Here is a 72,089-nt window from a genome sequence, read left to right as displayed (position 1 = left end):
TGGCTTCATTCTCCTGGGGTTCCCTTGCCCCAGAGAAGGGCAGATCCTCCTCTTTCTGCTCTTCACCCTTCTCTACCTCCTGACCCTCACGGGCAATGGGTCTATCATCTGTGCTGTGCGCTGGGATCAGAGACTCCATACTCCAATGTATATCTTGCTCGCCAACTTCTCCTTCCTAGAGATCTGCTATGTCACCTCCACTGTCCCCAATATGTTGGCCAACTTCCTCTCTGATACCAAGGTCATCTCCTTCTCTGGATGCTTTCTCCAGTTCTACTTTTTCTTCTCCTTGGGTTCTACAGAATGCTTTTTCTTGGCTATTATGGCATTTGATCGGTACCTTGCCATCTGCCGACCTCTACATTATCCAACCATTATGACAAGACGTCTCTGTACCAATCTGGTGGTCACCTGCTGGATACTTGGTTTCCTCTGGTTCCCAGTCCCTATCATTGTCATTTCCCAAATGTCCTTCTGTGGGTCCAGGATCATTGACCACTTCCTGTGTGACCCAGGTCCCCTATTAGCACTCACCTGTGCCAGGGCCCCAATAATGGAGTTCTTTTGGATGATTTTAAGTTCTTTGCTTTTATTTATTCCTTTCCTCTGCATCATAGTATCTTATACTCTGGTCCTGAGAGCTGTGTTGAGGGTCCCTTCAGCAGCTGGACGAAGAAAAGCTTTCTCTACCTGTGGGTCCCATCTGGCTGTGGTTTCACTGTTCTATGGCTCAGTGATGGTCATGTATCTGAGCCCAACCTCTGAACATGAATCTAGGATGCTGAAGCTTGTGACCCTGTTTTATTCTGTAGGAACCCCACTCATTAATCCTGTCATCTACAGTCTGAGGAACAAAGATATGAAATATGCCCTGCAGAAATTTCTAGGAATATAAAAATTTTTACTTTGGTAAAAAAAAATCTTTGAGTAACTAGGCTACCTTCATACTTCTTCAGGTCTAAAAAATATTAATAACCAATACCACTCTGAGAATTGTTCATCCTATTATTGAATTTATTCATTGTGACTGTTCATGCTTTTCCTAGAATCATTAGCGCAAGAAAGGACTCAGAGACATTATCCAATTCCCTCACTTTATAGATGAAGAAGCTGGAGAATGGAAATTTTGAGGGACCTGCTCTGGTCATAACTTTATAATGCACAGAATTTTTTTTATTTTTTAAAGAGCTCCTCTTTCTACTCATAAAGAAAGAAATACATAATAAACTATAAGAAAATATGTTTGCCATTCAGATATGCAGCCATCAAATAGTCTTTCATCTGAGCAGGGAGAAATATGTATATTACTGATAGAAATGTAAACTGGTACAACTCCTACTTAGAACAAATCACAAACAATTTAACAAACTTTAAAATGCATGCTATCCATTAACCCAGCAATTATACTCATTCCTAAATACCTAGTCTACACATACAAGCACGCATATGTGAAAATATGCATGTAGAAGAATATTCATTGTTGCAATGTTGTAATAGCAAACCACTTAAATGCCCAATTATTGAGACCTGTTTAGGTAACTTATGATGTGCCCATGCAATGGAAAACGAAACTTTTTTTAAATGAGGGAGTTTAGATGTACAGATATGGAACCACCTACAAGTTACTTTGTTAAGTGAATAAATGATAAAATCTGTCATTTCTGTTTAAAATTATAAATTTGTGCATTTTTAAAGGATAGACTATCCTTTCAAAGGATAGATATGAAACCTAACAATGGTTTCACTTGGGAAGAGGATGGAGGGTGTCTTAGATACAAAAGAAAGGAAAAGATTTATTTTCCCCCATACCCTTTGTTATCCCGGAGACAAAATTTTATTGATGATGATGATGATGATGACGACGACGACGACGTCATCTCTATGGCAAATTTTCCAAGAATTGGGTCCGGAGGAACAGTTCCCCCACAATTCCTGAGTCCCTTGCATAATCTATAAAGGAGGCTGCCTTCCATAACATATGAAGGAGCCAGAATCTAAGAGTCCACAGACATCATTTCATTCAGACTTAGTTCTGGAGAGAGCAAATGGGAATTACTTTGTCATCTGAGAATTTGTGGGAGGAAATAAACTGCATTGAAGTTATATTTATATTCTTTATTGCTTACTCATTCGTTAAAAACATTTAATGAGGGATGCCTGGGTGGCTCAGTCAGTTAAACTGTCTGACTCTTGATTTTGGCTCAGGTCAGGATCTTGGGTCATGGGATCAAATCTTGTGTGAGGCTCTGAACTCAGCTGGGACTCTGCTTCTCTCCATCTGCCCCTCCTCCCACTCACATACCCTCTCAAAATCAAATATATTAATCTTTTAAAAATTTAATGAACTACATCAATGTAGAAAAGAAAGTCCCTGCATTTGTGAAATTTACAGTCTAGTGAGGGAGACCAATAATAATCAGATAAACATATAATTCTATAGTCATAGTAGTATTACAAAGTAGTATAACAAAGAATGAGGGAGAAAAGAAATTCTGTAATCATGTGTGGTGATTTTAATTAGACTTATTGTGGTGATGATTTTCCAATATGTACATATATCAAATCTTTACATTGTACAACTGAAACATAACCTTGTATGTCAACTATCTCTCAATAAAATATGAATATATGAGTACAGAAAATGTTAGGGAGTGAAATGTCATTCCATACTACAACACTCAAAAGAGGCAGTAGAGTCTTGTTGCAACACCCACCTTGATGTAAATGGGATGACAGAAATGACAACCCTACGTCATTCCATTAAAATTCACTAATTGCTGGCCTTTCAACATTTCACAGATTCATGAACATTTTTTATATATGTATATTTATATTTTTTTACTTTTTTTTGTTTATTTTCAGCATAACAGTGTTCATTGTTTTTGCACCACACCCAGTGCTCCATGCAGTACGTGCCCTCCCTATTACCCACCACCTGGATCCTCAACCTCCCACCCCCCCCACCCCTTCAAAACCCTTTGGTTGTTTTTCAGAGTCCATATTCTCTCATGGTTCATCTCCCCTTCCAGTTTCCCTCAACTCCCTCTCCTCTGCATCTCCCCATGTCCTCCGTGTTCATTGTTATGCTCCACAAATAAGTGAGATCATATGATACTTGACTCTCTTGCTTGACTTATATTTCGCTCAGCATAATCTCTTCCAGTTCTGTCCATGTTGCTACAAAAGTTGGGTATTCATCCTTTCTGATGGAGGCATAATACTCCATTGTGTATATGTACCACATCTTCCTTATCCATTCGTCCGTTGAAGGGCATCTTGGTTCTTTCCACAGTTTGGCGACCGTGGCCATTGCTGCAATAAACATTGGGGTACAGATGGCCCTTCTTTTCACTACATCTGTATCTTTGGGGTAAATACCCAGCAGTGCCATTGCAGGGTCATAGGGAAGCTCTATTTTTAATTTCTTGAGGAATCTCCACACTGTTCTCCAAAGTGGCTGCACTAACTTGCATTCCCACCAACAGTGTAAGAGGGTTCCCCTTTCTCCACATCCTCTCCAACACATGTTGTTTCCTGTCTTGCTAATTTTGGGCCATTCTAATTGGTGTCAGGTGGTAACTCAATGTAGTTTTAATTTGAATCTCCCTGATGGCTAGTGATGATGAACATTTTTTCATGTGTCTGATAGCCATTTGTATGTCTTCATTGGAGAAGTGTCTGTTCATATCTTCTGCCCATTTCTTGATATGATTATCTGTTTTGTGTGTGTTGAGTTTGAGGAGTTCTTTCTAGATCCTGGATATCAACCTTTTGTCTGTACTGTCATTTGCAAATATCTTCTCCCATTCCGTGGGTTGCCTCTTTGTTTTGTTGACTCTTTCCTTTGCTGTGCAGAAGCTTTTGATCTTGATGAAGTCCCAAAAGTTCATTTTTGCTTTTGTTTCCTTGGCCTTTGGAGACATATCTTGAAAGAAGTTGCTGTGGCTGATATAGAAGAGGTGACTGCCTATGTTCTCCTCTAGGATTCTAATGGATTCCTGTCTCATGTTAAGGTCTTTTATCCATTTCGAGTTTATCTTTGTGTACGGTGTAAGAGAATGGTCGAGTTTCATTCTTCTACATATCGCTGTCCAGTTTTCCCAGCACCATTTATTGAAGAGACTGTCTTTTTTCCATTGTATATTTTTTCCTGTTTTGTCAAAGATTATTTGACCATAGAGTTGAGGGTCCATATCTGGGCTCTCCACTCTGTTCCACTGGTCTATGTGTCTGTTTTTATGCCAGTACCATGCTGTCTTGGTGATCACAGCTTTGTAGAAAAGCTTGAAATCGGGTAATGTGATGCCGCCAGTGTTGTTTTTGTTTTTCAACATTTCCTTAGCAATTCGGGGTCTCTTCTGATTCCATACAAATTTTAGGATTATTTGCTCCAGCTCTTTGAAAAATACTGGTGGAATTTTGATCAGGATGGCATTAAAAGTATAGATTGCTCTAGGCAGTATAGACATTTTAACAATGTTTATTCTTCCAATCCAAGAGCATGGAATGGTCTTCCATCTTTTTGTGTCTTCTTCAACTTCTTTCATGAGTGTTCTGTAGTTCCTCGAGTACAGGTCCTTTACCTCTTTGGTTAGGTTTATTCCCAGGTATATTATGGTTCTTGGTGCTATAGTCAATGGAATCGATTCTCTAATTTCCCTTTCTGTATTTTCATTGTTAGTGTATAAGCCACTGATTTCTGTACATTGACTTTGTATCCTTCCACGTTACTGAATTGCTGTATGAGTTCTAGTAGTTTGGGGGTGGAGTCTTTGGGGTTTTCCATATAAAGAATCATGTCATCAGTGAAGAGAGAGAGTTTGACTTCTTCCTTGCCAATTTGGATACCTTTTATTTCTCTTTGTTGTCTGATTGCTGTTGCTAGAACTTCTAATACTATGTTGAACAAGAGTGGTGTGAGTGGGCATCCTTGTCGTGTTCCTGATCTCAACGGGAAGGCTGCAAGCTTTTTCCCATTGAGGATGGTATTTGCTGTGGGTCTTTCATAGATAGATTTTATGAAGTTCAGGAATGTTCCCTCTATCCCTATACTTTGAAGCATTTTCATCAGGAACGGATGCTGGATTTTGTTAAATGCTTTTCTGCATCAACTGAGAGGACCATGTGGTTCTTCTCTCTTCTCTTATTGATTTGTTCTATCACATTGATTGATTTGCGAATGTTGAACCAACCTTGCAACCCAGGGATGAATCCCACCTGGTCATGGTGGATAATCTTTTTAATGTGCTGCTGGATCCTGTTTGCTAGGATCTTGTTGAGAATCTTTGCATCCATATTCATCAGTGATATTGGTCTGAAATTCTCCTTTTTGGTAGGGTCTTTGCCTGGTTTGGGGATCAGGGTAATGCTGGCTTCATAAAAAGAGTGTGGAAGTTTTCCTTCTGCTTCAATTTTTTGAAATAGCTTCAGGAGAATAGGTGTTATTTTTTCTTTGTAAGTTTGGTAGAATTCCCAGGTCCTGGGCTCTTGTTTTTTGGGAGGTTTTTGATCACTGCTTCAATCTCGTTGCTGGATATCAGTCTATTTAGGTTGTCAGTTTCTCCTGGTTCAGTTTTTGGAGTTTATAGTTTTCCAGGAATGCATCAGTTTCATCTAGGTTGCTTAGCTTTTTGGCATATAACTCTTGGTAATAATTTCTGATGATTGTTTCTATTTCCTTGGTGTTAGTTGTGATCTCTCCCTTTTCATTCATAATTTTATTAATTTGGGCTTTCTCTCTTTTCTTTTGGATTAGTGTGGCCAATGGTTTATCGATCTTATTGATTCTTTCAAAAAACCAGCTTCTAGTTTCATTGATACGTTCTACTGTATCTCTGGTTTCTACCTCATTGATCTCTGCTCTAATCTTGATTATTTCCCTTCTTGCATGTGGAGTTGGTTTGATTTGTTGTTGATTCTCCAGTTCTTTAAGGTGTAAAGACAGCTGGTGTATTCTGGATTTTTCAATGTTTTTGAGGGAGGCTTGGATGGCTATGTATTTCCCCCTTAGAACCGCCTTTGCTGTATCCCATAGGTTTTGGACCGAAGTGTCTTCATTCTCATTGGTTTCCATGAATTGTTTAAGTTCTTCTTTGATCTCCTCATTGATCCAAGCATTCTTAAGCAAGGTGGTCTTTAGCTTCCAGGTGTTTGAGTTCCTTCTGAACTTTTCCTTGTGATTGAGTTCCAGTTTCAAAGCATTGTGATCTGAGAATATGCAGGGAATAATGTCCATCTTTTGGTATCAGTTGAGTTCTGCTTTGTGACCCAGTATGTGGTCTATTCTGGAGAAGGTTCCATGTGCACTTTTAACACGTCCAAAATGCTAACACTCTGACTCCTCTCACCCCAGGGAGTTTTGGATCCTCCTCTTTGTGCTCTTCCCTCTTTGTCCACTAAAAGCACTACACCCCACAAGCTCCATTATGTATGGCTTCCTGCTAAATAAAGCTAATGGGGGACACCATCAGGAGATCAGAGGGAAGAAAGAGAGAGAAGTTAGCTTCAACACAGCCCATAGACCCAGGAAAATGGATCCCATTATTCCTATGTTTAGAGTGCCTCACTCTGCTCACTTTGTTTCCTAACGGTATGGTGACTGACCATGCAATCAACAAAATTTCCCACAGAGGGCCTCACCCTCTCCTTTTCTAGATCAAGCTCTGAGTACTCAGGTCTCTGGAATTCCCTTCTCTAATGGCCCCAAGCCCACTTCCCTGGCCTATGTGAACATTTTCCCTTAGTCTATCATCTGAATGGAAGTCTATGTGTACATCCCTGGATCACAGAGGTGACAACAGGGTTATGTGAAGGGGTATGGACAGAGCCTGGATATACAAGCTAGGTGTCCTCCTATGTGAGTATGTGAGGGCCTCTCACATTGTCAAACTGATTGAGGGGTAGGAAGAGAAAGGAGTGAGCCACAAGAGAAAGGGCCTGGAGTAAGAGGTCAGCTCTCTCTGCACCACAGTTCTGCATGAAACTCTCAGGAATCTCGGAATTCTATGTCTGAACCTAGTTTTCTAAGTCCATACAAAGTACACCTGACAATGTAGAAGGATAGGACATATTTTACAGAACACTGTTAGTTTGATTTTTATCTCTTAAATATTTAGATATATTGCATATGGGAGTCCACTTGTATTTTTGCCCTGGGCCCTATCAATGTTATGGCTCAGCCTGGATGGTATATATCTTCTGTGTTCACTACTTGGTTCTAGCAATGGCTACATCTCTCTAGGAATACAGGTTCTCTCAGATGATACCTGCTTTACTGCTCTCCCTCTTATGGGGCTCCTATAACACTATTTCCTCTTCCAACCCTGTGAGGTCTCAGGTAATAATAGTTCCTCTGTGTTCCTATGCTCTGAGTGGCTCAATATCCATTCTGGATTATCTTAACTCTGTCTGTGTCTCTATAAAAATTATCTTCATTAGGGTCTCTTCAGTTTTGTTCCCTGAATGAACTATTCTCACCAAAATACTAGCCAATAGGATCCAACAGTACATTAAAAGGATTATTCACCATGGCCAAGTGGGATATATTCCTGGGCTGCAAGGTTGGTTCAACATCTGCAAACCAGTCAATGTGATACAATACATTAAAAAAAGAAAGAACAAGAACTATATGATACTCTCAATAGATGCTGAAAAAGCATGTGACAAAGTACAACAGCCTTTCATGGTCAAAACTCTTCACAGTGTAGGCAGAGAGGGTACATACCTCAATATCATCAAAGCCATCTATGAAAAACACACAGTAAATATCATCTCAATGGAGGAAAACTGAGAGCTTTTCTGCTAAGGTCAGGAACATGGCAGGGATGTCCATTATCACCACTGCTATTCAACATAGTACTAGAAGTCCTAGCCTTGACAATCAGACAGCAAAAAGAAATTAAAGGCATCTGAATCAGCAAAGAAAAAGTCAAACTCTCACTCTTTGCAGATGATTATGATACTTTATGCGGAAAACCCAAAAGACTCCACTCCCAAACTACTAGAACTCATACAGGAATTCAGGAAAGTGTCAGGATAAAAAAAATCAATGCCCAGAAATCAGTTGCATTCCCATACACCAACAGCAAGACAGAAGAAAGAGAAATTAAGGAGTTGATCTCATGTACAATTACACCCAAAAGCATAAGACACTTGGGAATAAACCTAACCAAAGATGCAAAGAATCTGTAGTCAGAAAACTATAGAATACTCATGAAAGAAATTGAGGAAGGCATAAAGAAATGGAAAAACATTCCATGCTCATGGATTGGAAGAACAAATATTGTGAAAATGTCTATGCTACCTAAAGCAATCTACACATTTAATGCAATCCCTATCAAAATACCATCCATTTTTTTCAAAGAAATGGAACAAATAATCCTAAAATTTATATGGAACCAGAAAAGACCTCCAACAGCCAGAGGAATGTTGAAAAAAGAAAGCCTGGTGGTGGGTATTATGGAGGGCACATATTCCCTGGAGCACTAGGTGTGGTGTATAAACAATGAATTTTGGAACACTGAAAAAAAAAATAAAACAAAATCTAAAAAATAAATAGATAAATAAATAAATAGAAAGCAAGCAAGCCAACCAAAGTTGATGGAATCACAATTTCAGACTTCAAGCTCTCTTACAAAGCTGTAATCATCAAGTAATGTAATCATGTGGTACTGGCACAAAAACAGACACATAGATGAATGGAACATAATAGATAACCCAGAAATAGACCCTCAGCTCTATGGTCAACTAATCTTCAACAGAGCAGGAAAGAATGTCCAACAGGAAAAAACAGTCTCTTCAACAAATGGTGTTGGGAAAATTGGACAGCCACATGCAGAAGAATGAAACTGGACCATGTCCTTATACCACACACAATAATAGACTCAAAATGGATGAAAGACCTCAATGTGAAACGGGAATCCAGCAAAACCATGGAGGAGAACACAGGCAGCAACTTCTTCCTAGAACCATCGCTGAAGGTGAGGGAAGGAAGGGCAAAAATGAACTATTGGGACTTCATCAAGATCAAAAGCTTTTGCACAGCAAAAGAAACAGTCAACAAAACCAAAAGACAACTCACAGAATGGGAGAATATATTCATAAATGACATATCAGATAAAGGGCTAGTGTCCAAAATCTATAAATAACATATCAAACTCAACATCCAAAGAACAAATAATCCAAACAAGAAATGGGCAGAAGACATGAGCAGACATTTCTGCAAAGAACACATCCAAATGGCCAACAGACACCTGAAAAAGTATTCCATATCACTCACCATCAGGGAAATACAAATCAAAACCACAATGAGATAATACCTCACACCAGTAAGTATGACTAAAATTAACAAGTCAGGAAACGACAGATGCTGGTGTGGATGCAGAAAAAGGGGAACCCTTCTACACTGTTGGTGGGAATGTAAGTTGGTGCAGCCACTCTGGAAAACAGCATGGAGGCTCCTCAAAAAGTTGGTAATAGAGCTCCCCTATGGCCCAGCAATAGTACTACTGGGTATTTACCCTAAAGTCTTTGGTATTGTACCCTAAAGATACAAATGTAGTGATCCAAAGGGGCATGTGCACCTGAATGTTTATAGCAGCAATGTCCACAAACTATGGAAAGAACCTAGATGTCCATCAACAGATGGATGGATAAAGAAGATGTGGTATATATATACAACGGAATACTATGCAGACATCAAAAGAAATGAAATCTTGCCATTTGCAACGATGTGAATGGAACTAGAGGGTATTATGCTGAGCAAAATAAGTCAATCAGAGAAAGACAACTATCATATGTTTAGATGAGCAAAGTTGTTTCAAGTTTTAAACAACCAGTAAACATTTTTTTCCAAATAGACTTTTTGACAATTTAAATATTGTCAGATGGGTGCTATTCTTTATAATGATTTCTTTAAGAGTATTACTAATTTTGTATGGAAAGGTGAATTATGAAAATTTATGAAATAAAAACATCAATAATTTACCCTTAAAATTCAACTATAAATAGCTTATTCTCCATATTACTCACTCTACAAGTTTTTAGGAAAAAGAACAAAACATATCATATGACACATAACTTCCTTATAAGTGTAAGAGGAAAGAAGGAGAAAAGAGTCAATGAGGGAAATAAGACAATGGAAGTAGAGACTAGAGTTCGAGTGAGGTTTGAAGATGTCTTTGAAGATGGAAGAGAAAGCCATGAACCAAATAATGCAGAAGACATCTGAAAGCTATTTCAAAAAAAAAAAAAAAGGCAAAGAAATGATTCTCCCTTATAGCCTCCATAAGGAACTCTGTCCTGCTGACATCTTGATTTTAGTCCAGTGGATCTATTTTGGACTCTATCTTCCAGAACCCTAAGGTAATACAGTTGCATGTTTTCAGCCACTAAATTTTTGGCATTTGTTGAAGCATCAATAAGAAACTGATACAATCAACTGTATAAGAACCTGAAATATTTGGATTATAGCAATATCTTGAAGGAACCTACATGCTGAGGAGGATGTGAACACATCTTCTGTTTTGACTGTGTAAGTGACTGCTTTGGAAAAGAAAGTACAGCATGCTCTTCTCCCGTTCAGCCCACAGATGAGAAAATAAACAATGAGACAGCAGAGCACATCCCAATATGTAGCAAGCTTCAAAATTTAACAGTAAGTTTACAAAGTTGAAAGAAGACACTTCTAATAAGCCTATGCATATAAGATAAACTACTCTTTGGCAAAAGGACCAAGAACACAAAATGGGGAAAGGAGAGTCTCCTTAATAAATGGTGTTGAGAAAACTGAATACCCACATGCAAAAGAATGAAATTGGAACCATATCCTACATCATACACAAAAATAAACTCAAATAGATAAGCATAATATCTAAAAACTGTAAAACTCTTAGAAGAAACCATAAGGGAAAAGCTTCTTAAACACACAGAAAAATCTCTGGTCTGCACAATTATTTTTTGGATATGACACCAAAGTCCATGAAAGAAAAGCAAAAAGCAACAACTGGTACATCAAACTTAAAAGATTCTGCATAGCAAAAGAAATAATACACTAAATGAAAAGGGAACCTGCAGAATGGCAAAGTGTTTGCAAACCATATATTTGACAAGAGGTTAAAACCCAAAATACATAAAGAATTTCTACAACTCAAAAGCAAAAAAAAAAATTCAATTTTGACCAAAGTTTATTGGTATAAACTAAACTGAGTGGTTATGCTAGCTCAGTTTCATAATTATCATAAAAGCAGAAAACTTGTACAAAATCTTATCTTGTCCAGCGATTATGACAAATGAAATGGAGATGACAGAATTAGGTAAAGCAAAAATGTTTTGTTCTTTCTCCTAAAAACTTGTAGAGTGAGTAATATGGAGAATAAGCTATTTATAGATGAATTTTAAGGGTAAATTATTGATGTTTTTATTTCATAAACTTTCATAATTCACCTTTCCAAACAAAATTAGTAATACTCTTAGAGAAACCATTATAAAGAATAGTACCCATCTAACTATTTAAATTGTCAAAAAGTTTATTTGGGAAAAAAATGTTTACTGGTCGTTTGAAACTTGAAACAACTTTGCTCATCTATCTAAACAGTTACAAATGGTAGTAGGGCCATAATGTACCTGCCCCTATGTCTCTGCTGGTCTCTCCGGAAAAAAATCCTGAGAAGGATTCCAGTGCAAAGAGTTCATTTGAGTAATGAATGGAACATTGACAGAAGAGTGAAACAAGGAAATATTCCCGTAGAAAATGTACGTTGTCAAGCCAGCTACCACTGTGGGTAACTGGATCTAATCCCCCTGGAGAACCCCAGAGAAGTCCCGTAGACATCCCAGAGTTATTTCACTACAGGAGCAAGGGAGCTGGAATTTTGATATCCCAGTTCTCATCTGTCCATAGCTGAGGGCTTCTAGGGAGTACAGAGGTCATTAACTTCCCAGAACTTCTGGTGTGAAAGAATGAAGAACAGGCAGGCAAAGCAGTTTCCCAGTCAGAAAACAAAACAAAATCAACAACAAAAAAACCTTTGGGAAATAAACGTGGAGGTTGGCAGGTACACTAAAGTGAACAAAGGAGGAAATATGGAGGGAATATACACAGGGAACCAATGACCTCTGTTACACTGTACTAATACCACCTCCAAGAATTCTGTGGGAAAATATCTGAGCTGAGGGGATCAATAAGAGAAGATGCTAACAAAACACAAAACTAAACAAGAAACAGAATACAAAGAGGACACATCATAAATTAGCGCTCATTATCTGCATGAGTAAATTAATCTCCCCAGGTCCCTCACACCATAGAGCTTAACTCTCCACTGCCAGTCGTTAATGCAGTGTTCTTGTCTACTTTTCAGAGGGTGAAATTATCCATTCCATGAAAATATATGACCTTCCATTGCATGCTAAGTAGCTTGATGTGGCCGTGACATAAGAACCTCTGTAAGAAACAGTGGGGAAAAGGAAAATAACAACAACAGGAATAATAATGTTAGAGATGAGGGGCACCTGGGTGGCTCAATGGGTTAAGCCTCTGCCTTCAGCTCAGGTCATGATCTGGGAGTCCTGGGATCGAGCCCTGCATTGGCCTCTCTGCTCAGTGGGGAGCCTGCTTCCCCTCTGTCTCTCTGCCTACTTGTGACCTCTGTCTGTCAAATAAATAGATAAAATCTTTAAAAACAATAATAATAATGTTAGAGATGAATTGCAGGTGTTCTTGTTTGTCAGTTTTGAATCTTGTGTTGTGACTGAGGGAAACATTAAAGCTGTTCAAACAAGGAAGTAAAATGAACTAATTGTCTTTAAGATGAACCTTCTTCCACAGTTGGAAACAGCAGGACAGAAAATGAGTTGTGCTAAAAAAAAAAAAAAACCTGCACTCCATCAGAGATGAGGGAGGCATAGAACCCAGCTTCCAGATGCAACTGCTGGAGAGGGACTGTGAAATGCCCTGCTCTGACCTCTCTTGGACCTGGGCAGTGTGCCCTAAAATTCAGCTGCTTGAGGCTCACAGGGCCCAACCATAAACAAGAAAGAAAAGAACTATAAAGAAACCAGGTAGGAGCCAAGAAGATTAATTCCTGCTGCAAATGCCCAGCCCTCTATGCCTGAGATTTCATCACACCTTCCTCCATCTCTTCTTTCTGGAAAGTCAGAAGAGGTTCTGACCCTAAAACCCATGATTCATACCACTCACTAGAGGCCCAGTGAGTAGCTTCCTGCATGCAGTCACCACACCCTGTTACTTGGATAGACTTTCCTATAGGCAGCTGGCAGGTGCTCTGAGTTGGTTTGGAGGTTGACTAGATCTCAGGTCATCCCTGAGAACTTTAGCACTGGAAAAGGTAATATTTTCTCCTCTACTGGAAAACAAAGGTGGAAGGCGTCAGGGTCTCCAGAGAAGGCAGGCCCCCGGGGAAGAAAAGAACTGGCACAGAACAGTCTCCTGACACAGTTCTCTTTCTAGAAGAGGAAAGGTGATCCTCATGGAGCAGGGCCCACTCCCTGGAGGCTCTGCTTATAACCTCTCCAACCTCCAGCAAATACAAAGAGATCACCCTATTTCTACACCGTCTCTCGTTGAGGGTTATTGTAGAAGAGATCCGCTCTCTTCTCCAGGAAGAACAGATACTGTAAGAGAATCTTCAGGTTTGGATTCCCCGTTTGTCCCCTTGAAAGCAATGACATAATGCTTAGAGGAGAAAATAAACATAAAAGCGCTAGAAAAACTACCACCCCCTAAACAAGGCTCCCTTTCACTTTGCTTCAGGTACATATTATATAGTTAACAATTCCTAAGCATTTTTGTGTGAGGACCTAGATAAGGCTGTTCCACAGGCTATCTCAGAGTTCCCCACCCTTTGGTGAAAGTGTTACTCTGCCCATTTTGCAGATGAAAAGACTGGGAAATGGTATTACATAACTGACTTGACAAAGTTCATATAGTTGGTAAAATATGATTTGTAATTCAAACCCTGGGCTCCTTACTCCAAATACTTTGCTTTTCCACTAGGCTTAGCTACCAAACACTTCTTATAAATGAGAACACTGTTTCTATTTTCAAGTGCTTTGCAGAAATGGGACAAGTGTGATAATCTGTCCAAACCAAATGAAGTAAAAGGATGTGCTGTTAAGAAAGCAGGTCAATAATACTTCCATACCATCCTATCTTCTCGGACCTGCCTTAGGAAAAAAGGAAATATCAGAGAAACATCTTTCTCTCATCTGACAGCTCAGGACCTGGCTGTCCTAGATTGGGTCTACCCAACCTTTCCAAGATATAATGAAGGTGAGAGTGTAGTTTATTTTGTCTGACTTCTTAATTAACTCAGTCTATGAATCCTGAATACCTACCACAGCTTTGACAGCACTGTATCCATATATGCACTACATCTACACAGCACTTTCTAAAACTGAGTCTGGAGAATCTTCCTGCCATTGTCCGAAGCCCCACACCAGGTAAACACTGCCACTCTCTGTACAGAGAGGCCAACTAATAAAAGGGGAGTAAGAATGCGGTCTTGTTAGAAATATCTTTTTTTCACACACTGTCAGTTTAGTTAGGTCAAGCATGAAATGGTGATGGCACGCAGATTATCATTTTTCACACCCTTCTTGTTTTCTAGGGCAACTCTGTCAGACACTCAACATGGGAGAATTGCCCTGAAAGATAGTTGGCCTGGATCTTTTGGTTTTCATATATAAGCAACAATCTATCCAAGTGATGTTTTATCTGAGACATAAATGTGACTAAAATATCGCCTGTAGATCTATAAAGTCTCCAGAGCACGTGCACTTTTGCTGTACTTGGAATGAGAGTAAGCATCTTATAATTAAAAGTGATAAAACTCATGGACAGGCAAGTTTATTTTTTTGGTAGTAGCTTTTCAGAATGTTACTTCCTTCCATAAATACCTAAAGATTTAACTGCCCTCTACCAGCCTCTCCATCAGTAAGAGAGCCTACCTGAGTCCCTCTTAGTCATGGAACTTTTTCATTTGCTTAATTTACCAAAGTCTTCCCTCTTCAGTGTTCCTTATGTTCAGCAATCATTTTTACCTACCTGATTTTCTTTTTTTTTTTTTTAAGGTACGGTGGCATTTGTTTGGGGTGGGGGGCGGAGACACCCATCCATTTCTCAATCCTAACACAGCAGTTGTTTTCATTTTTGCATGTAACTTTTGGGCCTTGACCACATGTGTACATGTTGAGTTGCATGTAGCTGTGATTATAGTGTGTTACCGAACTTGTTGGCTGTACCCAAGTTCCATTCCATTGTCACTCAGTAGATGGCACCAGATCCCATTTGTCCAATGATGCTGTTTTCCAGCAAATTTTTCTTGTCATAAAATGGATTTCCCAAGGCTGATAGTGTGAATGTCTGTTTCTCTTGTGAGAAGCAAAGCAAAGTGATTCAGCTTTTCCTTCTGATAGAACATTATTTGCCAAAAAGTTTTCTCTGTAAAATCAGAATTGTAAAACAGTGCTATTTTTAAATTAAAAAAAAAATTAGAGTTCTATTAAAAAAAAGTGATAAAACTCATATGCTGCTACTTCAATATCCAAAAGCTGTGGGACCACAACTATCTTTAGCAGTCAGAAAGGAAACCTCTGGGTTTGGGTGCAACATGCCCTACTATCCAAAACATTCCATCTTGCATTGCTTCCTTTGAATGGAATTCCTCTCAAGTATGGGCCAGTGCTCTGTAGTCCCAGGTCATTTGGAGTCTTTCTTCTACATTACATTTCCTAAAATTTCATCTCACAGGATTTTTGAAGTTCAAATGAAGTCATTCATAAATATTTATGTATCTATCACCTAGCTATATTCTCTGTAACCATGTAGATAATTTCTTTGACAAGTATTTACAAAATACTATTTTCTTCAGACTGCCCTGGGCACCAGGGATAAAGAGTGAACTTGAAGGACAAAAACAAAGAGCCTGAGTCGGAGAAGTATTCACTTCTAGAAACTAGAAGGCAGCCAATGTTGTATTTCTGAACTATCATGTGCACATATACCTGTGTGCATGTGTCAGAGACAGAGAGATAAGGGCAAATCCTGATAGCTTTTTTAATTCATTTTTGTAATTTAATAGAAAGCTGTCCTAACAGATCTACTAAGCAGAGCAGGTAGATTCCAACAGCTGTCCCCTCTTTTTCTTTTTTTTTTTTTTTTAAGATTTTATTTATTTATTTGACAGACAGAAATCATAAGTAGGCAGAGAGACAGGCAGGGAGAGAGGGGGAAGCAGGCTCCCCGCTCAGCAGAGAGCCTGATGTGGGGCTCGATCCCAGGACCCTGAGACCATGACCTGAGCTGAAGGCTGAGGCTTAACCCTCTGAGCCACCCAGGGGCCCCTGTCCCCTCTTTTTCTTAAAAGATCATTATTGTTGGACCAAGTTGCCATCATTCCACAATCAAATGGATGGTCCCTGCCTTCCTGCTTGTAAATACGAAACAGCAGGAGTCAGTAAACTATAACCAATGGAACAAATCTGGCCTGCTGTCTGTTTTTGTATGGCCAATGGACTAATAATTCTTACATTTTTAACTTAAACGTTAAAATCAATATGTAAGAATAACATTCTGTGACACATGAAAGTTACATGAAATCCAAATTTCAGTGGACATAAATAACATTTTATTGGAATACAGCCATGTGCATTCGGTTAGATAATGTCTGTAGCTGCTTTCACACAACAGCAAAGGTGAGTAGTTGTGACAGAGACTACGTGGCCTGCAAGACAAAAAGTTTTTTAAGATTTTTATTTATTTATTTGAGAGACAGGAAGAGCACAGAGAGAGAGTGAGAGGGAGAAGACGACTCCCTGCTAAGTAGAGAGTCCGACATGGGGCTTGATCCCAGGACTCTAGGATCATGACCTGAGCCTAATGCAGACACTTAACTGACTGAGCCACCCAGATGCCCCTACAACCCAAAATTTTTAAGACAAAATTTGCTGGCCCTTGGTGTAAAGCATTACAGAAATGGGTCTGTCTCTACTGAAATGCTGGCTAGTGTGGGTATAATTCAAATATGTACACCTCCCAGTGAGATCAGCACAGAGAAGGGCACATTCTGCAACCCCTCTGCTTGTTGAACCCTATTTTATGTCTGAAGTCCTTATGTGTTCACCTCCTTTGCACAACAGTGTATGTTGGGGGAGGGGGCATGTGTGTATGAGAGACAAAGAAAGTATGTATGTGTGTGTGTGTTTGACTAACAGAATCATGAGATGAAGTTAGAAATATTAAGCAGGGTCAAATCAAAGACCCTGGTTGTGGAGATTTTATTTACTGTAAGTGCTTTGGGAAGTTAATTGAAATCCGCATGCAAGAACAAGGACTGATCTGATTTTCTTTTTTAAATAGTCACTCTGGCTGTGGCATGGATAGCAGGTTGTAGAGGGGAAGGGTGGAAGCAGGAAGCAGTCAGAACAGCATCACAGCAGTCCAGCAGAGAAAAGATGACAGCTTAAGCTACAGAGAAGTAGGTGAACCAGAGACTTATTTTGGAGACAAATGAACAGAAATTGTTGATGAATGAGATGTGAGGCTGAGAAAGGGAAGAAATACCACACTGAAATAAGTTCTATGGGGGGGGGGGGGCAGAATTCTTAAACATTTAATCCAAGGGCCAATTATTAGATTGTTTAGCAGATATTTACTCCTAAATGGAAATTCACAAATACCAGCAAAACAACCCTGGTCAAAAATACTAATCATTATCAGTAACCCTTGTTTTTAATTGCTAATAATTAAGTTACCTTCCTCTGAATTAGTGCTAGACTTATAGACTTAATCTTTTTTTAGAATCCATCAAGGACTTTACACATAGCAAAATCTGTTTTAATTCTTTAGCAATCAGCAGGCTCATGTGACTCCAACGTAACTTTGAAAACACTGCAGGGCATGCTGCAAAAAAAGGCTAAATGCTTAACGTCCTTAATCATGAACGAAGCTGGTACAGAGTGACTTTAAAAAAATATTACATTCTTCTGTTGTCTGCTTCCAACTACCCTTTTTAAACGATAAATGTGTGGTCTCGGGAATTTATTAGGCCCCTACACAAATGAATTTAAAACAGAAAAGGAGGGGCGCCTGGGTGGCTCAGTGGGTTAAAGCCTCTGCCTTCAGCTCAGGTCATGATCCCAGGGTGCTGGGATCAAGCTCCACATCTGGCTCTCTGCTCAGCAGGGAGCCTGCTTCCTCCTCTCTCTCCCTGCCTGCCTCTCTGACTAGTTGCAGTCTCTGTCTAGCAAATAAATAAATAAAATCTTAAAAAAAAAAAAAAAGCAGAAAAGGAAAACACGTCTAGGAAATGGAAGTTCATAGTGCAGGTACCAAAAGAATCTCACTTTTCTTCCACCAAGACCAGAGCCCAGTAAACCCTATTCCAGTTTATACATGCTAAATAGAGTCAGGCAGATCTGTGGAGATTTTATCAGCCCCAGGAATCCCCCACACTGTCAGAATCAGGGGGTCCTTAGTTTCAATGACCCAGAAAGGGATTTAGAAGAATATTATTATGTTGTAACTGTTCCAGTCTTACCCCGCCTTACCCCCCTTTACACAACTGTTCTTCCTCCAGTCCAACTCTTTAAGCCCCCAAACCTAACACTTGAGATGGAGTATCAGCTGGCTGCTGTCACCTTTTGCTCTTGGTCCTACAGTTTTCTCAGAACTTGATTACTCACAATAAGAAATTATTAGACTCTTTTGAAGGGTCAGGGGTGGGAGGTTGGGGGAACAGGTGGTGGGTGATGGGGAGGGCACGTTTTGCATGGAGCACTGGGTGTTGTGCAAAAAGAATGAATACTGTTACGCTGAAAAAATTAATAAAAAGGGAAAAAAAAACTGAAAAAAAAAAAAAGAAATAATAAAGTACTTAACATGCTGCCTAAGATGCAATAGGTAGTTGGTAAAAAAAAAAAACAAAAAAAAAACAAAAAAAAAACAACAACAAAAAAAAAAAGAAATTATTAGACTCAACATTTGAAAACAAAACAAAAAAAGAAATTATTCGACTCCCTGGGTACCTGTGCCAATTTTCAAAAAGCAAAATATGGACTTAACATAAAATGAGGGATGGGGGACACACATTTTCTGTTGCTTATTTATACATTTATTTACAGAGGGTTCTAATTGATTCCAAGGCCTGAGTACATAATTACTTAACAAAGTTATTCTAACTCATTTAGAACAAAAGAAACACATTGTATGTTATATTCAACCTTTAAAAGCCGCTCTGCCTTGAGATCATCCTCAGGAGTTACTGAGGGGTGGAGTAAAGTTTTAGCTTTGCATCCCCTACAAATCCACCACTATTTAGAATTCTGTATTATTAATAATATTGTTGGAATAGAATTATATTTATAACTATAAACTAGGCAAATTCATATCTCTTTTTTAGGTAAGCACAGACCTGTTTCTACATGGCCCATTAATAATTCTCTCACCTTGGTCAACCATGGATGGCTACAATTGCTGCTTTAACACAACAGAAACTAAAGCCAATTCTCTCCAGTTGGCTTGACTGTTTTACACATAAAATTGGTGTGCAATATTATCAAATTAAGGTATCATTTAGTTTTAAATAAGGCCAATTTCAAAAATCATGTAAAAGAAGTCATTAAAAAAAGTTCCAAGTTTGTGTTACATATTAAAGAGTTTGAGGCAATTTCTGCCACAACTGCAAATGATGTCACCACTTCTGAAAATGGAAAAAATTCCACTTTTGTGAGAATAGGTAGGTAGACAGAAACTCTATTAAATATAGGGTCTAATCTAATCTTAAAACACCTCTACAACACTCTCCTTCAAGACTTTATCAAATCTAACCAGAGTTATCTTGAGTCCACAGTGAAAATGTAAATGAGAATAAAAAGTAACCCAGGTCAATATTTTGTTTTCAAAGAAAAAAAGTAACTATAAACATATAGTTCTCCATTTACTTTCCCAATATGTTTTAAATAAACTCTGGGTCCCCATCTGTCTTTAAACTGGCATTCAATAATTTGATGATCTTTTTACAGTTCCCAGACACATGATAATCTCCAACAGCTCCAGCACCATCACTGGCTTCATCCTTCTGGGCTTCCCTTGCCCCAGGGAAGGGCAGATCCTCCTCTTTCTGCTCTTCTCTGTTGTCTATCTCCTGACCCTCATGGGCAATGGGTCTATCATCTGTGCTGTTCGTTGGGATCAGAGACTCCATACTCCAATGTATATCTTGCTCGCCAACTTCTCCTTCCTAGAGATTTGCTATGTCACCTCCACTGTCCCCAACATGCTGGCCAATTTCCTCTCTGACACCAAGGTCATCTCCTTCTCTGGATGCTTTTTCCAGTTCTACTTTTTCTTCTCCTTGGGATCTACAGAATGCTTTTTCTTGGCTATTATGGCATTTGATCGATATCTTGCCATCTGCCGACCTCTACACTATCCAACCACGATGACAAGAGGTCTCTGCACCAATCTTGTGGTCAGTTGCTGGATACTCGGTTTCTTCTGGTTCTTGATTCCCATCGTCATCATCTCCCAAATGTCATTCTGTGGATCCAGGATCATTGACCACTTTTTGTGTGATCCAGGTCCTCTTCTAGCACTCATGTGCAAAAAAGCTCCTGTGATAGAGCTTGTCTTCTCCACTTTAAGTCCTCTGCCCCTCGTCATTCCCTTTCTCTTCATCACGGGGTCCTATGCTCTGGTCCTAAGAGCAGTACTAAAAGTCCCTTCAGCAGCTGGGAGAAGAAAGGCTTTCTCCACCTGTGGGTCTCATCTGGCTGTGGTTTCACTGTTCTATGGCTCAGTACTTGTCATGTATGGAAGCCCAACATCTGAGCATGAAGCTGGAACACAAAAGATTGTGACTCTGTTTTATTCTGTTGTGACCCCACTCCTTAATCCTGTGATATACAGTCTTAGGAACAAAGATATGAAAAATGCCCTGCAGAAACTTCTGGGAATATAAAAAGTGTTAATCAAAACGGCTCTTGAAAAATTAGAGCTCAATATTACATTTAACTTATTTACAAAAAATGTACTTAACTTATTTTCAGGTTAAAAAAGTTAGTTTCTTTTTTAATTTGAGTATAATTGACACACAATATTACACTAGTTTCAGATATACAGCTTAGTAATTTGACAAGCTTACACATTATGCTACATTCACCACTATATAGCTACCGTCTGTCTCATTATATAGCTATTACATTATCATTGATTGCATTCCTTATGCTCTGGTTTTTTATTCATGTGACTTAATACATAATTGGAAACCTGTCTGTCCCCTTCCTCTTCAGCCATTTTGCCCAATCCACACTGCTCCTCACTGGCAACCATTAGTTTGTTCTCCATATTTATAAGTTTGGTTCTTCTTTTTGTTTATCCTTTTTTTAAATACCATTTACAAGAGGAATCTTATGGCATTTGTCTTTCTCTGACATATTTCACTTAGCAAAATACCCTCTAGGTCCATCCATGTTGTTTCAAAGGGCAAGCTCTCACCCTTTTCTGTGGTTGTACAATATTCCATTGTGCATATTTTCCTTATCCATTTGTCTGTGGCTGGTCACTGTGTTCTGTCTTAGTTGTTGTAAATAATGCTGCAATAAACACAGGGATGTGCATATCTTTTTGAGTTAGTGTTTTTGTTTCCCCTGGTTAAATATCCAGTAGTGGAATTACTGGATCATATGGTATTTCTATTTTTAATTTTTTGAGGAACCTCCATACTCTCTTCCACAGTGGGTGCACCACTTTGCATTCCTGCCAACAATGCATGAGTGTTCCTTTTCCTTCACATCCTTGCCAACACTTCTTGTTTCTTGTGTTTTTTTATTTTAGTCATTCTGACAGATGTGAGGTGATATCTCATTGTGGTTTTTGACTTACTGTTCTTGATTAGAGATGTTGAAAATTTAAAAAATAATTTAAAAAACTACTTTTTTCCAAAAATTATTCACCATAGTACTGACCAAAAACCTTAAGCATGTGTCTCTTGTTTACTTCTTACCCTGGTTCTTGATCATTTGTCCTGTTTGTTACCATGCAATTTTTTAAAAATTTTTTTTATTTCTTTTCAGCGTAACAGTATTCATTGTTTTTGCACCACACCTAGTGCTCCATGCAATACGTGCCCTCCCTATTACCCACCACCCAGTTCCCCCAACCTCCCACCCCCTGCCCCTTCAAAACCCTCAGGTTGTTTTTCAGAGTCCATAGTCTCTCATGGTTCATCTCCCCTTCCAATTTCCCTCAACTCCCTTCTCCCCATGTCCTCCATGTTCTTTGTTATGCTCCACAAAGAAGTGAAACCATATGATACTTGACTCTCTCTGCTTGACTTATTTCACTCAGCATAATCTCTTCCAGTTCTGTCCATGTTGCTACAAAAGTTGGGTATTCATCCTTTCTGATGGAGGCATAATACTCCATTGTGTACATGGACCACATCTTCCTTATCCATTCTTCCGTTGAAGGGCATCTTGGTTCTTTCCACAGTTTGGCGACCGTGGCCATTGCTGCTATGAACATTGGGGTACAGATGACCCTTCTTTTCACTACATCTGTATCTTTGGGGTAAATACCCAGTAGTGCAATTGTAGGGTCATAGGGAAGCTCTATTTTAATTTCTTGAGGAATCTCCACACTGTTCTCCAAAGTGGCTGCACTGACATGCAATTTTTTAAATTGAAGCTAAATATTTTATTTCAAAACTTGTGAAGACAGCAGGTGTAGTAAATCAACAAAAGTTATGTTTTCTTGTAGCAGTAGAGAGAGTAGAGGCAGATCATTTTGATTTCATTTAAGGACTATAATTTAAGTATAAAAATAGCCTAGGTTAGTTTTGCCTTTATTCCTGAAATGTGACTCATACTCCAAGAATAGTCCTCTGAGTCTCATCTGCAAGCCTGGACTGTTTTCAGGGTCCCTCCACTTTAGTGCACCCTAGTTTCTTATTTCTGCACTCCTTGAACGCCATGCTCCTGAAAGCTCTGCTCAGCTCTTTAGACTCCCAGTTTTGCTTTCTGCTAGATTTCTTGAAATCTCATCTTGCACATTAATGGACGAGAAATCAATAAATGCCTGAAAGGGATATTGCATCATATTTTGAGCCTCAATTCTCTGTGGTTCTCCTCTCTCCAGGATTTTTTGCTCAAACTCCAGCTTCTCTAGCGACCACAAACACCAAAGCCTTTATATTCTCCTATCAGTGATACAATTGCTTTCTGCTGAGACATTATTCTTCTTTTCTCCCATTCTTTCCCACATGCCTCCATATCCCCAAATTGCCCACACCCAGTGAACTGTCAGACATCCTCAGGAAAACAGTGCTCAAGGTGAATGTAGAACTCCTTTCCTTGTCCCTTCCTTCTTGGAACTGTAACCCCTGAAGTCACCTGTGTTGACTGTTTTCCAGAGCCTTCAAATGATGCTATTAGGTATTCTGTCCAGATTCTATGGTTACTTCTGGTGGAAAGGTTACTTTAATACAAGCTGCTTAGGACAAAACCAGAAATTCTTTTCTATTCCTGCTGTTGCATCTAAATTCCACATGGTCTCACTTCCTTCACTTTCCTAAGACGATCCTATAGCAAACCATGCAAAAATGCAGAGACAAATCAGAGGCAAGTGGATATAGGGACTGGCATTAACACAAGTTTGGGATACAGACTTGCTTTTCTTCTTATTGCAAGCAGCTCCAGATTCCCAAGAAGAAGTCGGGGTGGGATAGTCCTGCTTACATTAAAATAAGTGGTAAAATTGGAGAGGTAGACAAACCATGAGAGACTGTGGACTCTGAGAGACAAACTGAGGGTTTGGGGGGAGGGGGTGAGACTGGTGATGGGTATTGTGGAGGGCATGTATTGCATGGACACTGGGTGTGGTGCATAAACAGTGAATTTTGGAACACTGAAAAAAATAAAATAAAATAAAATTTTAAAAAAATAATAAATGAGTGGTAATGCCAGAATCATGGACAACAGATTCAGGCTTTTTTTTTTTTCTTTCCCTGTATAGTAGGCACTCAGCAATTGTAGATCAGTAAATACATTTACCCAGGAGTTATATTAGTCACTTGGACTAGTTCTCTTTGAACTCCCTCTTAGGTCTTAAATGAAAGGTCATCTTAATATTGAAATATCTTTAGCAATTCAAAGAACTGATCTGCAAATGAAGAAAATAAAGGTTGGGAATCAGGAGTGGCATATTGATGTTTAATGGTAAAACACAAAAATTTCCTATCTACCACCCATTTCACTGGCCCAAGTTGCTATTTTGCTACAAACTAATACTGTATTTCTATCTTTAGGACATTTCAATTATTTTCCCATCAATAATTTAGTAAGTCTCAATTATCTAGCAGTTAAACAATATTTGTTTCCTTAATATACATAAAACTCTATGAACAGTAAGAGAACAGAACAATATCCTAATAGGAAAATAAGCAAAAGGATATAGACAACATGCAGAAAATATTCTTAAACATATAGAAAGAGCACTAATTCATTCATTAAAAGATACAAGTAGAATAAGCCTATAATGTTATCTCATTTTTAACCCACAGGAGTAACAAAGATCAAGCAGTTTGATAACCACTATGTGGTTGAGGATAGTTAAATGATTTCCCTCATGCTTGTGGGAGAATAAATTTCACAAGCTCTATACAGGACAATTAGGCAACTTTGATCAAAATTTAGAAGACATATACCCTGTAAGCCAGAAATCCAACTTGTAAGGTGCTCAGTGTACAGATATTCTCATACATATAGGAAATGATGAAAGTATAAGAATATCCATTCCAGTATTACTATAATAGCAAAATGTTGAGAAAAATGTCAGTTCCTATTAATAGAAGACTAGTTAAATAAGCTATAATTCAGTCATACAATAGAATGTTGTCTCCAGTCTTAGAGAATGTGAAGTAGTTTCATATGTAATATTATATATATATATATATATATATATATATATATATATACACATATATCTCCAAGATATATTTTATCTTGGGACTTATTATTATTTCTGAAGGATAGCTGACATCCCAGATATACTGTTGAGTGAAGAAAACATGGCAGGCATCTGAGTGTAACTATCTTTCATGTAAATGTATAGACTATCTCCTGAAAGAGATCCCAAAACCGGTAACAGGGGTTGCTTCAGGGGAGGAGAATTTGGTGTCTGAGGAACAAGAGAGTGAAGGAGGTGTTGGCTTCATAACTTCTTTTGAACTCTTTAAATTCTTTGGTATATGCCTGTGTTACTTATTTAAAAATAAATTTTAAATTTTACTTAAATTTTATTATTAAATATTATATATTATTTAAAATTTATTTAATTCATTTAAATAATATATTTTAAGACATACAAATGGCTATCAGACACATGAAAAAATGTTCATCATCACTAGCCATCAGGGAGATTCAAATTAAAACCACATTGAGATACCACCTTACACCAGTTAGAATGGCCAAAATTAGCAAGACAGGAAACAACCTGTGTCGGAGAGGATGTGGAGAAAGAGGAACCCTCTTACACTGTTGGTGGAAATGCAAGTTGGTGCAGCCACTTTGGATAACAGTGTGGAGATTCCTTAATAAATTAAAAATAGAGCTTCCCTATGACCCTGCAATTGTGCTACTGGATATTTACCCCGAAGATAAGATGTAGTGAAAAGAAGGGCCATCTGTACCCCAATATTCATAGCAGCAATGGCCACAGTCACCAAACTGTGGAAAGAACCAAGATGCCCTTCAATGGAAGAATGGATAAGGAAGATCTGGTCCATATACACGATGGAGTATTATGCCTCCATCAGAAAGGATGAATACCCAACTTTTGTATCAACATGGATGGGACAGGAAGAGATGATGCTGAGTGAAATAAGTCAAGCAGAGAGAGTCAATTATCATTTGGTTTCACTTATTTGTGGAGCATAAAAAATACCATGGAGGACATGGGGAGATGGAGAGGAGAAGGGTGTTGAGGGAAATTGGAAGGGAAGGTGAACCATGAGAGACTATGAACTCTGAAAAACAATCTGAGGGTTTTGAAGGGGCGGGGGATGGGAGGTTGGGTGAGCCTGGTGGTGGGTATTATGGAGGGCTCGTATGATATGGAGCACTGGGTGTGGTGCATAAACAATGAATTCTGTTTCACTGAAAAGAAATTAATAAAAAAATTTAAAAAATAATAATACAGTTGTTTTTAAACAAAAAATTTTCTAGAGGAATTTTCTAATAATTAGATCTAGAAAATCATTCCCCCAATACCCCCAATACCCCCTCAACAACTCTAGGAGTCCATAGGAGCCTATTCATGTACTAAAAAGTAGAAGTTAGGTCCAAAGAACATCTTCATATTTTTTCACTGACTTTTTGGCACTTCATAGAAAATTTGAGACATGCTTTTTCTTCCTCTTAGAGCTTCTACAAATATACTGTGACAAACTGTAACTATTGTATCATATTTATATTTAGACATCCTCCCTCCTATTGTTCAACTATATACTCTTGTTTTTGTTGTTGAGCACCTACAATACCAGATATTGAACCAGGAAACAAACTTGATACAAAAGTACATAAGAGACATTTTATTTCCGTCATAGGGCTCACAGTGTCATAGTAGAGATGCATAATAAAATTGCAAGTGTTTTCTTTTTGTTAAATTATACAAGTGCAATAATGGGGGGGAAAGACCAATACTATTAAAGATCATGAGAAGTAGCATGTGTGCAAACATGGATTTGTGTCATGTAAAAGAAGATTAAAGCATAGCTAATCATAGGGCATTTTCTTTTCATAAGTATACCTCAGATTACAAAACAAAAGTCCTTCTAATAAAAGGCATCCATACTGGTAAGGAAGAAGATAAACTGTCACTATTTGCAGATGACATGATACAATGCATTGAAAACCCTAAAGACGCCACCAAAAAATTATTAGAATAAATGAATTCAGTAAATTTTCAGGACACAGAACTAATACTGAGGAAGCTATTGTGTTTCTATATACTAATAATGAAGTAATAGAAATATTAAGAAAACAATCCCACGGGGCTCCTGGGTGGCTCAGTGGGTTAAGCCTCTGCCTTCAGCTCAGGTCATGATCTCAGGGTCCTGGGATCAAGTCCCGCATGGGGCTCTCTGCTCAGCGGGGAGCCTGCTTCCTCCTGTCTCTCTGCCTGCCTCTCTGCCTACTTGTGATCTCTCTCTCTGTCAAATAAATAAATAAAATCTTTAAAAAAAAAAAAAAAGAAAGAAAACAATCCCACTTACAGTGACACCAAAAGGAACAAAATACCTAGAATTAAACCTCACTAAGGAGGTGAAAAACCTGTACTTTGAAAATTATAAAACAGTCATGAAAGAAATTGAAGATGACACAAATAAATGGAAAGACAGGGGCACCTACGTGGCTCAGTTAGTTAGGCATCTGCCTTCGGCTCAGGTCATGATCCCAGGGTCCTGGAATCAAGTCCCACATCAGGCTCCCTTCTCAGTGGGGAGACTGCTTCTCCCTCTGTCTGTTGCTTCCGGCTTGTGCGCTCGCTCTCTCTCTCTCTCTCTGACAAATAAATAAAAATTGAATTTTTTTAAAAAATAAACAAAATAATGGAGAGATATTCCATCCTCATGTTTTGGAAGAACTGATATTGTTAAAATGTCCATACTACCCAAAGCAATCGATAGATTCAATCTCTATCAAAATACCAACAGCGTTTTTCACAGAACTAGAAAAAATAATCCTGAAGATTGTATGGAATCACAAAAAGAATCCAAATAGTAAAAGCAATCCTAAGAAAGAAAAACAAAGCTGGAGGTATCATAATTCCTGACTCCAAGATAGAGCATAAAGCTGTAGTAATCAAAACATTATGGTCCTGGGGGAGGAAGCAAGATGGCGGAGAGTAGCATACTGAAATATCATTAGGTTCCAGGAGTTCAGCTAGATAGTTACCAAACCATTCCAAACAGCCACAAACCCAATAGGAGATAGAAGAGAAGAAGAGCAGCAATTCTAGGAATGGAAATTTGACCACTTTCTGGAACATAGGACATGCGGAGAAGTGAATCTGAAGCTATGGGAAGGTAAACCGTAGGGTAGGGGCTGGCTAGTGGCAAGCAGTGGAGCTGCAGAGCACAAAATCAGAACTTTTAGAAGTCTATTGCACTGAGGGATGTTGCTCCAGAGGCTAAGTAGGGGGTGAAGTCCTCATGGGGACAGTGTGGTCCCAGGACCCATGGGGTCACAGGAAGACCGGGTGTCTGAGTGTGGCAGAGACCCCAGATATCAAAGCAGGGAAGCCAGCTACAGAGACAGAGCTAAGGAGTGAGCTCTCAGCTCGGGGTTACCTTAAACTATGATCCAAGGCACAGTTGGACCACAGGTCTTCGAGCAGGGACCCCACAGGTGGCAGATCTGGGGAGACTCACCTTCTTTCTCCAGAAAAGCAGCACAGGAATGTGCAGCAGAAATCTGCTGGTTTAGAGATTCCAAACAGGACTGTGCACCAGAGATAGAAACGCTCGGTCACAGGCCGGGTGAGCATGAAGTGTGACTAGAGATCAGGATGGGAGGGATTGACTGCTATTCTCTGAGAACACACTGAGAAGTGGGGCCTGAGCTCTTGGTTTCTCCAGGCTGGAGACTGAGAGGCTGCCATCATCATTCCTGTCCCCCAAAGCTTTACAGAAAGCATTCAGGGAACAAACGCTCCTGAGAGCAAGCCAGAGCAGATTACTTAGCCTGTCCCCTGGAAAGGGTGGTGCAATTCCGCCTCAGGCAAAGACATTTGAGAACCACTACAACAGGGCCCTCTCCCAGAAGATCAGCAAGAACATCAAGCCAAGACCAAGTTCACCTATCAACAAGAACTGCGGGAAAGCAACACATAGAATTCATGGCTTTTTTCCCATGACCCTTTTGTCTTGCAAAGTTAAATTTTTTTAATTTTATTTTGTTCTTATTCTATTTTTTTAACTTTTCCTCTTTCCTCTTTTAACATTTTTTAACTATCTTATCTTAACAATACCTTTTTAAAAAATCTTTTTAAATTTTCAGTGTTAATAGTGAAATTTTACCCCTTTACCCCCACATTTTATCCCTTCATTATATTTAACCTTAATTTTTGTAAACATATAGGGTTTTTTTAAAACATTGGGATAAAGTTTCTTTTAATAGATCAAAATATACCCTAAATCTTGCACATGGCTGTGTTCTAGTCACCAGCCTAATCACTTTCTCTCCTTTTTTCACTTCTTTTTCCAACCAACTTATCAATTCCTTTTTAAAAATCTTTTTAAATTTACATCTTTACAGTCATATTCCATCCCTTCATCGTGTTTACCCTTGTGTGTGTGTGCGTGTGTATGTGTGTGTATGCATATGTGTGTGTGTGTGTGTATGTTTTTTTTTCTTTAAAATTATGGGAGATAGTTTCCTCTAAGAGACCAGAATACACCCAAAATCAAGTGGATGGCTCTCTTCTATTCAACAGCCTAATATATATTTTTCAATTTTTTTTATTTTTATTTTCCACCCTTTCTTTGCTCCCCAAATTCGGGTCCCCTTTGATTTGGTTAGCATATATTTTTCTGGGGTCTTTGCCACCCTTTTAGTATTTTATTCTTCTGTTCAATGTATTCTTATCTGGATAAAATGACAAGGCAGAAAAACTCACCAAAACAAAAGAACAAGAAGCAGTACCTACGGCTAGGGACATAATCAATATGGGCATTGGTAATATGTCAGAACTAAAGTTCAGAATGATAATTATCAAGGTACTAGCTGGGCTCAAAAAAGGCATGGAAAATATTAGAGAGTCCCTTTCTGGAGAAATAAAAGAACTAAAATCTAACCAAGTTGAAATCAAAAAAGCTATTAATGAGGCACAATCAAGAATAGAGTCTCTTACTGCTAGGAAAAATGAGGAAGAAGAGAGAATTAGTGATATAGAAACCAAATGATTGAGAATAAAGAAGCTGAGCAAAAGAGAGACAAACAACTACTGGACCACAAGGGGAGAATTTGAGAGATAAGTGATACCATAAAATGAAACAATATTAGAATATTTGGGATCCCAGAAGAGGGGGGGGTGCAAAGGTATATTGAAGCAAATTACAGTAGAGAGTTTCCCTAATATGGCAAAGGGAACAAGCATCAAAATCTAGGAGGCACAAAGAACCCCTCAAAATCAATGAAAATAGGTCCACACCCCATCATCTAATAGTAAAACAGTCTTAGTGACAAGGAGAAAATACTGAAAGCAGCTCAAGACAAGAAGTCTGTAACATAAAATGGTAGATATGTTAGATTGTCAGCAGACATATCCACAGAGACCTGGGAGACCAGAAGGAGTTGGCCTGATATATTCAGAGCACTAAACGTGAAAAATATGTGGCCAAGATTACTATATCCAGCTAGGCTATTATTGAAAATAGAAGGAGAAAGAAAAAGCTTCCAGGACAAACAAAAACTAAAAGAGTTTGTAAACACCAAATAGGCTCTACAGGAAATACTGAAAAGGGTCCTCTAAGTAAAGAGAGAGCCTTTAAGTAGTACACTAGAAAGGAACAGAGACAATATACAGTAACAGTCACTTTACAGGCACTACAATGGCACTAAATTCATATCTTTCAATAGTTACCCAGAATGTAAATGGCCTAAATGCCCCAATCAAAAGACACAGGGTATCAGAATAGACTAAAAAAAACAAGAACCATCAATATGCTGTCTACAAAAACCTCATTTTAGACCCAAAGACACCTCCAGATTTAAAGTGAGGGGGTGGAAAACCATTTACACTTCTAACGAACATAAAAAGAAAGATGGGGTGGCAAGCCTTACATCAGATCAATTAGATTTTAAGCCAGAGACTATAATAAGAGATGAGGAAGGGCACTATATCATACTCAAAGTGTCTGTCCAACAAGAAGATCTAACAATTTTAAATACCTCTGCCCCTAACATAGGAGCAGCCAATTATATAAACCAATTAATAACAAAATCAAAGAAACACATCAAAAATAATACAATAAGGGGAGTCAAGATGGCGGGGAAGTAGGAGGAGGCACCATTTCAACCTGTACCCTAAAGTGAGCTGATTACCTACCAAAGAACTCCGACCACCCATGAAATCAGCCTGAGATCAGAATTATACATGTCTGGATCTCTACTGGAGCAGAAGACGCCAGTGGCAGGTAAAGCAGACTGGGAGCATCGGACTGATATCGGAAGATAAACAAAAGGGGGAGGGAGCCACCAGAGGTGACCAGTTGGAAAGTAACACCCCAACACGAGAGTGCTCTGCGTCTGGGGACCAGCATTAACTTGGAGTCTGGTTGAAAGCACTCAAAAAACAAACAGCAAAGGATCACGGGGGGCAATAGTGGGAACCTGGGCAGTTAGGGTCAGGGACCTAAGTCCCCGGACCCAGGACAGCCTCCCCTGGCGCGGAGCCAGAGAGAGTGTGGCGGAGAAATCAGGTCTCCGTCCCTGAGCCACCAGTGTACCTGAATGCCAGCGCGCCCGAGAACGAGTGGGGTCTGGCTCCCATGAGGGGCTGGGAGCCTGGCCAGACGGCAATCCTGAAACGCGCACGTCCCACACTCTCCCTTGGGATAGGTGCTCATAGGCGCTAGCCTGGAGCTCTGGCAGCCGGAAAAACCAGACATTCCCAGCCCGGGACAGCGGGAAAATCTCAGTGTGCGATCTCTGCTCAGAACCTCTCTGGCGGTCTGGAGCTGCCTAGACAGCCACCGCTGCCCTGGTTTTGGGTACAACGAGGAACTCCTGCATCCCCAGGGACAGTGACTCAGAACCGACTCTGCCAGCAGCTTTTGCAAAACAGTCTGAGGCTTCTCTCTGAGAGGGAGGTTGGGGTACTGTTTGCTCTCCTCTAAACCTCCAAAAACCATCAAAAGCTGTCAAGGCGAGAGAAAGCAGATGAAAGAACATAAAAACCCCCAGAGAACAAAAGGCTGAAAAAAACAGTTTCCTGAAAAAAAAGAGCTCACCCCCTTGAGGGGAGTGGGAGGACCTAACTCAGGGAACATCATTGTCTGAAAACCCACGTGGCAGGCCCCTCCCCCAGAAAACCAACCAGGAAGGAAGAAGAAAAAAAAAAAGACTACAAGAGAACAACCACCACTACTTCATAAATACAACTTTTATTTTTAACTCTTTACCAATATTCTGGTTCTTTTTTTTTATACATACAGATAATTTTTTAACCTATTTACCATCACACTGAGATGTCCAGTACATCAAATTCTTTAATAACCTTCTAACCTGAACTTTTTGATACATACACCCGTGTTTTTCTTTTGTTTTTCTATTTTTTTAATTCTTTTTTAATTTTAACTTAGTTTAGTCTAGTTTATTCTTTTTTAATTTTTATTTTCTACTATACATATAGAGTTAAACTTCAAGGTAATCCCCTTTCCCCAATCAATGCTACCCCTATAGGCAAACCAGTTTCTAATCCCCCTGTAACTTAGGAAAGTTGAGTCCCTTAACAAAAACATCAAGATACCTTCAGGAAGAATCAAAATAACCTTCCTCACCCACACTGAGAATCTATAACCACTCTCCCAATTTTTCCTTCTGTCAGTGTTTCTGTGAATTTGTGTTTGTCCTGATAATATATAAATCTTGGGGAGATTTAGAACTTGGGGTTCTTTCTGATGAGGTTTTTCCCTTTTTTTTTTCTTATATATACATGTTTTTTTCTCTTGTCATATACTTTTATCACTCTTTTTGTCTGTCTGTTTTTGTTTGTATACTCCACAAATCTTACCTTGTGGCCCATTTGGGCTGAGACTTCTCTTTTGTCTTCCCTTTTTTTCCTATCTCTCTCTCTCTTTTTTTTCCTTTTTTCTTTCCCCTTTTTTTCTTTCTTCTTCTCTATTTCTTTTTCTTTTCTTCTTTCTCTCATTTGGGTGGGGAATCCTGATTGCACAGAAGCGTTCCAGGGTGCACATTGACTGCACCACAATCGATAAGTCCAGCTGCATCTGTTTAGTCATCTCTTACCAAAATGACTAGGAGGAGGAATACCCAACAGAAGAAAAATACAGAGGATGGGCCTTCTGCAAGGCTATAATGGCTATCGACATAGACAATATGTCAGAAAAGGAATTCAGACTAACAATTATCCAGGCAATAGCTAGGTTGGAGAAAGCCATGGATAACCAAATGGAATTGATTAGGGCAGAACTGAAAGCCACCAGGGATGATGTTCACAATGTTAGGGCAGAACTGAAAGCCACCAGGGATGATGTTCAAAATGCTCTCAATGAGTTCCAATCCAATCTAAATTCTCTAAAAGCTAGGGTAACTGAGACAGAAGATAGAATTAGTGATCTGGAGGACAAACAGATAGAGAGAAAGGATCAGGAGGAAGCCTGGAACAAACAGCTCAGAAGCCACGAAAACAGAATCAGGGAAATAAACGATGCCATGAAACGTTCCAACGTCAGAATTATTGGAATCCCTGAAGGGGAAGAAAAAGAAAGAAGTCTAGAAGATATAGTGGAAGAAGTTGTCTATGAAAATTTTCCCAATCTCACGAATGGAAACAACGTTCATGTACTAGAGGCAGAAAGATTTCCTCCCAAGATTTTAGATTCTCGAAAGTCCTCACGGCACCTTATAGTTAGAATGGGGAATTATGTTTCAAGAGAGACCCTCTTAAAAGCAGCTAGGACAAAGAAGCTTCTTACATACAGAGGAAAGCCCATTAGAATAACGTCAGACCTTTCCACAGAGACCTGGCAAGCCAGGAAGGGCTGGCAAAATATATTCAGAGTACTAAATGAGAAGAACATGCAACCAAGAATACTCTATCCAGCAAGACTGACATTTAAAATGGATGGAGAGATAAAGAGTTTCCAAGACCTGCAAGGCTTAAAAGACTATGCAACCACCAAGCCGACACTGCAGGAAATATTAAGGGGGGTCCTATAAAAGAGAAAAAATCCTAAGAATATCATTGAACAGAAATATAGAAACAATCTATAGACAGAAAGACTTCAAAGGTAACACGATGTCAATAAAAACCTATCTCTCAATAATCACTCTCAATGTGAATGGCCTAAATGCGCCCATAAAACGACACAGGGTTGCAGATTGGATAAAACGACAGGACCCATCCATATGTTGTCTACAAGAGACCCATTTTGAACCTAAGGATACACCCAGACTGAAAGTGAAGGGATGGAGAAGCATCTTTCATGCCAATGGGCCTCAAAACAAGGCCGGGGTAGCGATTCTCATATCAGATAAATTAGATTTTAAACTAAAGACTGTAGTCAGAGATACAGAAGGACACTACATAATTCTTAAAGGGACTATCCGCCAAGACGATCTAACAATTGTGAATATCTATGCCCCCAATATGGGAGCACCCAATTACATAAGAAAACTATTAATCAAGATAAAGAGTCATATTGATATGAATACAATAATAGTAGGAGATCTTAATACGCCTCTCTCAGAAATAGACAGATCATTGAAGCAGAAAATTAATAAAGAAATAAGAGCATTGAATGAAACATTGGACCAGATGGACCTCATAGACATATACAGAACATTCCACCCTAAAACAACAGAATACTCATTCTTCTCAAGTGCACATGGAACCTTCTCCAGAATAGAACACATACTGGGTCACAAAGCAGGACTCAACCGATACCAAAAGACTGACATTATTCCCTGCATATTCTCCGATCACAATGCTTTGAAACTGGAGCTCAATCACAAGGAAAAGTTCAGAAGGAACTCAAACACCTGGAAGCTAAAGACCACCTTGCTTAAGAATGCTTGGATCAACCAGGAGATCAAAGATGAACTTAAACAATTCATGGAAACCAATGAGAATGAAGACACCTCGGTCCAAAACCTATGGGATACAGCAAAGGCGGTTCTAAGGGGGAAATACATAGCCATCCAAGCCTCCCTCAAAAAAATTGAAAAATCCAGAATACACCAGCTGTCTCTACACCTTAAAGAACTGGAGAATCAACAACAAATCAAACCAACTCCACATGCAAGAAGGGAAATAATCAAGATTAGAGCAGAGATCAATGAGGTAGAAATGAGAGATACAGTAGAATGTATCAATGAAACTAGAAGCTGGTTTTTTGAAAGAATCAATAAGATCGATAAACCATTGGCCACACTAATCCAAAAGAAAAGAGAGAAAGCCCAAATTAATAAAATTATGAATGAAAAGGGAGAGATCACAACTAACACCAAGGAAATAGAAACAATCATCAGAAATTATTACCAAGAGTTATATGCCAATAAACTAAGCAACCTAGATGAAATGGATGCATTCCTGGAAAGCTACAAACTCCCAAAATTGAACCAGGAAGAAATTGACAACCTGAATAGACCGATATCTAGTAATGAGATTGAAGCAGTGATCAAAAACCTCCCAAAAAACAAGAGCCCAGGACCTGACGGATTCCCTGGGGAATTCTACCAAACTTTCAAAGAAGAAATAACACCAATTCTCCTGAAGCTGTTCCAAAAAATTGAAGCAGAAGGAAAACTTCCAGACTCTTTTTATGAAGCCAGCATTACCCTGATCCCCAAACCAGGCAAAAACCCTACCAAAAAGGAGAATTTCAGACCAATATCGCTGATGAATATGGATGCAAAGATTCTCAACAAGATCCTAGCAAACAGGATCCAGCAGCACATTCAAAAGATTATCCACCATGACCAGGTGGGATTCATCCCTGGGTTGCAAGATTGGTTCAACATTCGCAAATCAATCAATGTGATAGAACACATCGATAAGAGAAGAGAGAAGAACCACATGGTCCTCTCAATTGATGCAGAAAAAGCATTTGACAAAATCCAGCATCCGTTCCTGATGAAAACGCTTCAAAGTATAGGGATAGAGGGAACAGTCCTGAACTTCATAAAATCTATCTATGAAAGACCCACAGCAAATATCATCCTCAATGGGAAAAAGCTTGCACCCTTCCCATTGAGATCAGGAACACGACAAGGATGCCCACTCTCACCACTCTTGTTCAACATAGTATTAGAAGTTCTAGCAACGGCAATCAGACAACAAAGAGAAATAAAATGTATCCAAATTGGCAAGGAAGAAGTCAAACTCTCTCTCTTCGCAGATGACATGATTCTTTATATGGAAAACCCCAAAGACTCCACCCCCAAACTACTAGAACTCATACAGCAATTCAGTAACGTGGCAGGATACAAAGTCAATGTACAGAAATCAGTGGCTTTCTTATACACTAACAATGAAAATACAGAAAGGGAAATTAGGGAATCGATTCCATTGACTATAGCACCAAGAACCATAAGATACCTGGGCATAAACCTAACCAAAGAAGTAAAGGACCTGTACTTGAGGAACTACAGAACACTCATGAAAGAAATTGAAGAAGACACAAAAAGATGGAAGACTGTTCCATGCTCTTGGATTGGAAGAATAAACATTGTTAAAATGTCTATACTGCCTAGAGCAATCTATACTTTTAATGCCATCCCGATCAAAATTCCACCAGTATTTTTCAAAGAGCTGGAGCAAATAATCCTAAAATTTGTATGGAGTCAGAAGAGACCCCGAATTGCTAAGGAAATGTTGAAAAACAAAAACAAAACTGGCGGCATCACGTTACCCGATTTCAAACTTTACTACAAAGCTGTGATCACCAAGACAGCGTGGTACTGGCATAAAAACAGACACATAGACCAATGGAACAGAGTGCAGAGCCCAGATATGGACCCTCAACTCTATGGTCAAATAATCTTCGACAAAACAGGAAAAAATATCCAATGGAAAAAAGACAGTCTCTTCAATAAATGGTGCTGGGAAAACTGGACAGCGATATGTAGAAGAATGAAACTCGACCATTCTCTTACACCGTACACAAAGATAAACTCAAAATGGATAAAAGACCTCAACGTGAGACAGGAATCTATCAGAATCCTAGAGGAGAACATAGGCAGTCACCTCTTCGATATCAGCCACAGCAACTTCTTTCAAGATATGTCTCCAAAGGCCAAGGAAACAAAAGCAAAAATGAACTTTTGGGACTTCATCAAGATCAAAAGCTTCTGCACAGCAAAGGAAACAGTCAACAAAACAAAGAGGCAACCCACGGAATGGGAGAAGATATTTGCAAATGACAGTACAGACAAAAGGTTGATATCCAGGATCTATAAAGAACTTCTCAAACTCAACACACACAAAACAGATAATCATATCAAAAAATGGGCAGAAGATATGAACAGACACCTCTCCAACGAAGACATACAAATGGCTATCAGACACACGAAAAAATGTTCATCATCACTAGCCATCAGGGAGATTCAAATTAAAACAACATTGAGATACCACCTAACACCAGTTAGAATGGCCAAAATTAGCAAGACAGGAAACAACGTGTGTTGGAGAGGATGTGGAGAAAGGGGAACCCTCTTACACTGTTGGTGGGAATGCAAGTTAGTGCAGCCACTTTGGAGAACAGTGTGGAGATTCCTGAAGAAATTAAAAATAGAGCTTCCCTATGACCCTGCAATTGCACTGCTGGGTATTTACCCCAAAGATACAGATGTAGTGAAAAGAAAGGCCATTTGTACCCCAATGTTTATTGCAGCAATGGCTATGGTCGCCAAACGGTGGAAAGAACCAAGATGCCCTTCAACGGATGAATGGATAAGGAAGATGTGGTCCATATACACAATGGAGTATTATGCCTCCATCAGAAAGGATGAATACCCAACTTTTGCAGCAACATGGACGGGACTGGAAGAAATTATGCTGAGCGAAATAAGTCAAGCAGAGAGAGTCAAGTATCATATGGTCTCACTTATTTGTGGAGCATAACAAAGAACATGGAGGACATGGGGAGATGGAGAGGAGAGGGAGTTGAGGGAAACTGGAAGGGGAGATGAACCATGAGAGACTATGGACTCTGAAAAACAACCAGAGGGTTTTGAAGGGGTGGCGGGGGGGGTGGTGGGGTGGGAGGTTGAGGAACCAGGTGGTGGGTAATAGGGAGGGCACGTACTGCATGGAGTACTGGGTGTGATGCCAAAACAATGAACACTGTTATACTGTAAATAAACAAATAAAAATAAATTAATTAATTAATTTAAAAAATAATAATAATACAATAATAGTAGTGGACTTTAACACCCCTGCCCTCACTGAAATGGACAGATCATCCAAACGAAAGATCAACAAGGAAAAAAAGGCTTTAAAAGACACACTGGACCAGATGGACATCACAGATATATTTGGAACATTCCATCCCAAAGCAACAGAATACACATTCTTCTCTCATGCACATGGAACATTCTCCAGAATAGATCACACCCTGGGTCACAAATCAGATCTCAACTGGTACCAAAAGATTGGGATCATTCCCTGCATATTTTCACACCACAATGCTCTGAAGCTAGAACTCAATCAAAGAGGAAAGTTGGAAAGAACTCAAATACATGGAGGCTAAAGAGCATCCTACTAAAGAATGAATGGGTCAACCAGGAAATTAAAGAAGAATTTAAAATATTCATGGAAACAAATGATAATGAAAACACCACTGTTCAAAATCTTTGGGACACAGCAAAGGCAATCTGAGAGGAAAGTATATAGTGATACAAGCCATTCTCAAGAAGCAAGGTCTCAAGTACACAACCTAACCCTACACCTAAAGGACCTAGAGAAAGAAGAGCAAAGAAGACCTAAACCCAACAGGAGAAGAGAAATCAATGAAATAGAAACCAAAGAAGAGTAGAACACATCAATGAAATTATGAGCTGGTCCTTTGAAAGAATTAATAAGATTGATAAACTCCTGGCCAGACTTATCAAAAAGAGACAAGGCCCAAATTAATAAAATCATGAATGAAAGAGGAGAGATCACAACCAACACCAAAGAAATAGAAACAATTATAATAACATATTATGAGCAACTATGTGCCAGCAAATTTGCCAATCTGGAAGAAATGGATGCATTCCTAGAGACATACAAACTACCAAAACTGAACCAGGAAGAAATAGAAAGCCTGAAAAGACCCATAACTAGTAAGGAGATTGAAGCAGTCATCAAAATCTCCCAACAAACAAGAGTCCACAGTCAGATGGCTTCCCAGGGGAATTCTACCAAACATTTAAAGAAGAATTAATTCCTATTCTCCTGAAACTGTTCAAAAAAAAAATAGAAATGGAAGGGAAACTGCCAAACTCATTTTATGAGGCCAGCATTACCTTGATCCCCAAACCATCAAAGGATCCTATCAAAAAAAGAGAATTACAGACAATATCCTTGATGAACACAGATGCAAAAATTCTCACCAAAATACTAGCCAATAGGCTTCAACAGTTCATTAAAAAGATTATTCACCACGACCAAGTGGGATTTATTCCTGGGTTGTAAGGTTGGCTCAACATCTGCAAATCATTTTATGTGATACAATACATTAAAAAAAGAAAGAACAAGAACCACATGATACTCTCAATAGATGCTGAAAAAAACATTTGACAAAGTACAGTTTTGATCCTTTCATGATCAAAACTCTTCAAAGTATAGGGATAGAGGGTACATACCTCAATATCATCAAAGCCATCTATGAAAATCACTCTCAAGGGACAAAAACTGAGAGCTTTTCCACTAAGATCAGGAGCATGGCAGGGATGTCCATTATCATCACTGCTATTCAACATAGTACTAGAAGTCCTAGCCTCAGTAATCAGACAACAAAAAGAAATTAGAGGCATCTAAATCAGCAAAGAAGTCAAACTCTCACTCTTTGCAGATGATATGATACTTTACGTGGAAAACCCAAATGACTCCACTCCAAAACTTCTAGAACTCATACAGGGATTCAGGAAAGTATTGGGATATAAAATCAATGCACATAAATCAGTTGCATTCCTATACACCAACAGCAAGACAGAAGAAAGAAAAATTAAGGAGTCAATCCCATTTACAATTGCACCCAAAACCATAAGACACCTAGAATAAACCTAACCAAAGATGCAAAGAATCTGTAGTCAGAAAACTATATAAAACTCATGAAAGAAATTGAGGAAGACCCAAAGAAATGGAAAAAACGTTCCATGCTCATGGATTGGAAGAAAAAATACTGTGAAAATGTCTATACTACCTAAAGCAACCTACACATTTAATGCAATCCCTATCAAAATACCATCAATTTTTTTCCAAAGAAATGGGACAAATAATCCTAAAATTTATATGGAACCAGAAAAGATCCCCAATAGCCAGAGGAATGTTGAAAAAAAAAGCCAAAGTTGGTGGCATCACAATTCCAGACTTCAAGGTCTATAAAAATGCTATAATCATCAAAACAGTATGGTACTGGCACAATAACAGACACATAGGTCAATGGAATAGAATAGGGAGCCCACTCTGCTTGGCTGGGAGCCTGCTTACTCCTCTCTCTCTCTCTGCCTGCCTCTCTGCCTACTTGTAATCTCTATCTGTCAAAAAAAATAAATCTTTAAAAAAAAAAAAAAAGAATAGGGAGCCCAGAAATGGACCTTCAACTCTATGGTCAACTAACCTTCAATAAAGCAGGAAAGAATGTCCAATGGAAAAAAGACAGTCTCTCCAACAAATGGTGTTGGAAAAATTGGACAGCCACATGCAGAAGAATGAAACTGGACCATTTCCTTACACCACACACAATAATAGACTCAAAATGGATGAAAGACCTCAATGTGAGACAGGAATCCATCAAAATCCTAGAGAACACAGGCAGCAACCTCTTTGACCTCAGCCACAGCAACTTCTTCCTAGAAACATCACCAAAGGCAAGGGAAGCAAGGGCAAAATGAACTATTGGGATTTCATCAAGATAAAAAGCTTATGCACAGCAAAGGAAACAGTCAACAAAACCAAAAGACAACTGGAACACTGGGAGAAGATATTCACAAATGACATATCAGATAAAGGGCTAGTATCAAAAATTTATAAAGAACTTATCAGGGGCAACTGGGTGTTTCAGTCGTTAAGCATCTGCCTTAAGCTTGGGTCATGATCCCAGCATCCTGGGATCTAGACCTGCATCAGGCTTTCTGCTCAGTGGGAAGCCTGCTTCTCTCTCTCCCATTCCCCCTGCTTCTGTTGTCTCTCTTGCTGTGTCTCTCTCTGTCAAAAAAATAAAATCTTTAAAAAGGAAAAAAAAAAAAAAACTTAACAGACTCAACATCCAAAGAACAAATAATCCAATCAAGAAATGGGCAGAAGTCGTGAACATGAACAGACATTTCTGCAAAGAACACACCCAAATGGTCAACAGACACATGAAAAAGTGCTCAATATCACTTGGCATCATGAAAATACAAATCAAAACCATAATGAGATTCCACCTCACACCAGTCAGAATGGCTAAAATTAACAAGTCAGGAAATGACAGATGCTGGCGAGGATCCGGAGAAAGGGGAACCCTCCTACACTGTTGGTGGGAATGCAAGCTGGTGCAACCACTCTGGAAAACAGCATGGAGGTTCCTCAAAATGTTGAAAATAGAACTACCCTATGACCCAGCAATTGCACTACTGGGTATTTACCCTAAAGATAGAAACGCAGTGATCCGAAGGGGCACGTGTACCCGAATGTTTATAGCAGCAATGTCTACAATAGCCAAACTATGGAAAGAACCTAGATGTCCATCAACAGATGAATGGATAAAGAAGAGTGGTGTGTGTATATATATATATATATATATCATGGAATACTATGCAGCCATCAAAAGTAACAAAATCTTGCCATTTTCAATGATGTGGATGGAACTAGAGGGTATCATGCTTAATGAACTAAGTCAATCAGAGAAAGACAATTATCATATTATCTCTCTGATATGAGGTATTTCAGAGACAGGGCGGGGGTTCACTGGGAGTAGGGAGAGAAAAAATGAAACAAGATGGGATCAGGAGGGTGACAAACCATAAGAGGCTCTTAATCTCATGAAACAAACTTAGGGTTGCTGGGGGGTTAGCAGGTAGTGTTAGGGTGGCTGGATTATGGCCATTGGGGAGCATATGTGCTATGGTGAGTTCTATGAAATGTGTAAGTCTGATGATTCACAGACCTGTACCCCTGGGGCAAATAATACATTATATGTTAATTTTTAAAATGTGGATGGAACTAGCATGTATTATGTTAAAAAAAAATAAGTCAGAGAAAGACAATTACCATATGATTTCACTCATATGTGGAATTTAAGAAAGAAAAAAATACAGATAAACATCGGGGAAGGGGAAAAGAGAGAGAAGCAAACCATAAAAGACTCTTAATGACAGAGAAAAAGCTGAGGGTTTATAGAGGGAGGTGGGTGGCTAAAGTTCTTAATGGAGGATGGGCATTAAGGAGGGCAGTTGTGATAAGTACTAGGTGTTATATGTAAGTGATGAATCACTAAATTCTATTCATGAAGCCAATATTACATTGTTAACTAACTACAATTCAAATCAAAATTTTTTAAAAGAAAACAAAGATAAAAACGGAATTTATCTTATATGTAATAGAGTTTTAACTTGACAGAGTAAGACAAATAGCATATGATCTTCTTTGCAGAATCTAAAAAAAAAAACAGATGCATAAAAAATAAAAAGCAGAATCAGACCTATAAATGCGGTAACTGGTGGTTACTAAAGGAGAGGGATGGGGCAAATGGGTGGATGATACAGCCTTCTAAGTATGGAATGAATAAATCACGGGAATAAAAGTTACAGTATAGGGAATGTAGTCAATGGTATTGTAATAGCATTGTATGGTGACAGATGGCAGCTATAGTTGTGAGCATAGTTTCACATATAAAGTTATTGAATCATGTTGTACACCTGGAACTAGTATTATACTGTATGTTAACTAGCTAGAATTAGAGTAAAAAATTAAAAATTTTAAAAATAATTTTAAAAGATTGGAAAATTACAAATACACTCCTGAGTCTCTTGAACCAGATCAATCATATTATGAATATATAGACATTTACAAAATATTCTCATATCTAGTATCTCATCTTATTTTCATATCAGCCCTATGGAGTTCACAAGGAAAAATTATGTGTCTAGTATTTAAAATCTGAAATGAGCCCACCAAACTCTCACAGCTATAAGTGAAAACACTCGGGCTAGGACCAAGATTTTCTGTGTCTTAGTTTTCTTTTACCACCTTGTCTTTAGGCTCAACTCTGCTCCCACCCATAAAAAGTGCCCTGCTTTTAGCCCAGGTCACCCCATTTCATATGATGCCTGAATAACCTTCTTCACCACTCCCCTGCCTCTCCCAGGCCTCTTTCAAAAGCCTGATGCTTAAATCCAGTCCTGCTTGTGAGATACAATCATCTGTAATTCAGCTTCTAGTGCCAGTTATCTCTACAAATATTCCTAACCCTCTCTGCAAACCATGATCGATTAATTCCTGATCCTACTGAAATCCCTCCCAAACTTAGATGCTATTTCATACACGCACTCCTTAAAAGTCTTGATTGCTTGATCCTCTACACAGCAGTTCTCAAACATCAGCATGCAACAGAAACACATAGCAAATCTGTTAAAACAGATTGCTTGGCCCACACCAAGTTTCTAAGTCAGAGAGAAGCTCGAGAACTTGCATTTTAACAACTTTTCAAGTCTCTGTTATTACAGGGACTACATTCTTGAGAACCTGCTCTGTCCTTACACAACCTCACTCCTAAGCCCAGTAGTGTTCTCTCCTGGAGTTCTTGTTATGATTGAATTCATCTATCCCTCAGATTCTCCATCAGAAAGGACGAATACCCAACTTTTGTAGCAACATGGACAGGACTGGAAGAAATTATGCTGAGCGAAATAAGTCAAGCAGAGAGAGTCAAGTATCATATGGTCTCACTTATTTGTGGAGCATAACAAATAACATGGAGGACATGGGGAGATGGAGAGGAGAGGGAGTTGAGGGAAACTGGAAGGGGAGATGAACCATGAGAGACTATGGACTCTGAAAAACAACCAGAGGGTTATGAAGGGGCGGCAGGAGGGGGGGGGGGGGTGGGAGGTTGAGGAACCAGGTGGTGGGTAATAGGGAGGGCACGTACTGCATGGAGCACTGGGTGTGATGCCAAAACAATGAACACTGTTATGCTGTAAATAAGCAAATAAAAATTTAAAAAAAAAATTGACAATGGAAATTCTTTACCTTTTTTTGAATATAACAAAAATTAAATTACATACAAACAGACAATTTTTAGAATTTAAATGCTTACAGGTTTGGCACCAAGATATACCAAGGTATATCTTGGAAAGAGAGCTCACCCTCCCAGCCCCAAACCCACTGTCCCCTTCCTCCCCCATCTCATACACACACACACACACACACACACACACACACACACTCTCCCCCACCTCCCCCCGTTAACCTGTCCCATTCACTCCTCTCCTCCTTCATCCTCAGGTAGATGGGGTCCTTAGAGGAAGGATAATTTCACCAAGAGGACAATTTTCTCTGCCTCTCTTGGGTGTTTATTCTGACCTCTGTATCTTACTAATCAAACCACTAGGGGAAATATGCACAAATATAGGCAGAATTAGATGCATGCCCAGAGATACATGAACACATGCTTTCCAGTGAACATGCTGAATGATGGATCTGATTTAGGAAGGACATGTAAATTCTTAATAATGACTGGCATGAAAGATACATTTCATTTAGTTCAGAATACTAAAGGAAGGAATTCTATGGGGCCACAAATACTGCTCTCCACTCATGAATGAGCCTTTAGGTTATTAAATGAGGTACTCTTGTGGCTGAAGTTTCTCTCAAATCTTCCTCTTGGAGCCAGAAACACCATCAGGTATGTAAGGAAAGTCTGCCCACATCACTGTGTCACTACTCCTATATACCCACTGCTGTCAGACTCTAAGAGCATGCTGGTTCTCTTGTAAATCCATCCTCTCTTTGTTGCTTTGTTCTTTACTAAGAACATGTTAGGTCCTGCAGTTCTCTTTTCCTAACACACTTCTGTTTGGGGTAATATATTCACATTAAGGACTCACTCTAGTATCACAAAGTTCCCACTATACAACTTCACTTAGGGAACATAGGGTTCAAATCCCTTGGATGTTTTGGGGTGCCATTAAACCTTCAGTTAGAATGGAGCCTGAGTCTTGTACCACTTTGTTTCTAATATTTGTCAGCAAAGTTTTTGGTTGGCAAATATCCTTCATCAAGGGCAACTAAAGCAGGATGTTCTTATTTTTCAGAATTCTTAGTAAGTAACAAGTGGGAAATGGAAACCAAGAGAGTCATAAGCAGACTCTCTTGTCCTTTTTCATTTACCAAATTTATCAAATTACCAAATTTACAAATTAACCTTAAAAATATAAATATTTAAAGGGAAAAGAATCCTTTCTCTGGGCAAGAGGCTTAAATCTCTCAAATGAGTGGCTGGGAGTGGAAGGAGGACCTGGCTTCCTTATCCGTTCAAATAGAATGGACTCTCCATGCTCCTTGTTCCTCCTCACCTCTCCAACAGTTCGTTTGTTGTATCACTTGAGGTGAGTAGAAAGAAGTGGATTTAAGTTCACCCTTTGAGCTACTAATAGGTGTGCTTTAAGGTGGAGGAAGAAGAAATAGATGCAGTAAAATTTCAAATAATCTGAGAAGTCCGTTTATCCCTTTTTCCGATCCTATATTCCACAGGTAACTAAAATTTCATGGCAGCACAAATGTCAAAAGATCCTGGACATCATGAAATCAGATGACCAGGAAGGAGGTAAGACTTAAGAGGTCTGGTTCCAAGTCAAAAATCATGAACTGGATTTATATTTCTTTTCTTGGTAACAAAAACTTCCTGGCCTGTGAGTAAAGTAAATCAATTCATGTCCCATGTCTCTGTCTACTGTCTTGAAAAGCCAAAAATATCTCATTTATGTCAAAGTTGGCAATCATGTGACTCCTCTCATTACACTGATTTATCTAAATTATTATGAGCTGAAATAAATATCTTTTTCAGGCCCATAGTATGTAATTGGGTATGTGCTATGAAACACTGTTCAAGACACTATAGATGTAAGTGGCAGTCTTGACTGCTTTTATAAGTCATAAGTTCCCAAAGGGGAGGAATTTTATTTTTCATGCTTACCATTGTGCCCCAGGCCTTAGCACACTGGGAATATAACAGTGAATAAACATGTGTTTAATGCCAGTGAATAAGTAAGTGGATAATGTGCTATAATTTAAATTCAGCATTCAACTTTTTTTTATTATAAGCCAAATAACTATATTTTCTGACCAAAAGTGACAGCACATGGTCTGACAAATACAAGTATAGTTATAGGGGAGTATATTTGAAATTATAACTCTCCTAGAAATTTTGATACATATGGTCATAGTTAATAGTCTGTTGAACTAATTTACCTGGACAAAATTTCGATTTTCATGAAAGTCATGTTTATTACAGAGTTTTTTTCATCATTTTAAAAATATTGTTAATCAATACAAATATACAAAGTTGCCTTGGCGATAAAATCTTTACCCTCTCAGTTTGCTCCAGGTTTGATCAAATACTGAGAAGCAGGCCTCGTGTGCTCTGAAGATTATTTAAATGGCATAAGGATGCAATTTTGTGAGTATCTTAGCAGTAACATTAATAAATAATATGACAAATTATCTTACATATGTAGTCAAGATATCACTAAATTTAAAACATTGATGGTGATTTTACCTAGCCAAATATCTTGAATTTTAACCAGGCAACTTTAAGACAAAGAAATAAGAGTGGATATGGGGCACCTGAGTGGCTCAGTCAATTAGGTGGCTGACTCTTGATTTTGGTTCAGTTCATGATCTCAGGAATTCTCTCTCTCCTTTTGCCCCCCACCCCTTGCTAGACAGATTAGATAGATAGATGATATAGATAGATGATAGACAGATAGAGAGAGAGAGAGAGAGAGAGACAAAGAAAGAAAGAAGCCTGGATCAATAATTCTAGAGAGGTTGTTAGCAACATCCAAATTTATACTCATGTCTCAATTCCTAACTCAGCCAGTATGAGGACAATCTTTCTGGTCTCGGCATATCCTAAGATGACCTTTCTAATTCATTATTTAATTGAGGTAAAAAAAAGATGATGAATGGACAGTTATGGTGTTTAGGGCTTAATTCCCAGCCAAAAAAGAGAGAAGAAAGTACATTGTTCTATATACTAGACAAAATTGGCATATCCAGCTACCAGTTACCTCAAAACTCTAGCCATGATGTAGAATAGTGCAGCTTAGGGGGAAACAAGCCAGGGAAAATGGTGGTATACAAAAAAAAAAAAAAAAAAAGAAAAAAAAAGTAATGTATATGGGACATAATAGCTTCCATCTGTTATTTAAGCCCCCTCATCATCACCATAATAGAAGAGGAATGAGACTTATTTTGTATAGCTTCAGCAAAGGAGAGTACTAGGATCAATGCATAGAAGTAATAAAGGAGAAAGATTTTGCTCAACATTAAGTACTTTGAGAGAACCAGAATTCCTCAGGAGGGAATGAGATAAATTGTTCTACAAATCCAGATGCCACCTAAAAGAATGTAACTTAGAGAGGGCTACATAAATAATTTTCACACCATTTTACAGAATCCCAAGGTTTCTAGAGCACCTCCCTCAGAACAGAAAAGCAAGGGAGCTCAAGACTCCCATCACATAGTTCCATTTATTTATTTATTTATTTATTTATTTATTTATTTATTTATTTTCAGCGTAACAGTACTCATTGTCTTTGCACCACACCCAGTGCTCCATGCAAAACGTGCCCTCTCTATTACCCTCCACCTGGTTCCCCAACCTCCCACCCCCCCCCCCGCCCCTTCAAAACCCTCAGGTTGTTTTTCAGAGTCCATAGTCTCTCATGGTTCATCTTCCCTTCCAATTTCCCTCAACTCCCTTCTCCTCTCCATCTCCCCATGTCCTCCATGTTCTTTGTTATGCTCCACAAATAAGTGAAACCATATGATACTTGACTCTCTCTGCTTGACTTATTTCGCTCAGCATAATCTCTTCCAGTTTTTTTTTTATTGGACTTTAGTATGTGAAATTCTGAGTAAGAATTTATTGCTTCAGATTTCTATTCAATTTTGTTTCAAAGTTGAATATATCCAAAGTGTGTACTTACATGTAGGATATCCAAGAGGCAATGATTTTAACATATAAGATGATATGTTACTAACTCAGGGTTACAGGAATATTTGAAACAAAGTGAGGTTTGCTCTAAACCAATCTCCAAATGGGCCAGTGTATCTAGGAGCTACTGCTTTTGCACATTTAAGTAAACCCCTTAAATTTCTCTGAGCCTGTTTTCTTTTTTTTTTTTTTAAGATTTTATTTATTTGACAGAGAAAGAGAGATCACAAGTAGGCAGAGGCAGGCAGAAAGAGAGGCAGAAGCAGGCTCCCCACCCAGTAAAAAGCCCAACGCGGGGCTCAATCCCAGGAATCCGAGATCAGAACCTGAGCCAAAGGCATTGGCCCAACTCACAGAGCCACCCAGGTGCCCCTGAACCTCAGTTTTCTTATCTGTTAAAGAGAAGGATGAAGCACACCTCCCTACAGCTCAAAGAGTCATTTGGAAGACCAAATGAGATAATGTAAAAATAAAAACACTTTATACATTAACAAGTGAATTGTTAGCAAAACCTAAAAACGTTTATTATTATGCACTCCTTAGTTACTTCTGTTTCTCTAACAGCTTTGGAATCGCGGAACACAACAATGCATTTTGTGACTGAATTTGTCCTTCTGGGTTTCCCTGGTCAAAGGGAGATGCAGAACTTTTTCTTCTCATTCATCCTGGTGGTCTATCTCCTCACCCTACTGGGGAACGGGATTATTGTCTGCATAGTGAAATGGGACAAGCGTCTTCACACACCCATGTACATCTTCTTGGGAAACTTTGCCTTCCTAGAGATCTGGTACATTTCCTCCACTATCCCAAATATGCTGGTCAACATCCTCTCTGAGACCAAGACCATCTCCTTTACTGGATGCTTCCTCCAATTCTATTTCTTTTTTTCACTGGGTACCACAGAATGTTTCTTCTTATCAGTTATGGCTTATGATCGATACCTTGCCATCTGTCGCCCACTACATTACCCCTCCATCATGACTGGGAAGCTCTGTGTGATCCTGGTCTGTGTTTGCTGGGTGAGTGGATTTCTCTGCTATCCGGTCCCCATTGTCCTCATCTCCCAACTTCCCTTCTGTGGACCCAACATCATTGACCACTTTGTGTGTGACCCAGGCCCACTGTTCGCACTGGTCTGCATCCCTGCTCCTTCCACTGAGCTCATCTGTTACACCTTCAACTCACTGATTATCTTTGGGCCCTTCCTTTCCATCCTGGGATCTTACACTCTGGTACTCAGAGCTGTGCTTCGTGTTCCTTCTGGTGGTGGTCGAACTAAAGCTTTCTCCACATGTGGGTCCCACCTAATGGTAGTGTCTCTATTCTATGGAACACTTATGGTGATGTATGTGAGCCCAACATCAGGGAACCCAACAGGAATGCAGAAGATCATCACTTTGGTATACTCAGCAGTGACTCCACTCTTAAATCCCCTTATCTATAGTCTCCGAAACAAAGACATGAAAGATGCCCTAAAGAGAGTCCTAGGATTAAGAACTAACCAAAACTGAGATGTTTTAGAGGGTATTATGCAAAGCAAAATACGTCAGTCAGGGAAAGACAAATACCCTATGATTTCACTCATATGTAGAATTTAAGAAACAAAACAGATGAACACAGGGAAAGGGAAGGAAAAATAAAATAAAAACAGAGAGAGAGGTAAACCATAAGAGACTCTTAACTCTAGAAAACAAACTGAGGGCTGCTGGAGGGGTGGTGGGTGGAGATGGGCATTAAGTGGTGATGGTCATTAAGGAGGGCTAATGATATAATGAGCACTGGCTGTTATACGCAACTGATGAATCACTAAGATCTACTCTTGAAACTAATAATACACTTTATGTTTACTAAATTGAATTTAAATAAAAAATTGAGAAAAAAAGAAAAGCAGAATTTGTCACTTCTGACCTTATTTATAAAAGCAATAGAGAATGGCTTCAGTAATTCATGTTCTGGCTCATACTTAAATAGAGGAAGATACCTTTTTCCCACAGTTCCTTAGCAGTTCAAGTTCAGCTCATCAATGAAAAAGGCCAAATAAAATACTGTAAACATGCATACTTTGCTAAGTAATTACATTCTGTTATTACATGTATGTTATTTGTCTTTGATGTCTCTTCACTTGTTTAATCTTAGCTGGTGGAAAGAATGAAATGCATGTGTACCTGGAGTCTTTCAATAAGTGCACGATCTTCTAAGTTCAGAAAATATTCTTTAAAAACAATGGACCAAATGGCCACCAAAAAATTAATAAATCCATCCAGTAATGCACATCTGCCATTGTTTAAAGCTGTCTTTCACACCAAAAACAGAATAGGCTTTATACTTCCATTACGTAAAGTACAAACTCTTCCACCATTCAAAGCCCTCATTTACGACACTGCCCATTCAGTCCCTAACCCTTGCACTTCACAATAATCAATCTATATGTTCTCCCAACTGGACATCTTTATTCATAGCTTTCCCAAATCAACTGTGACAATACCACCTGTAATATGCAATAACAAGTCCTAAACATATTTTTATGCCTCTCAGAAAGCTATAGGGCAAAGTCTCAGTCAGAAAATTACTAAGAGAAAATTATAACAAGAACAAATTCCATCTTTGTGTCCAAACACCATGTTGAAACAGGAAAGCCATTGGCTGAAAGGCCAATCTTCTTAAAATCAAAGTATATCCTTTTAGTTATGGCCATGCTGGAAATGAAATTAGGTGTTCCAGGAAGATAGGCTTGCTGGTACTAGGTGATTAAATATTCTCATACAGCATTTCTCAAACCTTTTCACCACCAAAGAGTTTTTGGCAACAGTGGTCAGAGAACATGGGGAATTTGGGGGCAATATTCCTTAAAAATTTTTATCTTAAAAATAATCACAAATTATACTTTCTGTTCCATGTACATATTTGGTCTAATACAAAATAATTTTCTCTGAGTGAAACTGTCCCTTCAGGAAGACGTTTAATTAGGGGCTGTGTGTATCCCATAGCACAGAATCACATACTCTGTTTGAGAAACACAAACTTAAGGAGATTATGAGGTCTCCAGAGAGGCAACGTAGCACATTACCTACTAGTCACTTTAGGCCAACTTATCAGAAATACTAATGAAATCCCCAGGCAAGAAGAAAAAAGGTCCCTAGGGAAGGAATGGAAAGTTTAGGATCATATGAAGACATACCTCAGAATTCTCAACAATGGCTAAACTGACACATAAATTAAAACCAGCACATAGCTTTAGCACACTCTGTTGGAAATAGGCCACTAGAATCTTAAGTGCAAGGGAAGAGAAATAAGCCCTGCAAGAAGCTCTCACACAGGGCTTCCACATCAAGGGCAGTGAAGGAGAGAATCTTTGTGACCTCCCTACGAACTCTCCCCAGGACCTGGGAAAGCTTCCCAGTATATAGGAAACATCATCTCTGATGGGCATTGCTATTATGCAACACAGGTAGGCCTAGTCACCTCTTTCACATTTGTTCATTGAATATGCTCAAGAGACTGAGTATCAAGGAATATTGTTTACTCACAATTCAAAAAGATGAAATTTTCAGAGTATTCAGGTCATCCTGGAACTTACATTCCCCCAGATTAGTGCACTAAATGGTGCCAAAGTCATCCACAGATCTTTCCCTTCTCAGGAAGTGGCTGAACACCACAAATGATGTGATTTACATAGATATTTTGAACAAAACAGTATGGAACTATTTCCACCCACTGGGACCAAAACCAAGAGAAAACAGGGATTTGTATTGTTTATTTTTTTTGGTCTTCTCTCCCAGATCTCCCCTCTTTGTCCATTCCATTACTCATCTCCATCTTCAGGAGAGGTGGCATTAAAAAAAAAAATTTAAGGACAAAATCAAATCAGTGCATATAATGAGTAAGATTCACAGAGAATTTAATGGTGAATATATTAGGAATTGCCTCTTATAATCATGTTGGAAATTATTTGTGAAATTCATTTACCATGCTTTCCCTATAGCTAATAGTTATTCTGTGAGGTCTTTTTTTTTTTTTTAAGAGTAGGTTAGAGCTCAAATACATAGACCTAAGTCTTGCATATTTTGATATAAGGTCAAAGTCTGTGAATCTGATTCAAGTTATTGCTGTTGTTGTTCCAGGTAGTAAGTGACTGCTCGCTGCATCATTGCTTTCTTATCTTGTTGAGAAGAGAGTTCTCTTGCTTGGAAAAGCAGAGTTCCCATAGTGGGGAACCATTTGTTTCTTGCACAATGATGTGTTCTATGGAACCCTGAACCAAAACGATGATCAATGCAGGTTAGTTTACTTCTTCATAATCATCCTAGTTCAAAAAATTAAAAAGAATTTATCCCCATCTTTCAATGTCTTTCTCTTGTTTCTTGTCCATAAGACTATAATGATCTTTGACTTAACCAGTCCAATAGGAAGGTCATGTTTGCTTCTATTTTTAAAAAGATTTTATTTACTTATTTGACAGAGAGAGAGATCACAAGTAGGCAGAGAAGCAGGCAGAGAGAGAGGGGGGAGCAGGCTCCCCGCTGAGCAGAGAGCCCAATGTGGGACTCAATCCCAAGACCCTGAGATCATGACCTGAGCCGAAGGCAGAGGCTTAACCCACTGAGCCACCCAGGCACCCCATTATGTTTGCTTCTAGATGAATAGGTTAATAGTTTACTTTAGGCATTATTCATTTAGTGAAACTGCAAAAACTACTTCATTATAAATACATTTATTTTACTTAATATAACCTCACTGAATAGAAGGATTTTTCCATTTGATTATGTTCAGTGAGTACTATGAATATTCTATATATACCACTTCTATCAAAATTGTTTTTAAGGAAAATTCTCCTCTTATCGAAGTTAGAAATATCTTGTTAAAATTTTCTGAAATCTACCATTGTACTCTTTTCTCTGAGTTGTATTTGATTCTTAAAAAGACATCTTTGAAAAAAAAAAAAGACATCTTTGGTGATGGTGTTGCAAAGGGAATAAGGGCAAGTCTTGTTTTCTATCAGAATTGGGAGTATTGTTTAAGTAAACTAAAGTAAAATCTTCCAAACAGTGACTTGAAGAAAGACTTGTGACAGCAGTGAGAAGAGCTTTAGAAGACAATCTCCTGGTGATTTTCATTTTTTTCCGCAATATGCTGCCAATGTTATATTAATCTTTAATTAGATATTTTAAATGGACATGAAACATGGTAAATTATCATGTGAAATTAATCATTAGGTGAATTATACTGACTTTTCATGGTTAAAAACAAAGGATTAAATACAAAATTGTAAACGAGCTTTAGTGCAATATAAACATCTTTAAATAAGAAATAGCAGTAAGAGTTTACTATCTGGATATCTTTGTTGATTTTCTTCCAGCATCATGAAAAAGTGAGAGAAAACAAATGTAATGGAAATAGCTCAAGAAAATTGTAGGGGAGATGGTCAGGGAGAGAAACTGTAATAATGTCAAAGTTTGAACCGTTCAAATCTATAGAATGTGTCAGATACACACCTATTTTTAAATGATAGCATATGTGTACTCACATTTTGAAGTGAATTGCACTGTTATATATGAACAACTTTCACTGAAAAAAATTAAATATAAAACAAACCCTTTTGCCTCTAACTCAAGTATTTCTTTCTACCAAAAGAAAGGTGAAATTTAACTGATTGTGCTCACTGACAAATAGTTCAAGCATCCTAGAATTGTACATTTACAAAGAATCAGGACCAAATGGCTCACTCAGAACAGAGCAGGATTTATCCAAGACTTGTTTTAGGATTTTTAATACATTTGCCTGATCACTCAAATTGCCTGTCCTAAGAAAAGTTTCAAAGGTTTCAGCAGCAAAGTGACTTATCACTATCTATCTGTCTTCTCTCCACAGTCTGGAGACCATGAATAAGTCAGGGATATCTACTGTGACAGAGTTCATCTTGTTGGGCTTTCCTGGTCCCTGGAAAATACAGATCACCCTTTTCTCAATGATTTTGTTGACCTATATCTTGACTCTAACTGGGAATACAGCCATCATTTGTGCAGTGAGATGGGACCATCGGCTCCATACCCCTATGTATGTGCTCCTGGCCAACTTCTCCTTTCTAGAAATCTGGTATGTGACTTGCACAGTCCCCAACATGCTGGTCAACTTTCTTTCCAAAACCAAGACCATATCATTCTCTGGTTGCTTCACTCAGTTCTACTTCTTCTTTTCACTGGGCACAACTGAGTGCTTCTTCCTCTGTGTCATGGCCTATGATCGGTACCTGGCCATCTGCCATCCACTGCACTATCCCTCCATTATGACTGGGCAGCGCTGTCTCACTCTGGTGTCTCTTTGTTGGCTCATTGGTTTCCTTGGACATGCAATTACTATTTTCTTCATTTCTCAACTACCCTTTTGTGGTCCCAACATTATTGATCACTTTCTATGTGATGTGGACCCACTGATGGCATTGTCCTGTGCCCCTGCACTCATCATAGAGCATGTATTCCATTCTGTAAGCTCTCTTATCATCATTACCACAATTTGGTACATTCTTGGGTCCTATGCCCTGGTGCTCAGAGCTGTCCTTAAGGTTCCTTCTTCAGCTGGGAGGCAAAAGGCCTTCTCTACCTGTGGATCCCATTTAGTTGTAGTGTCTTTGTTCTATGGAACCATAATGGTGATGTATGTGAGTCCCATATCTGGCAACTCAGTTGCTATGCATAAGATCATCACACTGATATACTCTGTAGTGACACCAGGATTAAACCCTGTCATCTATAGCCTACGCAACAAGGACATGAAATTTGCCCTCTGTCAGGTCATTTGTGGAATGAAAATCATCCAACCTTTGTGAATAGTTTTTGTGAAAAACAGTGATTCATTTTCTGAAAGTCAAACAGTAATCCTCTTCTTCCAACCCAAATGGACTTGGCTTTGTTCATAACCATGATGGTCCTGTGTTGCAAGGCAAAATTCATCATGGTTTTTACTGTATTTTGATGTGCTTTTAGTTTCACAAATGTGTTTCCATGGAAAGAGATTGCCACCCTTTACAGAGAAAAAAACAACTCTTTTTTTTAAGATTTTATTTATTTATTTGACAGACAGAGATCACAAGTAGTCAAGGAGGCAAGTAAAGAGAGAGAAATGGAAGCAGGCTCCCTGCCAAACAGAAAGCCTGACTTGGGTCTCGATCCCAGAACCCTGGGATCATGACCTGAGCCGAAGGCAGAGGCTTTAACCCACTGAGCCACCCAGGCGCTCCAGAAAAAAATAACTCTTAAAAATCTTAATATTTATTTCCATAAAGTTTAGACTTTTTCAGTATGCAATTTCTGTTCATACAACTTTGTTAAAAGATATTAATTATATTGGTTGTTTGCTTATATGGCTGTCTAATGCTTTGCCAAAAAGACACGTAACACATAAAATGCCTTCTGTCCTGGATTTTTGGAAGAATATTCTGGTTTCCCTCCAGATCATACAAATCTTTTACCTTTTATTGGATTTTGGCAGACACCCCACACATCAATATCGATACACTAAGAGATTGTAACTTCAGTTTCACAGTTCTTACTCATTACCCTCATCAACTGTATACAAGGGGAGGCTGGAAGTTTGGTATAAGCCATGAGGATAAATATATTTGGTGAGTTGTTAGTATGCAATTACCACAAAGAAAATGGGCCATAACAGAAGCAAACTGAATTCCCACCTGTAACAGAGCAAATATAGAATACTCACTTAGACCTTCTTGAAAGGGATTTCACCCAAAAGCACTACTTGGAGAATAAAGCAACCCCAAAAGTGAGTCTATATGGTGTGTGTCATCAGAATCCAGGGATGAAAGAAGTCCTAAGCAGCCAATCAATGAAGCATTACCTATACCATAGAACTACAGTTTAGAAAGTACCCCACACCAACGCCAAAAAAGTACTCCATGAGAGAAAAATCAACATACAAATTTCTGTCAAATAATAGGGCAACAATAAAAAAAAAAAATAGGGCAACAATACCAGTCAAGGAAAAGCTTTTTACCTTTACTTTTCTCCCACCTGGAACCTAGAGTAAACAGAAGCAGTGTAGTCATGTGGGAGAAGAGAAGTAAAAAGGCAGAGGAAAAGCCTGAGTCAGACCCAGTTTTGAGGAATAAGTTTTAATCTGGATAAAAAAATTAAAATTTTGGCTTTAGACCTTCTAGTATCTGGATAAAGGAGACCATGTATTAATGCTAAAAATAATCAGAAAACTACCACATTGGCCAAAGGTATCATCCACAGATGGAGAAAATTGAACATCAGAAAATGTTTGAAGTAGAAGTGGTGAGAAAAAATAAAATTCCTTTGTATTTATACCTTACCAAGTCTAAAACAAGCAATTAAATAATTAAAGTAAAAAAATGTTTTTAAAATGCTATAGCCTAAAAGGAAGAAACCCTCACCTGAAGACCAAATGATACCGCTCTGAAAGTGTTATTGTGAAACTGGATAGCACTATACTTCAAGGTAAGTAGAGGGATCGAAAAAAGGTGGGAAAGGAATCATAAACTCTACTTGGGAGGCTACTAAGGACAAGTTTGAACTATCTACTACAGTTTTGTCTTAATTCAGCACTAATATTTTAGTGATTCAACTGAACTCATTACCTAAAGAAGGAACAAAAAGTATTTTGTATAAAATAGCTCACATGTATCTTACTACTGCAATGTATTTGAGGTTGAACATGTAGCTATAATTGTCAAACACCTATTCTTTTGTTAAGATTTGATTCAGACAACACTTCCACTAGAAAGCCTTCCAAACATCCCCAGGCTGTGTTATGTGTCCTTCATAATGCATCTAAAATACACTAAAAAATAAAATAATTTTTCATCATTGTACTTACACTCTTTGAGGTGAGTCTATTATGTCTGTCTCTTCCCCCAGAGTGGAAGCCCTTTGAGCATGAGGAGAGGATCTTATCTTTTCATTCCCAGCATGTTACAGGATAATTGACTGACTTATAGTAAGTGTGTAAAGAAAGGAAGAGTTTTGGGGTTTGTTTTGTTGTTGTTGTTGTTGTTGTTGTTGTTTTTTAGAGAGAGAGAAAGCACGGTGGGAGGGACAAATGGAGAAAAAGTTGCAAGTAGACTCCATGCACAGCAGGGCTCCATCTTACAACACTAAGATCATTAGCTGAGCCAAAACCAAGACTTGGATGCTTAATCGACTGCACCACCCAGGCACCCCAGAAAAGAAGAGTTCTTAGAATTGGATGAGTGAGTTAGTCCTTAAATCAGTCCTCACTAATATTAAATATATTTTAGTCACAAAGCCATTAACTGGTTATTTACATTTTTTAATATTTAAGGAACTTATCTATTTTAAAAAAGCAAATGCATATACATATAATGGTTTTGGTGTCTTTAAAATGATTACATTATACAGACTATCTCATAGTTGTTATTCTCCTAAAATTTTGTAATTTTCTATGCAGGTAACAATATAAATAGATATGTCTTTTTTTTTTCATTTAATATTGTCTTCTTGTAGTACAAAATGGTTATAAACACATACCTATCAATAATTACTTTATATGTAATTGGTCTAAATGCTGAATCAAAAGACACAGGGTGGCAGAAAGGATTTAAAAAAAGAAAAAGGGCCCGATCTATATGCTGTTTATAAGAGTCTAAAGACACATACAGACAGAAAATGAAGGAATGGAAAAAACATTTACCTTGCAAATGGCAGAAAGAAAAAAAATAGCAATAATTATATCACACAAAACAGACTTTAAAACAAAGACTTAACAAGAGACAAAGAAGGGGATTACATAGAAGGATTAATCCAACAATAGGATATAACAACTGTAAATATCTATATACCCAACATTAAAACACTTCAATACATAAAACAAATATGAAGAAAAATAAAAGGAGAAAGTGATAACACTCTAATAATAGAAGATTTTAACACTACACTTACATCGATGGATAGATCATCTATGCAGGAAATCAAAAAGGATACATGATTCCCTTTACATAAAAGTTCAAACTCAAGCAAATGTCATCTGTGGTGATAGAAAATAGTGGTTATCTTTGGGGGGGGGGGGTGGAGTGCAGAAGGGAACATTCTGGGATGCTGGACATGTTCTATACTTTGAACTAGATGGTGATTAAAAATTTACTGAGCTACAAAAAAAAAAGAAAATAAGGAAACAATGCCTTTGAATGACACATTAGACAAGATGGACATAAGAGATATATACAGAACATACTACCCCAAAACAACAGAATACATTTTTTTCAAGTGCACATGGAGCATTCTCCAAAATAGTTCAGGTGTTAGGCCACAAAAAAGTCTCAATAAATTCAAAAAGACTTAAATCATATCATGCATCTTTTCCAACCACAATGGTATGAAACTAGAATTCAATCACAAGAAAATATAAGGAAAGAACACAAATACATGGAGGCTGAATATCATGCTCCTAAACAATGAATGGGTAAACCAAGAAATCAAAAAGGAAATAAGAAAATTCATGGAAACAAATGGAAATGAAAACAATGGTCCAAAATCTTTGGGATGCAGGCAAAAACTCATATAAGGAAAGAGATTTAGCAATACAGGCAATACAAGAAGGGTACCAAATAAGCAACCTAACCTTACACCTAAAGGAGTTGGAAAAAGAACAAAATGCAAGGCCAGCAGAAGGAAGGAAATAATAAATATTGGAGCAGAAATAATTGATATAGAGACTAAAAAAGCAATAGAACAGATTGATAAAAACTGAAGCAAGTTCTTTGAAAGGGCCAAAAAATTTAGAAACCTTTAGCCAGATCCATCAAAAAGAGAGGACTCAAATAAATAAAATTAGAAAGGAACAAGGAGAAATAATGATTGACACCACAGAAATACAAAAGATGATAAGAGATTATTACAAAAAATTATATGCCAACAAATTGGACAACCTAGAAGAAATAGATAAATTCCTAGAACCATATAACTTTCCAAAACTGACTCAGGAAGAAATAGAAAATTAGAACATACCAATTACTACCAAAGAATAATCAAAAAAAAAAAAAGTCCAACAAACAAAAGTCCAGTACCAGATAGCTTCACAAGTGAATTCCACTAAACATTTAAAGAGTTAATACCTATTATTCTCAAACTGTTGTGAAATACAGAAGAATAAGGAGAGCTTCTAAATACATTCTTTTTTTTTAAAGATTTTATTTATTTGTTTGACAGACAGAGATCACAAGTAGGCAGAGAGAGAGAGGAGGAAGCAGGCTCCCTATGGAGCAGAGAGCCCAATGTGGGACTCGATCCCAGAACCCTGGGATCATGACCTGAGCCGAAGGCAGAGGCTTTAACCCACTGAGCCACCCAGGCGCCCCTCTAAATACATTCTATGAGGCCCCATAACTCTTACCCCAAAACCAGATAAAGACACACACAAAAAAAACAAAACTGGTTGAATATCTCTGATAAACATAGATGTAAATATCCTCAATAAAATATTAGCAAACTTAATCCAACAACACATTTTAAAAAAATCACTCACCAACAGGAAGAGCAAGATAGTGGAGGAGTAGGAGACCTAAATATTGTCATTCTAGGAATTCAGCTAGATAATTATCAAATTATCATTATATATTAGAATTATCATTCTGAACACCTATGAACTCAACAGGAGATCAAAGTACAGAAGAGCAGCAATTCTATGAGAGAAAAGTGACCACTTTCTGGAAGGGAGGATGTGTGGAGAAGTGAATCTGAGGTGATATATGGAAAGAAAGACCAGGGAGAGAGGCCAGATCATAGCAAGTTGTAGAAAAATGGAGCACAAACTCGGAACTTTTAGAAATCTGCTCCACTGAGGGATGTCACTCCAGAGGCTAAGCAGGGGTTGGAGCCCTCACTGGGACAGTGTGGTCTCAGGACCCTCAGGGGCACAGAAAGACTTGGGGTGCCCGAGTGTGGCAGAACTCCCAGGTATCAGAAGGGGAAGCCAGTTGCAAAGATAGAGCCAAGGAATGGGTTTGCAGCTTGGGGTTGCAATAAATCATGATCCGAGGCAAAGTTGGGCCACTACGCTTCAAGCAGGAATCCCACAAGTGACAGATCTGAGAGATTCCCTCCTTCCTCCTCTGGAGGAGTGACGTGGAAGTGTGCTGCAGGAATCTGCTGGGTTTGGAGACTCCAAATGGGGCTATGTGCCAGAGATAGAAATGCTTGGTCACAGTCTGGATGAGCATAGAGTGTGGTTGGAGACCAAATGGGAAGACAGACTGCTTTTCTCTGAGGGTGCACTGAGGAATAGGGTACCGAGCTCTCGGATCCTCCGGGCCGGAGACTGAGAGGCCACCATTTTCATTCCCATCTTCCAAAGCTGTACAGAAAGCATTCAGGGAACAAAAGCTACCCATCGCAAACTGAGCAGATTGCTTAGCCTGGCCCCTGACAAGGGTGGTGCAACTCCACCTCAGGCAAACACATTTGAGAATCACTGCAACAGGCCCCTCCCTGAGAAGATCAGCAAGAACATTCAGCCAAGACCAAATTTACGGATGAAACAGAACTGCAAAACACCAGTGCTAGGGTAATATAGCACTTAGAATTCATGGGTTTTTTTCCCATGATTCTTTAGTCTTTCAGAGTTAATTCTTTTAAGATTTTATTTATTTATTTGACAGAGAGAGAGATCACAAGTAGGCAGAGAGGCAGGCGGGAGGGAGGGGCGGAAGCAGGCTCCCTGCTGAGCAGAGAGCCCGATGTGGGGCTCAATTACAGGACCCTGGGATCATGACCTGAGCCGAAGGCAGAGGATTTAACCCGCTGAGCCACACAGGCGCCCCTATTTCATTTTCATTTTTACCATTATATTCTATCCCTTCATTGTATTTAACCTTATCTTGTGTGTGTGTGTATATATTTTTTTTTCTTTCTTTAAAATTTTGGGAGGCACTTTCTCCTAACAGGCCAAAATATACCCAAAATCTAGAGTGTGGCACTGTTCTATTCATTCGCCCAATCATATTCATATTTTTCCCTTTCTTTCCCCCCAGTTTTGGGACTCTTCTGTTTTGTTTAGTGTATATTTTTCTGGGGTCATTGTTCCCTTTTAGCATTTTGTTCTCTTATTCCTCCATTCTTCTCTGGACAAATAACAAAATGGAAAAACTCACCTCAAAGAAAAGAACATGAGGCAATACCAACTGCCAGGGACCTAATCACTACAAACATTAGTAGAATGTCAGAACTAGAGTTCAGAATGATGATTAGAAAGATACTAGCTGGGCTCGAAAAAAATAGAATATATTGGAATAAACATTGTTAAAATGTCTATACTGCCTAGAGCAATTTACACTTTTAATGCCATTCCGATCAAAATTCCACTGGTATTTTTCAAAGAGCTGGAGCAAATAATCCTAAAATTTGTATGGAATCAGAAGAGACCCCGAATTTCTAAGGAAATGTTGAAAAACAAAAATAAAACTGGTGGCATCACGTTACCTGATTTTAAGCTTTACTACAAAGCTATGATGACCAAGACAGCATGGTACTGGCATAAAAACAGACACATAGACTAGTGGAACAGAGTAGAGCCCAGATATGGACCCTCAACTCTATGGTTAAATAATCTTCGACAAAGCAGGAAAAAATATACAGTGGAAAAAAGACAGTCTCTTCAATAAATGGTGCTGGGAAAATTGAACAGCTATATGTAGAATGAAACTTGACCATTTTCTTACACCATACACAAAGATAAACTCAAAATGGATAAAAGACCTCAACATGAGACAGGAGCCCATCAGAATCCTAGAGGAGAACATAGGCAGTAACCTCTTCGATATCAGCCACAGCAACTTCTTTCAAGATATGTCTCCAGGGGCACCTGGGTGGCTCAGTGGGTTAAGCCTCTGCCTTTGGCTCAGGTCGAGCCCCGCATCGGGCTCTCTGCTCAGCAGGGAGCCTGCTTCTCTTCCTCTCTCTCTCTCTGCCTTCCTCTCTGCCTACTTGTGATCTCTGCCTATCAAGTGAATAAATAAAAATCTTTAAAAAAAAAAAAAAGATATGTCTCCAAAAGCAAAGGAAACAAAAGTGAAAATGAACTTCTGGGACTTCATCAAGATCAAAAGCTTCTGCACAGCAAAGGAAACAGTCAACAAAACAAAGAGGCAACCCATGGAATGGGAGAAGATATTTGCAAATGACAGTACAGACAAAAGGTTGATATCCAGGATCTAGAAAGAACTCCTCAAACTCAACACACCCAAAACAGATAATCATATCAAGAAATGGGCAGAAGATATGAACAGACACTTCTCCAATGAAGACATACAAATGGCTATCAGACACATGAAAAAATGCTCATCATCATTAGCCATCAGGGAGATTCAAATTAAAACCACATTGAGATACCACCTTAAACCAGTTAGAATGGCCAAAATTAGCAAGACAGGAAACAACATATGTTGGAGAGGATGTGGAGAAAGAAGAACCCTCTTACACTGTTGGGGGGAATGCAAGTTGGTGCAGCCACTTTGGAGAACAGTGTGGAGATTCCTCAAGAAATTAAAAATAGAGCTTCCCTATGACCCTGCAATTGCACTGCTAGGTATTTACCCCAAAGATACAGATGTAGTGAAAAGAAGGGCCACTGTACCCCAATGTTTATAGCAGCAATGGCCACGGTCACCAAACTGTGGAAAGAACCAAGATGCCCTTCAACGGACGAATGGATAAGGAAGATGTGGTCCATATACACGATGAAGTATTATGCCTCCATCAGAAAGGATGAATACCCAACTTTTGTAGCAACATGGACGGGACAGGAAGAGATTATGCTGAGTGAAATAAGTCAAGCAGAGAGAGTCAAGTATCATATGGTTTCACTTATTTGTGGAGGATAACAAATAACATGGAGGACATGGGGAGATGAAGAGGAGAAGGGAGTTGAGGGAAATTGGAAGGGGAGGTGAACCATGAGAGACTATGGACTCTGAAAAACAACCTGAGGGTCTTGAAGGGGTGGGGGGTAGGAGGTTGGGGGAATAAGGTGGTGGGTATTAGAGAGGGCACATATTGCATGGAGCACTGGGTGTTGTGCAAAAACAATGAATACGGTTACGCTGAAAAGAAATTTTTTAAAAATGTGTTTACACACACACTATTAAGCAATTTTAAAAAAATGTTTTTTAAAAATAGAATATACTAGAGAATCCCTTTCTGGAGAAACAAAAGAACTGAAATCTAACCAAGTCAAAATCAAAAAAAAAGAAAAAGAAAAAGAAAAAAGAAAGGATGAATACCCAACTTTTGTAGCACATGGACGGGACTGGAAGTGATTATGCTGAATGAAATAAGTCAAGCAGAGAGAGTCAAGTATCATATGGTTTCACTTATTTGTGGAGCATAACAAAGGACATAGAGGACACTGGGAGATGGAGAGGAGAAGAAAGTTGAGGGAAATTGGAAGGGGAGGCAAACCATTAGAGACTATGGACTCTGAAAAACAACCTGAGGGTTTTGAAGGGGCGGGGGTGGGAGGTTGGGGGAACCAGGTGGTGGGTAATAGGGAGGGCACGTTTTGCATGGAGCACTGGGTGTTGTGCAAAAACAATGAATACTGTTACACTGAAAAAATAAATAAATTTTTTAAAAAATCAAAAAGGCTATTAATGAGGTGCAATAAAAAATGGAGGCTCTACTTTGGAAAAAAGTGTGGAGATTCCTTAAGAAATTAAATATAGAGCTACCCTATGATGCTGCAATTGCACTACTGGGTATTTACCCCAAAGATACATTTGTAGTGAAAGGAAGGGCCATCTGTACCCAATGTTCATGGCAGCAATGGCCACAGTCGCAAAACTGTGGAAAGAACCAAGATGCCCTTCACCAGACGAATGGATAAAGAAGATATTGCCCATTTATACTATGGAGTATTATGCCTCCATCAGAAAGGATGAATACCCCACTTTTGTAGCAACATGCATGGGACAGGAAGAGATTATGCTGAGTGAAATAAGTCAAGTTGAGAGAGTCAATTACCATATGATTTTGCTTATTTGTGGAGCATAAGGAATAACACAGAGGACATGGGGAGATGGAGAGGAGAAGTGAGTTGGGGGAAATTGGAGGGGGAGAGGAACCATGAGAGACTGTGGACTCTGAGAAACCCACTGAGGGTTTTGGAGGGGAGGGGTGTGGGAGGTTGGGTGAGACTGGTGGTGGGTATTATGAAGGGCATGTATCACATGGAATACTGGGTGTGGTGCATAAAGAATGAATTCTGGAACACTGAAAAGAAATTTTATAAAATAAGTAAAAATTTTTAAAAATGGAGGTTTTTACTAAATAATAATAAATATTAATGAGGTAGAAGAGAGAATTAGTGATATAGAAGACTAAATGATTGAGAATAAAGAAGCTGAGTAAAGGAGATAAACAACTACTGGATCACGAAGGGAGAACTCAAGAAATAAGTGACACCATAAGACAAAATAATATTAGAATAACTGGGATCCCAGAAGAAGAAAGAGAGAGGGGACAGAAGTTGTATTGGAACAAATTATCATGGAGAAGTTACCTAATTTTGGGGAAGGAAACAGACATTATTATCCAGGAGGCACAGAGAGCCCCAATCAAAATCAATAAAAATAGATCAGCACCCTGTCATCTAATAATAAAACTTACAAATCTCAGAGACAAAGAGAAAATCCTGAAAGCACCTCAGGACAAGAGATCTGTATCCTATAATGGTAGAAATAATAGACTGGCAGTAGACCTATCTACAGAGACCTGGAAGACCAGAAAGGACTGGAATGATATATTCAGAGCACTAAATGAGAAAAATGTGCAGCAAGATTACTAGATCCAGCTAGGCTTTCATTGAAAATAGAAGGAGAGATAAAAAGCTTCCAAGACAAACAAAAATTAAAAGAATTTGCAAACACCAAACCAGCCTTATAGGAAATACTGAAAAGGCTCCTCTAAGCAAAGAGAGAGCCTAATAGTAGTAAAGCAGAAAGGAATGGAGACAGTATACAGTAACATTCACTTTACAGGCACTACAATGGCACTAAATTCATATCTTTCAATAATTACCCATAAATTACCCAATAAATGGCCTAAATGCCCCAATCAAAAGACACAGGGTATCAGAATAGACTAAAAAAAAACAAGAACCATCAATATGCTGTCTACAAGAAACTCATTTTAGACCCAAAGACACCTCCAGATTTTAAGTGAGGGGGTGGAAAACAATTTACCAAGCTTATGGACATAAAAAGAAAGATGGGGTGGCAATCCTTATTTCAGAAAAATTAGATTTTAAGCCAGAGACTATAATAAGAGATGAGGAAGGGCACTATATCCTACTCAAAGGGTCTGTCCAACAAGAAGATCTAACAATTTTAAGTATCTATGCCCCTAACATAGGAGCAGCCAATTATATAAACCAATTAATAACAAAATCAAAGAAACACATCAAAAATAATACAATAATAGTAGTGGACTTTAACACCCCTGCCCTCACTGAAATGGACAGATCATCTAAGCAAAAGAACAACAAGGAAATAAAAGCTTTAAAAGAAACACTGGACCAGATGGACATCACAGATATATTCAGAACATTCCATCCCAAAGCAACAAAATACACATTCTTCTCTAGTGCACATGGAACATTCTCCAGAACCAATCACACCCTGGTACAGGTCTCAACCAGTACCAAAAGATGGAGATCATTCCCTGAATATTTTCACACCACAATGCTCTGAAGCTAGAACTCAATCAAAGAGGAAAGTTGGAAAGAACTCAAATACATGGAGGCTAAAGAGCACCCTACTAAAGAATGAATGGGTCAACCAGGAAATTAAAGAAGAAATTTAAAAATTCATGGAAACAAATGAAAATGAAACACTACCATTCAAAATCTTTGCGACATAGCAAAGGCAATCCTAAGAGGAAATCATATAGCGATACAAGCCTTTCTCAAGATACAAGAAAGGTCTCAAGTACACAACCTAACCCTACACCTAAAGGAGCTGGAGAAAGAACAGAAAAGAAAGCCTAAACCAGCAGGAGAAGAGAAATAATAAAGATCGGAGCAGGAATCAATGAAATAGAAACCGAAAGAACAGTAGAACACATCAATGAAACCAGGAGCTGGTCCTTTGAAAGAATTAATAAGATTGACAGACCTCTGACCAGACTTATCAAAAAGAAAAGAGAAAGGAACCATATTTTTAAAATTATGAATGAAAGAGGAGAGATCACAACCAACACCAAAGAAATAGAAACAATTATAAGAACATATTATGAGCAACTATATGCCAACAAATTAGCCAATCTGGAAGAAATGGATGCATTCCTAGAAACATATAAACTACCGAAACTGAACCAGGAAGAAATAGAAAACCTGAACAGATCCATTTCCAGTAAGGAAATTGAAGCAGTCATCAAAATCTCCCAACAAGAGCCCAGGGCAGGACAGCTTCTGAGGGGAATTCCACCAAACATTCAGAGAATATTTGTATTCTTCTGAATACAAACTCCTGAATATTCTCCTAAAACTGTCCCAAAAAATAGAAATGGAAGGAAAACTTCCAAACTCATTCTATGAGGCCAGCATTACCTTGATCCCAAAGTCAGACAAAGACCCCATCAAAAAGGAGAATTACAGACCAATATCCCCGATGGACATAGATACAAAAATTCTCACCAAAATACCAGCCAGAAGGATCCAACAGTACATTAAAAGGATTACTCACCATGACCAAGTGGGATTTATTCCTGAGCTGCAAGTTTGGATCAACATTTGCAAATCAGTGTGATATAATACATTAATAAAAGAATGAACAAGAACTATATGATACTCTCAATAGATGCAGAAAAAGCATTTGACAAAGTATAGCATCCATGATCAAAATTCTTCAATGTAGGCATAGAGGGTACATACCTCAATATCATCAAAGCCATCTATGAAAAACTCACAGCAAATATCATTCTCAATGGGGAAAACTGAGAGCTTTTCTGCTAAGGTAAGGAACATGGCAGGACTGTCCACTATCACCACTGCTACTTAGCATAATACTAGAAGACCTAGCTTCAGCAACCAGACAACAAAAAGAAACAAAATGCATCCAAAATGACAAGAAGTCAAACTCTCACTCTTTGCAGATGATATGACTGTTTTTGTGGAAAACCCAAAACACTCCACCCCAAAACTGCTAGAACTCATACAGGAATTCAGGAAAGCGTCAGGGTATAAAATCAATGCACGGATCCACATCACTTGGCATCAGGGAAATACAAATCAAAACCACAATGAGATACCATCTCGCATCTGTCAGAATGGCTAAAATTAATAAGTCAGGAAATGACAGATTCTGGCAAGGATGCTGAGAAATCCTACACTGTTGGTGGGAATGCAAGCTGGTGCAACCACTCTGGAAAACAGCATGGAGGTTCCTCAAAAAGTTGAAAATAAAGCTACCTTATGACCCAACAATTGCACTACTGGGTATTAACCCTGAAGATACAAACATAGTGATCCAAAGGGGCACATGCACCCAAATGTATATAGCAGCAATGTCCACAATACCCAAGCTATAGAAGGAACCTAGATGTCCAACAACAGATGAATGGATAAAGAATATGTGATATATATATATATATATATATATATATATATATATATACACACATACATATACACACACAATGGAATATTACACAGCCATCAAAAAATGAAATCTTGCCATTTGCCATGACGAGGATGGAATGAGAGGGTAATATGCTAAGCAAAATAAGTCTATCAGAGAAAGACAATTATCATTTTCTCTCATTGATATGTGGAATTTGAGAAGAAAGACAGAGGGTCATAGTGGAAGGGACGAAAAAATAAAACAAGATGAAACCAGAGAAGGAGACAAACCATAACAGACTTTTAATATTAGGAAACAAACTGAGAGTTGCTAAAGTGGAGGGCAGTAGGACAGATGGGGTGGCTGGGTTATGGACATCAAGGAGGGTATGTGCTATGGTAAGTGCTGGGAATTGTGTTAAAGACTGAAGAATCACCAACCTGTCCCCCAAAACAAATAATACATTTTATGTTAATTTTTTAAAAGGACAAGAAATAAGTGTTGGCAAGGATGTGGTGAAAACCCCCATGCACTGTTGGTTGGAATGCAAAGTGGTACAGCCACTGTGGAAAACAGAATGAAGGTTCCTCAAAAAACTAAAAATATAACTACCATATGATCCAATAATTCTATTCCTGGGAATATACCCATAGGAAATGAAACAGTATCTCAAAGAGATGTCTGCAACCCCATGTTCCATTGCAGGATTATTCACAATAGTCAGGACACAGAAGTATAGTATCCCTCAGTGAATGAATATATAAAGAAAGTGTGGTACACATTTATAATAGAATATTACTCAGCCATGAGAAAGAAGGAAATTCTGTCATTTGCAACAGCATATATGGACCTTGACAGTATTATGAAATAAGTCAGACAGAGAAAGACAAATACTGTCTGGTGTCATTTACACATGGAATCTTTAAAAAAAAAAAAGGTTCAAACTTGCAGAAACAGAGTAGAATGGTGGTTGTCTGGGGCTGGGGACAGTGGGGAAAATAGGGAGCTTGATAAAAGGGTACAAACTTCAACACACGTTGGTGGGAATGCAAGTTGGTGTAGCCAATTTGGAGAACAGTGTGGAGATTCCCTAAGAAATTAAAAATAGAGCTTCCCTATGACCCTGCAATTGCACTACTGGGTATTTACCCCGAAGATACAGATGTAGTGAAAAGAAGGGCCATCTGTACCCCAATGTTTATAGCAGCAATGGCCACAGTCGCCAAACTGTGGAAAGAACAAAGATGCCCTTCAACGGACAAATGGATAAGGAAGATGTGGTCCATATAGATTAGGGAGTATTATGCCTCCATCAGAAACGATGAATACCCAACTTTTGTAGCAACATGGATGGGACAGGAAGAGATTATGCTGAGTGAAATAAGTCAAGCAGAGAGAGTCAATTATCATATGGTTTCACTTATTTGTGGAGCATAAGAAATAACACGGAGGACATGGGGAGATGAAGAGGAGAAGAGAGTTGGGAGAAATTGGAGAGGGAGATGAACCATGAGAGACTGTGGACTCTGAAAAACAATCTGAGGGTTATGAAGGGGCAGGGAGTGGGAGGTTGGGTGAGCCTGGTGGTGGGTAATAGGGAGGGCACATATTGCACAGAGCACTGGGTGTGGTGCATAAACAATGAATTCTGTTACACTGAGAGGAAATTAAATTTTTTAAAAAATGAAAAAAAGGGGTACAAACTTCAGCTACAAGATGAATAAGGTTTGAGAATCTAAGGTATACTGCAGTGACTACAATTGTTAATACTGTATTGTGCACTTGAAATTTACTGTAGTAGGACTTAAATGTGCTCACAAAAAATAAGAAAGCTGTAAAGTGAGGTGATACTTATGTTTAACTAGGTGGAATGAATCCTTTCACCACACATAGATCAGATCACCATGATGTACACTTTAAATATCTTACACTTTTGTCAATTGTTCCTCAATAAAGCTGAAATTTTAAAACTTTTTCCTTCAAAAAACCCTCTAAGAACCAGAAAATCCCTGGAAGCATTTAGAAAGTAATTAAGTAGTTCCTAAGACCCACTTTCATGTGAGATTATAGCAATGTACTCTGTGGAAGTTCCAAGTCACAACACCAGCACCACTTGCTTTCTCCCTGGCATTTCAAAGAGATGTCATTTGGTCTGTCAGAGTGTCTTGCCAAGAGTAAGATGTGCACTCAAGTCTCTCCCAGAGCACATCAGAGAGAGGGAACAATACACTGCTAAAACCACGACTGCTTAATCTGGACTCAGCAGGACCACGAATAAAACTGCCATTTTGAAAATGTGGGAGAGGACCTGGTCAGATGAATCAATGTAGCATCAGAGGCAATTCAGAAGAGGTCCTCCATCAGGGAATGGGGGGTCATGGAAATCTGGTGGTTACAACAAATGCTTCTCAAGTCCTCACCAGCAAGACCGTGGAATCCCATGTGGACCTGCTGGTCTTGGGGGAACTACCAGCATTCCCTTTCCTTTTGTTAAGACCCACATTAAAGAAGAACAGAAAATAAGCAATTTAATAACTGCTTTGGTGGGGGGGCTGGATGTCTAAGTTAAGTGTCTAACTCTTGATTTCAGCTCAGGTCATGATCTCAGGGTCATGAGATCGAGCCCCATTTGGGGCTTGCATTTGGTGCGGAACCCACATAAGATTCTCTCTCCCTCTGCCCTCCCCAAATAATAAATAAAAATTAAATTAAATCAAGTTAAATTTAAAAATCACTCACCATAATCAAGTAGCAACTTCTTCCTAGGAACATCACCAAAGGCAACAGAAGCAAGGGCAAAAATGAACTGTTGGGATTTCATCAAGATCAAAAGCTTTTGCACAGCAAAGGAAACAGTCAACAAAACCAAAAGACAACTGACAAAATGGGAAAAGATATTTGCAAATGACATATCAGATAAAGGGCTAATATCCAAAATCTATAAAGAGCTTAACAAACTCAACACCCAAAGAACAAATAACCCAATCAAGAAATGGGCAGAGGACATGAACAGACATTTCTGCAAAGAAGACATCCAGATGACCAACAGACACATGAAAAAATGCTTCACATCACTCAGCATCAGGGAAATACAAATCAAAACCACAATGAGATACCACCTCGCACCAGTCAGAATGGCTAAATTAATAAGTCAGGAAACGACAGATGCTGGTGAGGATGCAGAGAAAGGGGAACCCTCCTACGCTGTTGATGCGAATGCAAGCTGGTACAGCCACTCTGGAAAACAGCATGGAGGGTCCCCAAAAAGTTGAAAATAGAGCTACCCTATGACCCAGCAATTGCACTACTGGGTATATACCCTAAAGATACAAATGTGGTGCTCCGAAGGGGCATGTGCACCTGAATGTTTATAGCAGCAATGTCCACAATAGCCAAACTATGGAAAGAACCTAGATGTCCATCAACAGATGAATGGATAAAGAAGATGTGATATATAGATACACACACACACACACACACACACAAAATGGAATCCTATGCAGCCATCAAAAGAAATGAAATCTTGCCATTTGCAATGACGTGGATGGAACTAGAGGGTATTATGCTTAGTGAAATAAGTCAATGGAGATGCAACATGGGGAGTTTGGAGGGTAGGAAAAGAAAAAATGAAAGAAGATGGGATTGGGAGGGAGACAAACCATAAAAGACCCAATCTCAAAAAACAGACTGAGGGTTGCTGGGGGAGGGGGGTTGGGAGAGGATGGTGGGGATATGGACATTGTGGAGTGTATGTGCTATGGTGAGTGCTATGAAATGTGTAAACCTGGTGATTCACAGCCTGTACCCCTGGGGATAAAAATACATTATATGTTTATAACAATTTTTAAAAATTAATTTAAAAAAAGAATTTATTCTGGGGATGCAAGGATGGTTCAATATTTACAAATCAATCATTGTGATACATCATATTAATAACAGAAAAAAAACATTGGACATGATAAATGGACTCCGTAAACTCACAATATACAAAATTAATACACAGATCTGCAGCATTTCCATACACAAATAATGGGGTAGCAGAAAGAGCAGTTAAAACAATCCTATTTAAAAGTGTACCAAATAGAATAAATATACCCAGGAATAAACTTAACCAAGGAGGTAAAAGACCTGCACTCCTAAACTATAAAATGATTAAAGAAATTAATGATGATACAAACAAATGGAAAGATATTCCATGCTTATATACTGGAAGAACCAATATTGTCAAAATGTCCACCCTATCCAAAATAATCTACAGATTAAAAGCAATTCCCATCAAAATACCAAAAACATTTTTCACAGAATTAGAACACACAATA

At 38.6% G+C, this 72,089-nt stretch overlaps 4 protein-coding genes across 4 annotated transcripts in view; all 4 read left to right on the top strand.

Annotated features, from left to right (window-relative positions):
• LOC123944391 (olfactory receptor 11G2-like) overlaps nucleotides 1-895 on the top strand; it is a 969-nt gene extending 74 nt beyond the window's left edge. Inside the window, exon 1 of the mRNA XM_046009478.1 lies at nucleotides 1-895. This exon is cut by the window's left edge and continues 74 nt beyond it. Coding sequence (XP_045865434.1) covers nucleotides 1-895 — 895 coding nt within the window.
• Nucleotides 896-20,036: 19,141 nt separating this feature from the next.
• Nucleotides 20,037-20,975, top strand: LOC123944392 (olfactory receptor 11G2). The gene has a single exon (XM_046009479.1). It carries the CDS (start codon nucleotides 20,049-20,051, stop codon nucleotides 20,973-20,975), a length of 927 nt encoding a protein of 308 aa, XP_045865435.1. The 5' UTR covers nucleotides 20,037-20,048.
• A 24,526-nt stretch (nucleotides 20,976-45,501) lies between these two features.
• Nucleotides 45,502-49,678, top strand: LOC123943541 (olfactory receptor 11H6). The gene is made up of 2 exons (XM_046007826.1): nucleotides 45,502-45,555; nucleotides 48,674-49,678. The coding sequence occupies exons 1-2, from the start codon at nucleotides 45,502-45,504 to the stop codon at nucleotides 49,676-49,678; spliced, it is 1,059 nt and encodes a 352-aa protein (XP_045863782.1).
• A 4,361-nt stretch (nucleotides 49,679-54,039) lies between these two features.
• LOC123944407 (olfactory receptor 11H7-like) lies at nucleotides 54,040-54,990 on the top strand. Its single transcript, XM_046009502.1, has one exon. The coding sequence runs from the start codon at nucleotides 54,046-54,048 to the stop codon at nucleotides 54,988-54,990; it is 945 nt and encodes a 314-aa protein (XP_045865458.1). The 5' UTR covers nucleotides 54,040-54,045.
• Nucleotides 54,991-72,089: the final 17,099 nt, after the last annotated feature.

The sequence above is a fragment of the Meles meles genome, chromosome 6 (assembly GCF_922984935.1).
Source record: "Meles meles chromosome 6, mMelMel3.1 paternal haplotype, whole genome shotgun sequence".
Classification (NCBI taxonomy): Eukaryota; Metazoa; Chordata; class Mammalia; order Carnivora; family Mustelidae; genus Meles; species Meles meles.
The sequence above is the reverse complement of the archived record's forward strand: the minus strand, read 5'-3'. Positions and strand labels throughout refer to the sequence as shown.

Bases quoted from the DNA above. Each gene is read 5' to 3' on its own strand.
- LOC123944392 (XM_046009479.1), top strand. From the start codon at position 20,049: ATGATAATCTCCAACAGCTCCAGCACCATCACTGGCTTCATCCTTCTG.
- LOC123944407 (XM_046009502.1), top strand. From the start codon at position 54,046: ATGAATAAGTCAGGGATATCTACTGTGACAGAGTTCATCTTGTTGGGC.
- LOC123943541 (XM_046007826.1), top strand. From the start codon at position 45,502: ATGCTCCTTGTTCCTCCTCACCTCTCCAACAGTTCGTTTGTTGTATCA. The intron at 45,556-48,673 runs GTGAGTAGAAAG...GTGAATTGTTAG, and splicing joins CGTTTGTTGTATCACTTGAG to CAAAACCTAAAAACGTTTAT.